At 36.3% G+C, this 72089-nt stretch overlaps 1 protein-coding gene across 3 annotated transcripts; it reads right to left on the bottom strand.

Annotated features, from left to right (window-relative positions):
• Positions 1-13638: 13638 nt before the first annotated feature.
• Positions 13639-64686, bottom strand: MDFIC (MyoD family inhibitor domain containing). Of its 3 annotated transcripts, none has more exons than XM_059847132.1 (5): positions 64386-64686; positions 63526-63681; positions 52157-52288; positions 29679-29954; positions 13639-17155 (listed from the first exon to the last, which is right to left on the bottom strand). In XM_059847132.1, the coding sequence occupies exons 1-5, from the start codon at positions 64651-64653 to the stop codon at positions 16908-16910; spliced, it is 1080 nt and encodes a 359-aa protein (XP_059703115.1). In that variant the 5' UTR covers positions 64654-64686; the 3' UTR covers positions 13639-16907. The 3 variants fall into 3 exon arrangements, with proteins under 3 accessions (XP_059703115.1, XP_059703116.1, XP_059703117.1); XM_059847133.1 differs by lacking the exon at positions 64386-64686 and adding an exon at positions 63926-64001; XM_059847134.1 differs by lacking the exon at positions 64386-64686 and adding an exon at positions 63786-63868.
• Between the last annotated feature and the right edge of the window lie 7403 nt (positions 64687-72089).

Genomic DNA, 72089 nt, shown 5'->3' with positions numbered 1-72089 from the left:
TTGACAGTCTGTGATGTATTCTTAGTTTGGCTGCCTCCTATAGTTATTCCATAACATAAATCTTTATCTTGAGGCATAACAAAACACCAGACAGCAGGATAAAAATGCTTCTTGAAGTAGAAGTCAATTTGGTCCTACCAAATTGAGACAGTGTCATATATAAACACAACACTATAGAAAAAGCAAAAAGAAGTTGCAGATTCAGATTAAAGTTCTAATAATTTCATGATAATTAAGAAACACATGCTATTAACCAGAAAGCAAAGCAAACAATTTGTGATCAAGCTTATAGGGACAGACTGCACACAGATGTAGGAGCACAAGACCTTGCTTCTGCAAGGTCTTGTGTGGCCTCAAGCACAGGATTCAAATACTTCAGGATGAGCACTGGTTATTTTTCAATATGAAATATTGTGATAACCTCTTTGAATATCTCTTTCTTTTCTAGTGCACACTGGCTCAAGCCCAAAGTAGCTACAACAAGAAATCAAAGCAACATAAAAAATAAATATTTGCAAGCTTGCATAGCAGGGAAGCTAAAATGGGAGGAAGATAAGCAGCAGTAGACTTTCTCTCACTGCCAGGTGGTAGGATGCATGCTGCTAGCCCCATGAGGAGGCAGGCTGTCTGGCCCACGGGAGCTCCAGTACCCACAACTGTGATTTCAGGCAGGGAGTAAACTCTAAAACACTTAAATCAAGAGGAAAAAATTCAACAATTCATAGTATCAATGACTGAAAAACAGATTAAAGCCCCCACAACTGGATGCTGATTCAAAAAATAAATCCTTTTTTTTTCCAGAGACAACAGCAATTTATGCCTGCTATGTATTGCTTTCTACAAAGAGTGGTGATTTGCCAGTACGTTCAAGGATGGGGAGGAAAGAAAAGGTGCTCCAGGTTTTAAAATACATGTTTATGAACAAGTATGTGGCTTTGGTTCAAGTCTTTTTGTTTACTCATTCTGACCTTACTACAGTCCTATGCAAAGTACTTTCTACAGAACTAGGAGAATCCTGCATTTAGAAGGGGTACAAGTTTTGTTGCCTTGACAGGTCAAGGTGGAGGGCTTTTTAGACACTTGGGGGACCTTCACTTTTCCTCATTTTGAGCTTAAAAGAAAGACAAATGTGAATAATTCTTCATTTCTGTTGAATCCTTAGGAACGTTTTTCTGCAGTTTACCTCCTATTGTGAATGACTCCTTTACGTAGCTCCACAAGCTACTCCCATACAAGGAACAGAAGAGCAAGTTAAGAAAATGATAAGAGAACTGCCTAGGGAAGACAGCACTGCACTGTACACTACAAGGATCAGAGGCAGCCCAGGAGCAGAATTAGGAAAAACACCTCTGCTAACAACTTTCATTACAATGCAGAAATTCTCAGAAATCTCAAATACCAGCATTGTCATTTCTGAAATCAAGAAAGCTGGAGGGAAAAAATTGCAGGAGGGACCTGATAAAAGTGCAAGTTAACGAGTCACTTTTGTGGAAGGTTTTACTGAGACATTTGACCTTAAATAACATATACAGTAGATTTTAAGTCAAGTCAAAATACTGTCCTTCCATAAATCCAAGATACTTTCATATCTGGTGAAGAAAGCTTCTAAAAATGAAAGTTTTCTTTGCTTCTTCAGTGGAAGGAATTGACTGAAACGACAAACCAAAATAAACACATTCAGCCCAAGCAAACAAACAGAAATTGTGTTAGGAAGAGTTCTGAGCAGCTTATCCTTCCTAATATGCTGATCATGACAGAGTAGTATGCAGTAGGTGAAAGAACTAAAGGATCTGTTCCAAACATAGAATGTGACAGGAAATAACCCTGAAGTTTGTACATACACAACAATTTAGTCCTATTTCATTTGCTGTCACCTCTCATTGACTGGCAACCTCAATCCGTAGAAGTAATTAGAGAGCATATTTTTGTGATATGTAAACATATCATAGCTATGTCTATGACTGTAAGAGAGAACACCAAGAATAGAAAGCAAGTGACTGGTTTCTTAGAAATAGAAACAAAATTTTAGAGATAAAGTATTAGTGCTTTAAATAGTTAACTGTAAGAAACTAAAATAGGAAATTTTTCACGGCAACAGACAGAAATTAGAAATATTCATGATCATTTAGTGGACTAAATGACTTGGAAGACCTTTCAGAAAAGATGAGACACAGAGATCCGTGCTGAACTTTATCCTACTCTACATGAATTACAGATCAATAAACTAAGATACACAGAGGCTTATTAATTCATAATATTTACTATGCTTCTCTGAGAAGCGTGCTGTGAGTTTATCATGTTCAAGATGCATCTGGATCTGGCACTGGGTGATGCTGATCACTGGTTTAGGGGTGGACAGTTAGACTGGATGATCCTAGAGGTCTCTTTCAGCCTTGTTGATTCCTATGAGTTTGAGCAAAGTTTGCTAGTCAGCATAAGAAGGAGAAAGAAGAGGCCCCAGCTAGGTCAAACATTGCTAATGAAATAAACCTTTGTGTTGATGTCTGGTATATCACTGCAATTTGCATAGTATCCTGCATTGTCTTTTTAATGTCAGCTACTGCAATAAGCAGTTCACAGAATCACAGACTTATTTTAGATTGAAAAAGACTTTGAGATCATCAGGTCCAACCTATGACTGAACACCATGTCAACTAGACGACGGCACTGAGTGCCATATCCCGTCTTTCCCTAAACACCTCTAGGGATGGTGGGCAGCCAATTCAAACACTCAATCACCATTTCTGTGAAGGATTTCTTTCTAATGTCCAACATAAACCTCCCCTGGCAGAGCTTAAGACCAAGTCCTCTTGTCTTACTGCTTGCTGTCTGGCAGAAAAGGCCAATCCCCACACGAAGACAACCTCCCTTCACATGAGAATCTTTATTTTCTTGACTTTTTCCTTAAAATTATTTTTGCTACAGCTTTTTAAGGAAGTATAAATCTCTGGATTCCAAAGATTGAAAATAGAAGCTGTGTTCTTAGGCAGCCAGCTACTTATCTGCCACCCCAAGTCTGGATAGTTGTAGATCATACAGTCACAGATCAGTGATCTCAATTGTTAAAGATATTCTAATATAGGATAGTTCATAAACCTTAATACATATGGATTTGTTTTTCTGCATAAAATAATCTAGACATAATTCTAGTGGTGATATTCTGACATTTTGTTTATATGATGAAGGAAAAATAACCCCAAATGAAACATGAATTACAGTGTGGCTAAGTTGGGAATTAGAAGTTCTACAAGAAGGATGATGTAGTCTACATCTGTATCAACTGAGAAGCACACATTAATACAAATTTTGCTCTTTCTTGGATGGCTAGACTTGCGATGCTTCTACCAACCAGAGAAGTCCAACTTGCACATGTATGCATGTGATATTCCCTTGATGCAGTCTCCACTAATCTTCTAAGTGTTGTATGTGATTCCTTCTGTGTGCAAAAGCTACAGGGCAAACAGCAATCAATGTGTAATTTGACTTGATGCCCTTTGAGTTTCCCAGTACTCTGAAACAGGCAAAATCACTTAGAGCAGATGATTCAATTTGTCAGGCAGCACTGTGGGTAATGTGCATCGGCCTTAATTCAGCTGTAGCAGAAGAGGGTGTCTTGTCAGTCCGTCAGCATATTGGGCTGGTAATTCACAGGAGCAAGGCAGAGTAGGATGTGAGCCATAAGCAATCCAAGCAAGAATATTTAGTTAGAGAGGAACTCATGAGCATGAACAAATATTAACATTTACAGTCACATAGCAATACATTTATAGACATAAATACAGTGATTGTAGCTATTGAAAGGAAAGCTCACAGACAGGTGCTTCCCCACATACCTCACCAAAGCTCGTCAAAGGAACAAAGAAATTCTCCCTTTGGCTGTTTATGAACAACTTGGCTTCATCTGTCCCAGAACTCTGAAGAACAATTCTGAGAAGGGAAAGGTAAGATAGAAATGCAGATTCCTCCATTTAATATGGGTTTCAATGGTGAAGTTTTTTCCATATGTATCAGCAAAGACAAAAGGACTCCATGCTACACTTCAGCCAGATCTTTACACACAGTGTTTGAAATCATGTGACAACAGAAAATGATAACAGAGCAAACAATGCATGTCTGTTTAGTGTGTTAATCTTGGGAAATAATAATTTACACTAATTCTATCTACATCTGAACAATCAGTTCTACTGTCTAGGGTTTAAAAGCCTACAAAGAAGACTACGTATTGATATGATACCCTTGATTCCAGGATTTACCTGAAGGTTGTGGTTATATTCACAGATGTAGGCAGACAGTAGGCCTATGCAGATGCAGATTTATAATTCCCTTCCATAAAAAATAGTTTTATAAAACATACAAATATGGCATTTCAGAATATCCCAGGATCATATCTTAGCTCTTATTTGAAATATGCTAGAATATCTTTGGCGTCTATTGAAAATACAAAAAAAGTGAGATATCCTACAATTATTTAAACTACATAAAACACTGAAGAATCTTTTATCAAAGATGCAGGGGTACTCACCTTTCCTGATAGATTACTTCTTGAAATGTCAGGATCCTAGAGAATTACCATTAAGCCTCCAGAGGGCATGTCCTTTTCCTTATTGCCTCTTCTATTGTTTATCTGAGCTCAAATTTGGCCCAAATCATTAATACACAACATTTCAATAAGCATATTAACCCAAGCAGTGCTGGATAGAGTGTTTCATACATAAGAGTATTTCATACATAATTAAAAAATCAAGCATGTGAAATGCAGTCACCACAGAGGATATCACAAACGAGTGTGGCCTTCCCATTTTAGTTTTAACAAAAAGCCTCAAAAAGCCTTTACACTTTTGTGCAAATTGCCTGCCCTTTTTACAGCAGTGTCCTCGCTGGGATGCTGATAACCTACACAGGGCACCTACAGTCAACATGACTTTGCCTTTCACTACCCTGATTAAGTAAGTAATGTTCACTTCCCAGGAATCCCCCATGGAGCAGCAGCATTCCTATGTGCCCAGCTGTAACAGCAGTAATGACTGGATTCTGAGAGAATTTGAAAACCTTTCTCAACACACTTATTTCTGTTTTTCAACCTATATTCAAAGCGATACTTTGGCATTGCTATGTAATTTTTGACAGGGTTACAGTAAATTCATCATGCTAAACTGAAATGTTTCTGGCAGATGTCTACTCTGCACCAATCAAGCTGTGTGTACAGTATGATATGACAGCCACAGAGATACTTCTAGTTGTAAAAATTACACATATAATACTTTATTAATGCTAACTTGGAGCACAATTATGTGTTATATTATTTATTGTTTTAATTAGAAATATTTATTTCAGAAACTTCCTAAACCTTGTTATATAGATAAATTTTTTTTAAATTTAGTCTTGAGTCAAAAAGTATTATTGATAAAAAAGGAAATAAGCAAATATTTTAATATCAACAGAGTTTCTTTTTCAATCCTTCATTCTTTTCTTTCTTAACTACTAGCAAATTATTTTTCGAGTCATTTCTACTTTTCTTCCTCAAGACGTCCTTGGAACAATGGATTTTGAAAACTGTTGGGTGGGGGAGGGGGAAATCTTGAATCATTAAAGGGGAATACCACAACTTTTCCAAAAGTAAGCGTTACAAAACAGGAGACAAAGAAGAGGGATTTATTTTGAAAGCAATTTCAAAACAGCAGGTTTTGCCACTACTAAATATTTTTTGGTAAGTCTCCCTTCTGTGGACTCCCTGACAGCTTACAGGAGCTGACCAAATTCTGCCAGTGTCCTCTCAGTGGGATAAGAATAAGATCAGTCTCCTTTTGACTTTCTTTGGCTTTTTTAAATTGCTCTCACTTTTCATTTCATTTAAACAAGACCATAAGGCTTAAAAGTCCTTAGTAGGGAGTAAGAAAATGGATAAGCACACATGCAAGCATATATATCACAGTGGATTATTAAACCCTTTTCTCTCTGGAAACCAGGAAAAGAAAAGGGTAAAATTCATTTGGTCATTGGAGAAATCCCCGTGTCACATAATACAGTCTTACAAACTACTAATGATTTCCATAGGGGTCAATTTTCATTTTATCATTTGATTCCCTTAAGAATAACATAGGACCAAGGAAGCCTAAGGGAAATAAATAAATAAATAAACCTAATGGTATAGTTTGTGAGCTAAATTTCTCCTGGAGTAGGGGAATGCAAAATTACAGCTGAATCAATGTAACACAGCATTTTATTAACCTCTAACTAAGGAGTAGGGAAGTGAAATATGCAGGAAAGTCTCCACACACGTCTGACCTCTCCACCTGCTCTATAATTTCCTGCATTGCAAGGTGTGAAAAGATAGTGTACAAAGAACACTAGGAAGTATCCACTTCCTTTTCTCAGCCCGAAGGAATTGGACCTTCTAGCTCTGTATTTTTGCTTTTTTAACATTTCAGAGTAGATCTGTAACTGTTATGATGGGCCTACTGGCAGCTCACAACACACAAATCCCATTGGTCCCTTGTTTAATACACTGAAATGCATTTTGTCTTGTGAATTTTCCATAAACTTCTATACCACAGGTGAACTTTCATGCTTTATTTCACTACGAGGGAACTATTTATCTTAACACTGCTGCTTATCTTCCTTTCACAGCCCATTTTATTAACATTTTTTTATATTAAGCAAATTCACTTTTTATCTATGATGTTTGTTTTACAGGCAATTCATCCAATTTAAGGTATTTTCTTAGGGACTTCAATTTCATTTTGCCCTTGAAATTAACATCTAATGTGTTTTACATTTTTGAAATAGAAATTAATCTTTATTTTAATTATTAGTCCAGAACTATAACCTACATGCACCATATTTGAATGTTGGTATGGGAATCATCTGTGACCACATATTATCCTGGATGACTACTGTGATAGAGAACATACATATTTGTGTTGTGGAGATCCTGCAGTGGCAAAAAAACTTATTTCTTTTATCTTAATGTTTGACAAAAGTAAGAATTCGACAAACCCATTAACACAGGGTAATCTCTTCCTGTCACCAGACAAATCCATGAGGTAGTACTGTGCCATCTCATCTAAGTTCTCTAAGATGAAAAGAACTAAAATTCTGTCCAGTTCAGCATCTCTTGACTACATTTTTTTCTCTGTATGTGCTAAACATATAAATATATATATATGTATTCATATACACACACAGCTTTTTAAAGGTAAGTGTAACTCTGAGAAAAGCATCAGTTGTGGACCAAGATTGCCAAGAGGTGAGTAATCAAATGCTGGGTTTGATGGTTTGTCCAACTCATTACTATCTTCAGAGGTACATTTGGGTAAGGAACTGGACATCTATTTTTGTTTGGCTTTAGAGTTTAGTTCTTTCTGCATCTCTCTGGCAGAATACAAAAAGTCTCAAAGCACTGTAATTTGTGCCTGTGAAGATACCAGTACAGTGCGATGGAGTCACAGCTCAGTCTTCTGCTGGATAAACTTGAGTAGAATAAGCTCTGAAATTTTCTCTTGCTAAAGTGATTCTATATCTCTAAGTAATTTCCAATGTTCTGTTTCGAACTTCCTATTTTTCAAAACATGAAGGCCTGAAAGCATGTTTTTCCTTAGCACACTTATCCATTGAAATACTGAAAGGTCACCATGAAAGGCTGCAGGATTTCAGCTGAAATTGTTCAGTACCTTTTTCACCATGATCCTTAAATCCTTTCAAAGTGTTTGAAATTATTCTTTTTTATATGAAGTAAATTCTGAATATTTCCTTTCCCTTTCATAGCATGGAAAAACATTTTCTGAGAAGAGATCCATCCTGCCAGGTTCAGATTGCTCTAAATAAATATATTGTAATGATATGTATTCAATTTACTGTTCCATCAACTATTGATTCATCTACAAATTCTGCTAGAAATGTTTCCAGATCATTGATTAAAATGTTGAAGAGTTGCAGTCACAGTACCAATTTCCTCAGAATCTCTCTAAAATCACCCTTTTAACATATTTTCATTTGACAACTACAGTTCTGAGACCTATCAGTTACTTGGTTTCAGTCTACATCACCTGTACATATTAAAGAATAATATTGCAAGTCAGGATGTCATATCAGTCCTAAACCAAAAGTGTTAAGAACTCAGGTATATTATGGCTGTAAAATTATTTTTATAAAACTTTTATTCTCATTACTGAATAATAATTGAGAAGTATTATAAAACTACATTGAAATACATTAGATCATCTCTGTGAATAAAATTGTTCTAATTACCATTTTTGAACATGAAGAGTAGTAAGGCAGCACTAACCTTTTGAAACAAAGCTTGTTTATGTTAAAATTCATTCTCATACATGATCTTAAAACCATATTGCAAGGCTAGTACAAGGTTACAGGTAAGTTCAATAAGAAAAATCACACTTCAGTAGCTTTTTTTTTCCTTTCATAAATATGTATTAAGCATCAAAGAAGCAATGAGACCCAACAGAACTGGACAAGAAGTTTCAGTGAGAACACAGAGGATGCTGGATTAGAAAACCAAGTGCCCAAAAGAGTGGCAAGAAGCTGAAAGCTGAGATGGAGTGAAAATAGAGAAGTAACAAATGTAGATAAGCTTTAATGATATGGTCAATTCATTTTCTCAGTTTGTTTGCTAATACAACACTTGCAGGTCTCCATCCTGGAAATTTTTAAAAGGGTTCTTCTGCAAATCCCACAAAAATCTTTCAAGGGATTATGTAGATGATCATAATGCTGATTCTTAGGACTGTTTCTTTTACAGAAGTTAAGCTGCAAATGAAATACTGTCAACTTTCATGCCACAGAAATCCATGCACATTATTGACATGAATGTATCTCTTACCTCAATACACTATCCAACATTCTTATTAGCAGAAAAAAAATTCCTTCATGGTTCCTTCCTCAGTCTTGCAGTACCTTGAAAGGAGAAGCACAGCTCATACAGTTTTATAATGCCTGAAATGAATGTTGCACTGAAAAACAACACGTTGGGACTATATTTCTTTGGATTAGGCAAGAGAAACTAGGCAGGAGTATACAAACTATATGAAAGGTTATGACAAGAGAATGGTGATTGTTCTACACATCCACTGGGAATAGAACATGGATACATCAGTTTTATTTGCAGAAATGAAAATAAGATTAAATGGGATGTAAGGAAAAAAGCTTTCTATCTGTTAAGACTTTACTACAGCACAAGTGAGAACTACCTCTAGTGTCCAAAACTCCCTTCATCAGAGGCTTCCAAGAAATGTTTTAAGACACTGTTACAGCTTAGACTGCTGAACTGGAAGTTCTCTAGAAGTTTCATTCAATCATGTAACTCTGTGTTTCTGCAAGATTTGTATGTACATTATGAGATTAATATCTTTCACTCTTAGCCTTATATATAAAAGTGATTATGCAAAGTAATATCCAGAAATTTGGAAGTTAATATGACTAAGAAACCCAATAAATTTTTCTTTTCCAAACAATGTGAAAGGTGGGAGTTCAGTATGAAATAACCTTTCTTTTCATTTACACGTACTAAAAAATACTATGGTTCTGCTTTCAGACATTATAGAAATTAATATCAGCTTTAAAAGGATGTGATACATGCAAAAATACCATTTTAACACCAAAAAAAAAGAAGAGATTTTCACCATAGATTTTGTAACAAGACTTGCATATGCAATACATGGAACAATTTAAAAATCATTTTGATGCATTATGAATTACCTGTAAAAGAATAAGTAAGCGAGGACATTCTCAATTTTGGTAAATATTTATAGAGCCAAACAATATGAAGTATATGTAACAATCAAATTTCTAGTGAAAATGTGTGCAAGAAGGTTTATTTTGAAAGGAAAATTCCTACTCCCAGTGTCATACCCAATTAAATTCTCCAGGTAATGACCCCATTTGCATAGAGAGCTGAACCCACAAGTGGGAATTTTAATGGGCACAGCACCTGAGTACATTAATTGAGAGTGACACTACTTGAACTAGTTTTGTGCTTACCCCACTGAAAATTCTACTCATATTATTTTTAATGTCAAGCTACAAGTCAAATTTCAAGATGATGGATTTGTTCTTTTTTAAGCATTGAATTTGAATAAAAGGCGGCTTTAATTCTGTTATGCATTGCATAGCTTTAACTAATATGTAGTTCTGATTCTCACCATTACTTCATTTTTTCAGTGATTGGAATTTAATTTTATTCATTAATTTGCAAATAATTAGATAGAAAATAATGCCTTCTGCAGCTAAATTGCTTCTGGATTGCTGTTTAATGTACTTTAACCAGAATATGTTTTACAGTTAAGCTGACATAATAGTTTACTAAAATGTAATTGTGTAAATACGTCTAATTACTCCTTCTGAAGAAATAAGAGTGAATATAAAATTTCAGTCATGGATAGCCTAATTTTCTTAGACTTAACCCCAAGAAAGCTTGGTAGTTACAAAGCAGATTATTGAGGCAGAGACAGCAGTTGTCAAGAGTAGTGGGATCCTTGTAACACATTTCCCTTTATCCTTCACACGCTACTTCTAATGACCTTGAAGTTATTGTGGATTCTAAACCACTGCTGTTAGTCTACATTAAATATGTAATCAAGGTGTCTCCTCCTCACATGAAGAAACAGACAAATGGAGTTGCATTTCCTAGAGAGGAAAGCAATACCACACTGTTTAATGCATTTATTCTTCCCAGCTTGTTCTTAATTAGTCCTCAGTAACTGAAGGTAGCTCAGAATCAAAAAACTAGCATATATATATATATTTATACACACACACACACACACACAGATATATATATATTGCCCCTCTCAAATGTGCTAGTTTGAAACTAACGTGCTAGTCTTATTCTTGTAAGCAGAACTATTTTGAAGACTGTCAGTTTGCAAAATTCTGCAGAATCCATCTTGATAGAATTTCTGGTGCTTTATTTGAGCAAGAAAGACATAATCAATTAATTTTCATTTTCAAATATTTCAACACTATAGAGCTTCAGTTATTTAGATGCTAAGTCCAAAGTTCCAACATCACTTTTACAAGTCTCTTTGACTAGAAGTTGCCTATAGCAGAGAACAGAGAAAAGATGAAGAAACAACTTACAATGAAACATGTATCTTGATATTGTCCCAGACTTCCACAATGAAGACCCTTTCAATTTTCTTTGAACCAAAATTTAAAAGCAAAACAAAACCAAACATACTACCTTGTAAAAAAGCTAAGGAAACAAAGATAGGCACTGTGAATCTGGTGCCTCAAAAAGTAGAATTGTAACATGAAATATATTGGAGTACAGCATATTCACAGTGTGGTCACTTTGTGCAACTTGGAGATGAGACAAATTTCTGAATCCTACATCACTGATTGAAGAGGAATTGTGTAGTGCTTGGACACCAATTACATGCCCTACTGAGATGATATAAAGAGCCCCAATTACAGTGGAGTACTTTGTCAGTTAAAATAGCATACGCATACCAGAATAAAAATCAGTAAGGCACTATTAAATGTATAAAAGGTATTATACAGTCTTTCATCTTACATTCCATTTTTATGAGTACTGAATGGTAATGTACTAACAATTGCTATAATATGCCTACATAAAATAAGAAAACAGGATTGTACACAATGTTTTATGAAGTGTGCTGAACTGATAGGAGAATTGGAATTGTTCAGCCTGGAAAAAAGAGCTTTTGGGTGGCCTAACTGCAGTCTTCCAGTTACCTGAAGGGAGCCTAAAAGGCAAATGGAGAGAGACTATTTACAAGATCACGTAGTCATAAAATGAGGGAGAATGGGCTTTAAGCTGAAAGAGGGGAGGTTTAGATTAGATATTGGGAAGCAATTCCCAATGTGAGGGTGACAAGGCATGAAAACAGGTTGTCCAGAGAAGTTGTGGATGCCCCACACCTGGAAGTGTTCAAAGCGTGGTTGGATGGGTCTCTGAGCAACCTGATCTAGCTGAAGACGTCCCTGCCCATGGCAAACAGGTTGGAATCATATGATGCTTAAGGTTCCTCCCAACTCAAGCCATTCTATGAACCTATGATTAAAAACCATAAAGACATTAAGAACTTCTAATCCAATTAAACATCTGCCTGTTTTGCAGAATGATAATTCAGAGAACGTTCTCTTTCCAACTATAGTAGAAATAGCCCATCATATTAAAGATTTCTAAAAGGTGAGAAAACCCAATCTTTTTATGACACTAGCACCAAATCACTGGTGAATAGCAAAAGCAAGTGTTTAAGAGTAGGCTAAACTTTGTACAAGCAATCAACTTCACATACAAGTGCACTGAGCACACTCAACAAGTGCATCTTGGAAGTGAGCGCAGCGTATTATTTTTACTGAACTTCTTTCATTGTTAAAATTGAGTTAAGGTCTCCCTGCTCTCTTTGGAAGTGCTAAGAGCTGGCAAAAGGTTCGGAAGGTAAGGAAAAACACAAGATTAATGTCTGTAGGATTCTAGAGCTACTACTGTTACCATCAACACACTGTGGAGTTTTCCAGTATGTGATGTATGAACTCAAAGACTAAGACAAGACACTAGGGAGATATTTCTCTAATGTTTAACTTAATTTTGGTGCCAATAGAAAGATTTCAGATACATCATTCATTCTATGATCTGTCTCCTTTTAGAAAGTTACAAGACTGGAGACAATAAAAGCTTTAACATGGAGACACATCAATACAACTGGCATTGCTCCCCAAGAATATACATCAAATACTGCAACCATTAAGATAGCATGCAAAAAGCCTAAGTGTGTGAAGAGCTCAAAAAAATTTCTTATTTAGAATATTATAAAGTCAGTGATTCATCTAAGTCAACACACAGTTCTTAACATGAGAATTATGCCTGAAATAGAGCCATTATTCAATCCAAAAGCTCCTGAATGTTCCTGATCCTTCTTCACAGGAACCATTTTTTTCTAGAAATCTTATGTATTATGGATACTGGCTAGACCAACTAAAATAGGTCTCAAATGATGCTATTTTTCTATGCATTTATCAGTTCTTTTACTAAAAGAATTATTTTGATGCACAGTCTCAATGCAAGACTTCATGATACACACTCAAATTTCTGCCAGTTTTATCATCTTTCCTCTGTAATGGCCAGAGAAGCAAGTTTTTTTGACACTCTGTGGTGGTACAGATGTAGACAAATTAGTGCAAAAGACTGTAGACATGCAGTTTCTGCAGTTTTCAAGTAGTATATAGATGTTCACACTTAGCTTAAGCCAACATGAAAAAAAATAATATGAATACTAAGAGCCGATTACACTCTTGGTTCAGGTTGTTTTCAGTAATCTGAAGACTTGCAGTGGATGTATTAAAATAACTTTTATTTTGATAAAATTTAATCATTCCTGTAATTTCACCTAATTAATCCAATTTTACCAAAGAATGCATCTTCCCTCTTAATGACAAACTTTTTTACTTCTGAAGGTTCATGCTAGCACAGCCTCTGTGTCTGAGTTGGCTCAGCTCCACCTGTAAGACAAACCTGCACACTGGTTCACCCTCTGTGCAAGTCACCCACAGGCCAACACCTCTAGGAAGGGTTAAAGTAGAAGAAAAAACACAAAAAGACATTAAATTATTCTTGAAAGGAGTAAGAAGGCAAGACTAGAAAAATGTGATATCCAAACGTTTCAAAATAAAGATCTTTATTTCAAAATAGTGTTTGCAAGTAGCACATCCAATTGATATAAAATACAAACATCATGTCTTTCAAATGGGCCAGTTTGCTGAACTATAAACTGAAACACTGTACAAGTTTATTAACACAAGAACTATTATAAAATAGACAATGAAATTCTAATGTTTTCATTTTATTTAAACTCTATTTTCACATTCGACTTCTGATTCTGCTTTTTTTATTACACAAGGTGCTTACAAGACTGATTACAGAGTGAAAATTACAAAACAGAATTTAAGGATGTAATATAGAAAGGAATTCCCTAAACTACATGCTAATATTCTCTGCTACAAAGATACATTTTTCAAAAGTGCTAATATCTCTATGACAAACAGTAGCAGATTACATTTAAATGTCAAACAAAATACACAATTTTTTATTTTTTCAATTGTCTGTAATACATTGATACTTCTAATCATTATGAGTTTAATGACACTATTTTCACTTCCTAGTATTTCACAAAAAAGTGGGAAAAGACATATCTGTGTGTGTATGTCCATGTGTGTGAGAAAAAGTATATATACATATCCATGAACAAAGTTCTCATAATTATTGCTTTTATAGTTTCAATAAATCAAAAACCCACTAAGTTCCAGTAAGTAAAAACAAGGCCTTGTGCAGGACAAACTCTGTAGATAACTTTTACACAGGAAAATAACTCCCTAGATTGTTGTTTTGGTTTTTTATTTAACCATATTAGCCTGTGGTAAAAGTAATTTTTAGTAAGCTCTAGCATTCACTAAAAGCATGTTACACAAATGTGCATTTTCCAAGCACAGAACCAGACCTGTTCCAGCAAGGCATGGATATTGGGGCAGGACAAGAGACTGGGAGTCCTTTTCCCTGTCCCAAAAGCACAATCAGACAAAAAACAGCCCTAACTCACCTCTCTGTGACCGGGACACGAGGAAAGACAGTTCATGGTGCTGTCTAGCCTCAGAGAACTTGTTCCCACAACCACGGTGTCAACCACACACCCACAATGGACAAAGTACTGTCTAGACTTTTTCCAAGGTGCATTGAGTCCCAATGCTCACTGTGATGCCCCCAATTTCCCCAGAGGCATTATGCCTTACAAAGACAAAATGCCTCCAGGCAATGCCACTCAACCAAGGCACCTCTTCCCCCTTCCCAATGTGGTTCAGCCTTTTAGGAGTCATAATTGAGCCCCATGAGCCTGATTCTGAGCACTGGGAATTTATCAATTTAACTATATTATTCCTTATTAGCCTGCCTATTACCATAATATTTTTGTGCTCTCTAACTGGAATTTAACCAATAGAAAATTCTGACATGAATGGAAATACACTTAGTTTACGGAATACAGATCAGAATCTGACCCAATATACGGAAAAGAAAAAAAAAAAACATAATAAGAATAATACTTGTAAGTAACTATCAAAAAAACAGATTAGGAAACCCTCTGAGGGTGAATCTGCATTGCATCAGAATACACCACAATATTGCCTACACTAAGGCAAAACGTAACACTTCCCAGCTCCCTAGCAGAGTTAAGGATTTGGCTTCAGTGATAACTTGCAGTAGTAGGCACTACTAGTCAGTGTTCACAAGAAGAAGCTTTGGTTAATATCAGACCATTTGTCGACTTAGCTTCACACTCCTGTGATCTTTAGCTTGTCACATTTACATAAACTGAATTCACTATAGTAGAAAGAGACATTTATGGCCAATTCACTCAACACACATACTATTGGCTGTTGATGACGCCTGTAACAAGAACTAAACTTAGGAGATCTACAAATCTAAGCTCTACAAATGGAATACCTGGAATGTAAATAGGAAAGTTTAAGTATGTGAGATCAAGATGTGTGGGTGGTTTACAAAGAACAGTTCGTGAGCTACAGACATGGAGGGTAGAAATTAGCAGATGGTAAAGAAAATGGGTAGACTGATTCCCTAAATCTGGGAATGCCACAAACCTCTTTATGTGTTCCACGATTACAATTATAAAAGAGAGATATTTCTCAGAAAATCTGAATGGTGTAATAGGGAATATACAGTTAGGTCCAACAGATCCTAACAACATTTTTCAAATATTTTAAATACCAGACCTTTGATTTTTAAAGCATATAATATATTTTTAAATGATATTTTTTACATAGTAATTTAAAAATAACATTTAAAATGTATCTGAGAATAAACATTTTTTCACTTGCTTTTTGCATTTATGAATATGAAAGAATTCCTTAATCAAGTCAATTTAAATTTGTTTATATACCCTGTTTAAATTCTACTACCCTCTGTAGATCTTTCTAACACCATAAAGAAATAAATAGTGAGTTACATGACACGGGCTCCAAAGCCACAAACACTGACCAGGCCACTTCATGCACTGGTTTAGATTCTTGAGTTAACTTTTAATAATTTTCCTGTTATAGCCAATTTTTGAAGTATCATTAGTCTATTAGTTTGTTACTCTGAGGATATATTTCATGTCTACACAGATTTCCTAAGTCTCTCTTAAAAGAAAGCATTTCAAGTAGTAATAGTACTTAACTAAAATTATAAGACATCTATTCTGTCTTGATTGATGACAAAGAAATCCTGGTACTCTTCTAGCCCAGGGCAAAACTTATATTTGACTTTAGATTGTCAGATATTCTCAGCAATAGAAAATGCCAGGAACTGCTCTCTAATCAATGATATATTCAAAACAAAAGACATATTTGCCAACATGACCACTGTAGCAAAACCAGTGGAAGATTTCTGATGCTGGCTTTTGAATTAAGTTTAAAACAATATAGCAAAGTTGCTTTCAACCCAAAGAGAGATAAATAGAGATATCTTGATTTTCACAATGGCTGTAAAGGCATGTTATGCATGGAGGCATTTGAGTGTTTAAACATTAAAGTAGGTAAAGGCAAACAAGGTTTGCCTTGCAGTCTGTTCTCTGACCAAAACCTATCACTCGATTCAAACGGGAATTTTGCCTTCATATGGCCTGCAGTATCAGGCCTATAATTCACTTTCAATAAACTCTTCCATTTGCAAAGCCAAAAGGAAGCTGGAATGTAGCTTTAGTTTCATATACAAAACTATACAATTTGTGTTAGAATAGAGATTTGAGGATTGCTTTTTAAAAAAATATTTATATAAAGGGAATTAACAGTGCAAGTGTGAAAATCTTGTTTTTCTTCAAATGTATTTAAAGAAAAGCTCTCCAGTTTTATAGAGAATAAAATAAAAAGGGATAAATATTTCACGATGGGAAGCAGATCCCACAGCATTCCATGCAGATCTCCAAGCAATCTGAAGATTCACAACAGGCGTCCATGATGCCACAGTCCATATCACATGGGCAGTTGCAGTCATCCCCCATCTCGTCCCCGCAGCAACAGCAGCAGGCTTCCGACGTGCAGATGCCACAGGACGCTTGTCCCAGAACAATGTTACAGAGGGTGAGAAATTCACAGAACAAGCAAGCCAGGATACAGTGAACACAGCAATCTTCATATGTAATAGTTCAGTAGCACGTCAGGAGAAACAAAACGAAGAAGCAAAACAATAAAAAAAAAAAGGCAAAGAAGAAAAAAGAAAATCATTAATATGTCATTCTAAATTCAGATACATCACAATGCCAAGTAAGTAGGTGAATGAAACTGGTTTAGAGTAGACAAAATCTAATACAAAAAAAATTCTTCCCATCCTCATGGTCACTTATGCAGTTCAATTCATCTCCAACTCTGTGCAAGTTTCCTGTCACCACTTCACTTCATACAAATCCCAAGTACTAAACTGCTCAGAGCTGCTTAGATCAATCTCAGTCACTTATTATGTAAAATATCCATATCTATTATCTTCAGTTATACATTCACATTCTTACACAAACTGATAAAAAATAATTTTAAAAACAACAAATGAGGGAAACTATCTAAAACCATTTCCAGCCCTTCCCAGTTCATCTCGGCCTTCTGAAACTATTTTGTTTGCTTGATACATGCGAAGAAAAATAAAAGAGTTGCCTGAACATTGTCCCTTTATTGTTTTTTGCACACGTTAAAACCAGCTTAACTGCATGTTATATGCATTTCTTGCTTTCAACAATATATAAAATATTCAGTTAAAATACAGATCTTTTCTTGCTTTAATACAGAAACCTACTAAACAATTGCCATCCTTTTAATGTACTACTTCAATCTTCAAGAGTTCTTAACTATACCTGAACATCAATATCCAGCTTTTAGAAGTACTACTAAATTACATAGATAATTAAGGTGTCCCACAAACTATCTGCAAATAATACGGCACCCAAAAAGTAAGTATATGGAATAACTTCAGACAACAATACATCCATGAGACATGACAGGAAGACAAGGATTGGAACTAAACATGTGCCAGTGAAAAGGAGAGTGCAGGATTAAAGGATATACTCTATTTACATAATGTGTATAAATTCGTATGTATAAACATATTTAATTTGTGAATAGTCATTTAGAAAGAAAACAAAAAATTAAAAATACAAGATGTGTTCAGGATGGAGAAATACATTTCTTTCCTAGCCTCAGCTTTTGTTCTTTTTACTGCCTGCAAATTTTGAACTCTTTAGCCACACACAGGTGAAGATTGGAAAAACCTTCTGGGAAAAATATCTTGCACAACCTCACCCTATCTCTTGTCCCTACAGTCGAGTCCTACAAGGCCCTAAAAATATCCTTTACAAGAGTCTGTTAGGAACAAAAGGATATTGAGCTATATGGACTGCTGGTCTGAGCACCTCCAGACGTTCTATTCTATAGAGGTTAACTTCTTACAGTTCACAGGCTGAAGACTGCTGTCATAGGGGAAAATTTGCAATTACTTGCAACAGTAATACTATTATCAGGCCTTCTAACCAAATTTATAAATGTTAAAAATTGTGCAGTAGCCATGACAAGTCTATTGATTGATTCTAAATACCTCTAACATTGGAGAAACTCTGACTGCATGATACTGCATCAATGACTTACACAAGCAAGCACGAATATACAGCAATGTAGCAACAGAGGCTCAGACCAACCAAATCTGTCCCAAGAAGCAAAGGAACTACTTGAACCCTTACCCTGCTCCTACTTACGATACTACTGAGAGGCAAACTTAGCTAGGACATTTCTGTACTGCAATGTGGCCACAGTCATAATGTACTACTGAACCCTCAAGCCCAAATGGAAAAAGATGAAAATTTCAGAAAAAGCAAGAGGAGGGAAAAAGCCCCAAAACTCTAACCTTAAAATCTCCCCACTACTGTGCAGGAAGCAAAACTGACAGGAAACCACAGGTACATTTAACGTGCTGTTAAGAAAATTGTTTCTTGTATTAAAAAGCTTCTGTTCCCAAAGACATAATGTCACTAAATAAATGACCTTCATAGAAAACACAGAAGATATGTGAAAAAAAAGCTGGAGAGTATCAGTTCACTGAAGAGGACCAAAGCCAGACTGATAGTGATTAATTAGCTGGTTGTCATGGAGATGGTGTTAAATATGCTCAGGTAAAATCTCCTTTCAGATTTTCCTTTAATATGAAAGGAAAAGATAAAGAAGCCAAGAGTTCTATCTAAGAAACCTTCATATTTGAGGAACTAAGGTTTTAGTATATCACATATTTAAAATACAGCTTGAAGGAGCTAATACAACAACAAATGTTGTTCTACAATTTTTTTTTAGTGCACCACAATGAAACTTTGTGTGTATACATATTGTAAATAGGATGTCCAAAATAATCTTGCCTGCTTCATGCAGGTAAAATTGCAGGGAGAGGAATACACATTCACAGACATTATAATACATTTCTATTAATGGGCATGGAACAGAGTTGATAGGTTATAAAAAAGAGACTGTACTCAGAAAGCATTTTCTGGACCCACAAAAGAACTTTTCCCTCCTAATCTAAAAAACCCACCAAATCAAGACTTACAAGAAGAGGCCACATTGATTTAAATGAATGTATTTCAAAGGTAAAAACTATAAAAAATGGTCCAAGACACAGTAAAAACTTTTGGTCATTAGTATTATCACAGAGACTCAGAGGGTCTTTTTTCCCATCTCTTCTTCAATGACTGAAACATTAAAAGGATTTATTTACCTACTCTTTATTTTTATTTCCTTCTCCCCAGATGGCAAACCTAATACTCGATTCTAAAAATCTTTATATAACAATTTTACTTAACCTCCACAAACAATTGAGAGAAAGTAGAGATACCCTTTAGTGCTCTCCTCATTCTTGCAATGACTCATTTGTGCAATGAACATAAACTTTGATCCACATTTCAAGGACAAACCTGAAATAATCATGCTTTTATGTTCTTCATGTTACTGACTTTTAATAGCTATCCAGGTAGCAATTATTTAACACATGACAAAGCATGCTGTTACCTAGTCCTACCTAACTTGGTGAATTCAGAATCATGACTCTAAAGAGCTGTAATACAGTTGGATAAAATGGGTGGAAGAATAATTTCTTCCATGTATGACCCCTATTTCTTGGCTTCTGATCTACAGACGCAATTATAGGAAAAAGATACAGTTACACTGTACTTTTGTAGTAATAACAAACCACCATGCCACACAAAACTCATCCTTCTCCAGTATCTACATTCCTACAGCAACCTGTCAGTTCCACAGAAAGCATTATACAGCTAAAACCGATTGCTGTTATGATCAGTGGAATACAGCCATGAAGGTGCTATACAAAGTTCACTGCAAAAGAGATGACCACAGGTTTTTCATTACCATGTTGGAGACCACTACAATATATTTCACTGCTTGCACAAGACACTCCAATAATTTTTTCCTGCTTATAAGACCAAGGAGACTATTTAAAATGATATATAATTCTTAATTTCAAAACTTATTAAGAAGTAAGAATAACATTAGATTAACATTAATTAGATGTTAAGATTAACATTAAGAATAAAGACTATACTTAACTTCCACTCTTTAACCTCACCCCATCAAAAACTGATTTTTTTTTTTTTTCAGGTGACTGAGGAGTGGATCACTTTAATCCTACTAGAACTAAACATATTTTAAGTATTTGTAAACTTGGGGATTTTAATGTCTGACAATGTGTTTTCTGGAAACTTTGAGTATATTCTAGTCTTTTTAATAAGGAAATGATACAGCAATACCAGTTATGACATTGGTGCCAGCTTAAAATTATCTATTTCTTTAAGCTCTTTTTTGTTTGTTTGAGAATTAGAGGGTCTCATTCCTCTTTTCCCATTAGAAAATATAGTATCACAATCAAGAGTTAGGGGCACATCTTTATTGTGGACAGAACTCCATGAGTCATGGCGTACATGAAGCACTACTGTTGATAGTAAGTTAACTTTGAAGTTTCTGAGGTTTAAGTTTCCATTAAACCAATTTCCCTCTCTGTGGAAGTATTTAAGTTTCATCACACCACACAGGCAAATCATTAACAAAGATAAACTTTTTCTTAGGACTTCCACACTACACCCACACCAGTCTCAAATTTCCATTGTTTTTCAATTCTTATATTGCACTTGAACTGAGAAATGCTGCACTAGAGACTATCACTACATAAAAGTGAGGATGTGGGGTGTGAACACTATCTAGAGGCATGCATTAAAAAAAAAAAAAAAAAATCCAAACCAGTATATCTACCTTAGTTCTTTTACCAAATGCTTCTGATTTCATCAAAACACTCTATCATGTCTGTTGACTAGATCCAAGCTCCCATAAGCTATGCTAAATGGCATAAATTGCAACAGTCTTGATCTGTAGGCAGTGCTAGTACATTTTATTAGACCAACTCATGTTTGGGAAAAAAAGGTGAGTTTTCAGATACTCAAGCTTATCTTCAATTATTCTTTCATTTTGTCTGGGATGAAAACTACACCTAAAGTTAAAAGGGTCATCCCATCTGACATTTTTTAAAACCAACATAAGTGAAGGTCTTCCCTTAATCCTTTGGCACATCTGCAAAAGCCACAGATTTGTTAGGGAACTTCATCAAAACTGTTAAACAATGCCAAGGCAAACCGAACCCAACCAACATGTTCAAGTTTTTGCTGCTTTATATCATACACACACACCCAATCATGTGTTGATTTAACCAAAAAGTGGATACAGTACATGTAACATCTACTTTAACTGTGTTTTAAATATTACCACAGACAAGATCCAGACAAGAAATAGGCCTAAGATCCCTTCAAACTGTTTATACACTCTTATAAAAGCCCAGAAGTCTCCATTTCTAACTTACCCCAGTTATAAGAGCTACTTTCATTTAAAGAAAAGAAACAATATCAAAATAAAACTATTTTAATGCGTGACCACGTCTTTAAACATTGGCATGTGCACACCACTTTTTACTTCTAAAACGTCTGCATACAGATATTACCATGGTATCCAATTTCTTTCAAATACTGAAATATACATTTATTTTATTTCAATTTCCCTTGTATCATCTCCTCTTTGTTTTTATGAAAAGGTGCAGCTCTACTTAAAAAACAGATTTTGAAGAGAAATATCAACCATCAAAACTGTACAGGAAATGCAGAAGATGAACAGAAAAATGCAGAGAAATGCATGTGCAAGCTGCTGCGTGCTGGTTTTGTAATGTTCGACACTAACCCGTCACAAACTCACTCAAAAAGCTTTCATACCAAGCAGGCAGGTCACATATGATAAAAGTTTTTCATGTCTACAGTGATAAATAAGCTCACTTACAGGATGGTGACCTTGGTCAGCTTCTTACTAACTACATTCACCAAGTTCAGACCACTCCAAACAAATCTCCAGGCACTCTGCTGTCTCACAGAGAGAATCAAAAAGGGCAAACCCACAATCAAAGTGACAGCTGAGGTCTTCAGCAGGGGTTTACTGCAGAGGGCCCCCGCAGAGCCCTGAACAGAAGCCCCAGCAGGTGCTACAGGCGTCCCGCAGTCCGGCAGCGCGGGCTGGCAGCGCACAGCGCGGGATGAGCGCACAGCGCCAGCGGCCGGGAGCGCGCAGCTGGAGCGGCACAGCCCCAGCCAGAAAGCGCCCGGCACGCGGCTCCTAAAGGGCTGCCGAGGCTGGGAGGGAGCAAAATGCCCGAGCAGCGGCACACGCGCTGTCCCACCTCCCCCTCTGCTCCTGCAACGGGGTTCATGGGCAGCCTCTGCGACCCACTGTCTGTCTTAGAGAAAAATCACTGCACCCAGGAAAATGTTCACAGGAAAATAAGCAAAGGCTGAAAGAACGAACTGACATGTTGTATGGAGTATGGTTACCTCTAGATGAAAGAGTGACATTTATTAAGACAGGGGAAAACATACTTAAAAAGCCTAGTATATGTGATATTTCACCATTTAAAATAAAAACCTATTATCTCTATTGGATAAGAAAATTAAAATATTGCCTGAACAGGCAAATCGCATTGAATACATGGAAACTTTCATCAAAGTTTATATTCTAAGCCCTCAATACAGATATAACCTCAGGAGTAAAATGAGCCATTTCAAACATACAGATATACTAAGAAATCTGCTAATTTCTAATACCTAACACTTCCTTAGACTATTAAGCCTTCATTGCCACTCCTCACCACTGCTTACACTGAGACAAGTTAGGTCTAGCTATGACTATGTCCTTAGGTACTAGCTAGACTAAGTCATTATAAAATAGATGCTGTTGAAAGACCCTTTTTCTGTTACAGGCCCTGTTTTCCACTCAGTCCTGTTAAAAATTACCTTAAAGGTAAATCACATTTCTGTGAAAAAAAATTATATAAGTCATACTTAAAACACATCAGTTTTCAAAATGTATTCTCAAAAAACACACATTTAACCATATGATAATGTTATTTGCCCACTGCCTGATTGACAACTGTGTTCTGATACAACCTTGCCTAACAAAAACCTGTTTAGCACTTCACGCTCAGGCACAAACCCACTTTGAACCAATTTCAAAAACATAACAAAATTTCAGCTAAAGTAGAGAGATTGCAGGATAGTAACAAGTAGCTGCCTAAATACTACTTAATGCTATGGGATGGATTTCAGAAGTGTATGTATGTTTAAAAAAAAAAGCCAGATTGAGAGATGGCCAACAGATATTTCTGCAATGTTAGGCTATTGATGCACACTTACTGAACTTCAGTAAATAATACCAATCAAATGACTGAACAGTGCATAAAAGAAAACTTAGTGCTGCTCTGGTGTCCCTCAAGAGGAAAAAACCCCAACACAAGCCTATTGCAAATCATGCACACTAAAGGAAAGCTTCCTGGAAACCATTTTTCCTATATAAAGTTATAAAAACCAAAGTAAAACACTCCTACTTCAAATAGAAGACTGCTAGCATGCTAAGACAACTACTCATTACTTTCCATGTATATGCACCTACTGGCTCTTAAGACCCTGGCTTAACACAAAGGCTATTTGTTGGATTTGCTTCATCTTCAGTTAAGCCATCAGTATCACTTGGGATATTATAAAAACTTAATGTGGTCAGCAGCATGAGTTAAATAGTGTCCACCAACCCCATGTTTTGATTCAAAATCTAGAACAGATGAAGTTGCATTATACTAAGAAGAAGGATGAAGGGGAGAGGGATGTCTCGTTCAAATGCACCCTGAAATGTTGAATTTTAAACACTAGATTTAAAAAAAAAAAACACCCACACTATCTTCCAGTGAAATAGTTCATTGCATCTCTAAGCTCAGCACCACAAGAAGCACAGTCTAGAAAGTTGAGGAAGGTTGCTTCAGGCTTTGCTTCTGGGAAAGCATGAATGGTGACTTCAATGTGGTGGCAAGTCTGCACTGCCTGTCCTTCCCCAGAGTCTCACCCCCATGCTGCAGGCTTTCCTTATCTAGCTCATTTCTTCATCTAGCCTTATTACATTTCCTAAAGACCTCTCCTGAAAGAAACCCATTGCAAAGAAGATGACTTCTGTTGCCTTTCTGATTTAGAGAGCCTGAGAAGGAAAGAACAGAGGAGATCTCACTGTCCATACAGGAAGCAGGTTCATGATCTGTTCAGCATAGTTTAACAATCTACTGTTTCCAAATGAATACAGCAATTGTGTATGCTCAAAGCCTTTTGAGTGAAGTACCACATTAAACTCAAATTATCAAGTCACGGGAGTTGTGGGAATTTCCCTGCCAAACACAGTAACTTCTGAGGTCACAACAACTTGACCAGAAGCGAGAGCTTCATGTCAAAAACAAATTAAAACCTGTATTCCCTCTCTCCATCCTTAACTTTTCATAAATGATTGCTTTGATTCAAAAAATGTATAACATCAAGCTTCATAAGGACTTGGTAGGAAAACTTGGTTTGGTTTTCAGAAAATAATAAGCACCTACCTTGGCCCCTCACTCCCTGAATTAGATTCCTCTTCCATCCTTTCCCTGCCCGACATCTTTGCTTTCCTCCTTATTTCCCTTCCACCACTCTGATACACATATGTATGTATTCAGTCACTCATCTGTCTTCATCTCCTGGCATCTAGATCTACTGTTCTGCTGCCTCATTGCTGTCTCCTTTAGACCTCCTCTCTTCTGTAAGTTTCTCTGGACAGGTACACATCTGGATCTGCATCAGGGCTCTGGATACTCTGCATCTGAACACAGCAGCTAGACTGCCTTCCTTTTTACTCATTTACAATTGCTTTTTCATGTTTCCAAGGTGTTTTTTTCCACTGCTCATAACAAACGGGTGCAAAATAGCTACAATTTTCTTCGCTAGTGGCCTACCAACCAGAATTTTGGAAGTACTGTGACACCTCTGGCATCAATAATTCAAAATATTATTAAAATTTCTTTGAGCTAAATTTTTTTTTATTCCCAATATTCACTGAAACCTATCCAGTCCCTTTGAAAAATCTTTAGAACTGAAACAGTGTTTAAAAACTGCTTTTTAGGAGTGACACTCCAACTATTTCATAATTCCTTTGGTTTTTTGTAGTGTAAGTTATGGAGCTGAGTAAGATTTCTTCAGGGACAATATGGATTAATAATAGATGTGGAGGAAAAGCAGAACTGGTGACTGCACTCACAACCTCGTAAGTCTCACTGGATGTGAAAGTGTTTCTAACCAGCATATTCTGGAATGCTGACATGGCCACATATACTACAGACTCACTTTAAAAAGTAATTTCTTAAGCTTTTACACTACTGCTACCAAAATATCTGTTACATTTTATGCATTTCCTACACCAATTCAGCTCCAAAAGCTCACAAAATATGACCGACAGCACAAGTGAAGTTTTCAGCTGGAACAATTAATAAAAGAGTTCTTAAATGTGGGGGGTGAATTTTTGAGGGGTGGCAGAGTGGGAGATTTCATAGCTTGTGTTAGGACTGCCTAGTACTTTGGAGACCATCAGGAACAGCACCAACCTTCACAGGCAGATGTGCTAGCCAGGGTAAAGTAATACTCAACTTCATTTAGCTTTCTAGTATATATACTGAAATCTGCAGTATGAAGCAGCATGCTACATTTCAAATAAGCATGAGCCCAAATATGTTCCTTATAGGATGGGGGGCAAGCCCATCATGTTTCTTGCTTCTATCCTGCTTCAAGCCCTTCCAGGCTTTCTGTTCTGTCAACAGATACAATATTCTAGAGCAAAGTACCAGATCTGGACAAACTTTGCATTACAAGCAAGTATTGTGCTCCAGAAATATTCACATCTTGTCTTTTAAGAAGAATCAAGAAGAATGCAGCTTTTGGGAAGGATAAAAATGAAAAATATTTTCTCTTTCCTATAGCTTAAACTCAGCTTGACAGACAGAATTTTCACTTCTCTTCCTTCTGAGGACATAATCTATTCCTTTTCCCTGGCCACCTTCCTTCACTTAATTACATTAGTCTCCTGACTGACAACAGATCAAAACACTCAAGGAGGAAGAAAGGCAGATGAAGTAAAAATACAGGGTGTGTATTTTCAGGTTTAAAAAACCAAACAAGGCTAGCAATTAGAGTATAAAATCCAAAGTAGTACATAAGGAGTAGCAAAATTAAAGTGAATTGAAATATCTAAAAGTGTACAAGTTTACCTTACTTCTTTCTACTAAAACTTTCTGGATGCTATAGTAAACTAAGCAGGTGAGTTAATTCAGGTGATTTATTACTCACTGTACAAAATAAATATAGTTTGTCTCTTTCTCCATAAGACCATTTTAAAAACTGCCTAGAAGTTGTATTATTACACTATACATATATGTGCCTGAATACAAATACACACCTTCAAGTAAATTCAAACCTAGCAACTCTTCAACAGTAACTAGTGCTTATGTGGTTAACATGGTACAAGCTAAAGCAAGGCCAAGTAGTTCAGCAGTGTCACAAATAATTTTCAATAGCTTTGGGTCTTTTCCATCTTCCTGGAAACTGTGTCAATAGCCTCTACAGAAATTCAGTGAATCAGAAGAAGCAACTGCTCAGAAAAATGCCCCTTTGCTCAAAAATTATACAAAGAAGCTGCAGAAGTTAGGTTCAAATTAAATTGTGTGCACAATTTTGAAAGAATGTCTATGCAATCCTCAGTCACTGAACTTAATAATATACACTTCTGGCTTAGTATAATCAGATTTATTTATCAAGCATATCCATATATACATGCATATATTCCTGATTTAAATGCAATTACAGTCCTTTAAACAAGTAACTGGGCTAATTATATCAGGTTTTTATAATGCAGTCTTCCAGAAGTAGTCATAAGGGTTTAATATGACTTGTAGTGGTAACAGAATTATTTTTAAGCTATCAATAAATCATTTTTCCTTTAAATAGTGAACTATTCTTTGTGTCAATTTAGCTATTTCAATTGACTGTTGCCAGACTTTCTGATTGCGCATCTTCTAAAAAATTGGGATGATAGAATAAATGAAGTATATATTGATACTTCCTTAGAGGCAACAGCTTGATAAGAACACTACTTACAATTTATAGTTCTGTCATGTAGCCCCATAGGGTACCTTACAGAAAAGCTGAAGAAGCTGTCAGAGAGCTTGTACATGTGTGTATGCAGATGTGTTTACACAAATATAAAACATGTCTGTCAGAGAACTGTAAAGCAAAATAAATTTCAAAACTAGAAAATCACTTTTAAAACAAATTTTCCCTTATGGGCATATTCCAATACACCAGACACACTTTAATCATTGCAAGATAAAACCTGGGCTTTGCTCAGACTGAGTAACAGAAAAGTTAGAGCTGCAGACATTTGCAGAATGGGACAAGCTACTCAGAGCATATATCCACATTCTTACATTCAAAAGGAGAACATTACAATGCCAGATGTACAGTGTTGACTTTATTTAACCTTAGCTTTTAGGTGACTTGTGAAATTGTGTGTGAGAATAAAGACTATCCTGTATTTCTGTGCTTTGAAAGAATACAAGTTATACAATGTGACAGCACTATTTAATTATCTATATTCTAATCAGATATGCCTTTAAGGATAACGAAATTTCTACTGCATATAAAAATATTGCATGATGGCAGTTTCAGGTAACTAACACAATTGTACTGGATATTAAAATCAGACATTAGAATTTAAAGCTAAACCTGAAGATATTAATAATCACTTAGTAATTTGACATAATTATATTCAGTTACTAAACAGAAAAAAAACTCCAACAACTGTTTTTATTATGGGATAATTTATACAAGAATAAAGGAAACGTTTGCCTTAATTAATTGTATAGGGGAATGAACAGGACAGGCACTGTCTCTGAAGCAACAGTTTGGTTTTTTTTTTGGAGATTGGATTTCTTAAAATTCAGAGGCCTGCACTTTGTTTCAGTCACATGAACAGATCTAGGATTCTTACGATACAGTCTTTTCAAAGTGCACTAAGGAGAACCATATAAGGATATTTCACGTAACAGAAAAGGGAACACAGGAAATATGAAGCTGTGATTTTGGAAAGAAATGTTTGAAGACTAAAAGCACAACAGAAAAGCGACAGTAGATTCTTGAAGACAGACATGAAAATAAACAATAGCTAGGGGGACCAGCCCATGGAAGGGTCTGAGTGAAGCTGTAGTTACTACGCAGATTCACTAAGTTTGACTAAAGTAGTTGAAGCCAAAAGGAGTCACTCCACTGACGTCAGCAGGCTTTGTTCAGGCCACTACATGCAGTCCTTCTGATCCCTCGTCCTTTCATCTAGGCTGAGAATCCTCCCCATTTCACTGAACACTACCATCTTCCATTTCTTTATGAATCTGTGTCTGTCCCCTCCTTCTAGAGGTGTTTTTTTTTAACCAGTCACATCTGTGCCTGCCTCAAACCAATAAAATTTCTAGTGTCTCTACACTCTTCTTGCTACGGGCAATAGCAAAGTCCATTGAGTATATTAGTGCTAATGCGAAGGCAATGGATTGAGAAGCCCAGGAACTCTGGAACCATAAGTGTAAATGCAAGCAGTGAGAGCATAGAGACACAGCTAAAACATACGAGAAATTATTTAATTTTGCTTATTTAAACTATGCAGGAGTATGAAGCTTTTTCGTGCACATTATCTACATCCCAAATATAGCATAAGGCACGCTGAACACTAAAGCACAGGTCACTGTTTTATTACCTAGTGTTTAAACCTCACAGCTAGTCAGGATATCAGCTAACAGAACATTTCAAAAGCAAAGTCTAACCTCATGGAGCCTGCCATTACTGGATTTAAATATTTACTATGCTTTGAACTAGTAGTACTTTAATAGGTTTTTTTCTGATGTATGTGTGACAATGTTGACAGGAGTTTCTATCAGTTAGGATACTAAGTACAGAGACTAAAACATTATCAGATAATGTTGACCAAACGTTTGAAAGCAAGAACTCTCCCATTCCTTCCCTTTGCTTCAAATACTTAATATTTTCCTTTAGGAAAGAAGCATGTATTTTATCTTAATAAGTTCTGTTTGCTTCTGGAGCATGAGTCACACTCTTCAATTATTTTCAGTTGATTGTATAATTTTTACTGAGGTTTGGTTGGTCTTTATTCAGTTTGGGTTTTTAGTAAGAATATCAGCTTACCTTCTGGTGAAGTACCTGGCTTTTGAGAAAACACAGAGCTTATTTTACTCTTCTTGCTGCTGTTGCTGTTGACAGACAAGGTGGACTGAATTTTTCTGTGCATTTTTTCTGAAACAGGAGACGAAAGCTTTCTGTTGTCTGCAGGCATATGCTTGACCCCATTGTGAATTCCACTTCCATTACTCAGACCCACATGGCCATTTTGGATTTTGCCACTTTCTTCCTCACTCCTTTCCAGTGCTGAAGCATTTGGCTGAGGCAAACGTTGAGGTTGTGCTAAAGTACAAGAAAGAAAGGGTTAATTTCAATTGCGAATTGAGAACTGAGCACTTTAGGCTAGACTGGGAATGCAACTTTCCTTGCTCTTATTGATCTAAAGACAGACTGACAAGTTAACATTCCCTCATCAAGACAATAAAGCAAAAAATATCTCTAGATTAAAAATAATTATTAGGTAATCAAAAAGAACGTCATGTCTGCGTGAGACCTAGATTGTCCATTTGACAATGCAGGAAGGGCTTGCAAAGCTCTATGAACTACACAGAGAGAATAATACAAGCAATTTGAAGAAAGGGAAAAAGTCAAGATTGGGAAGGAATGTAGCAAAACTAAGATAAACTTGTATTGATGTAATCAAATTAATAATGTGTGAAATACACCCAAATGAGAGAAAAAGTATAGGAGTAAACATACAGACCAAAGTAATGGACTAAGATGCAGGCTGGCCAACCTCCAGCCTTCAGAAAATAACCTGAGTGATGTGGTAGAGGTCCCCTGACACTCAGCCACCCAGTATATTATAGAAGAACAGGAATATCCAGGTAACCAACAAGTCTGAGCTAAAATCATAGAGCTCGTGGATTACTGAGAAGTACAAAACCAATCAAGATCCAGTGCTGTGGAAGAGGTAGCCAGAAGGAACATGCATTCAAACACCACAGAGCTATGACAAGCCAGAGTCCCCCCCCCGCCTCTGCATTTTTCAACTCAGAATTGCAGTTTAAGAAATGGTTGTAATGGGCCAGTTAGGGATTTAATGGAAACATTAAAATGGTCAAAGGAATAAAAAGAAAAATCTGTCAAGGCAAGAATCTGCAGTGACCTGGCTATGTCTCCAAGAGTACATGCTATAAACTCATCCTAATGAGTAAGTATGAAACTTGGTCATTTTGTGTTGAGCTAATGTATCATAAAGGAGAATTTTTGTAACAACATGGAAAAGGGATTGCCTATGTATTCTTTAGTCTGTAACTAAAGAAAATATGCATAATTTTTTAATGTAAAGCTTTGTAATAAAAAAAGGTGGTTTCAATGTAACAATTCTTATTTAGAAAAAACATATAGATTTCATGAGGGGAAAACTAATTAAACTGTAAACACAGTAACACAACAAGATTTCACAATCAAAAAGCATCAGCCCAATCATCTCTCCTAATCAAAACACTGCTGCATCATGCTTGGAAATAAAGAGGTTTCCAGACAGTCCAATCTTCACCTATTTAAAAATGTTATGTCAAAGAAGAAGTCCAGGTTCTATTAGATACCCAAGGGACAAGGAATTAGTGCCAGCAGTAAGGAAAAACAGTGCTGCATTTCATTCTCTTTTCAGACAATTCATGTCCATTTGCTGATGATTTCACAGTATCCAGGTTAAAATACATATAGATAATTAGAGGTAGTGTGTTCTAAAAGAAATTACAGCACTGATCACTTCAGGTACAAGTTAACAAATTTTCCAACAAATACTACTGGGACAAACAGACCAAGATGGTCTAACAAACACCCAATGCTTTCCTTTTATCCAGAACACTAACTCCATTCTCAGATTGCTTTCTCCACAAACTTTTCCACATTAAACCTCACACAAATCTTAAACTTTACGTTCTGGTCACGTAACAAAGGCAACAAAGGATTCTTTTTCAAACCAGTTTAAATATGAACTGGTTCATGCTTTTCTTGCCACTTGATATTTTAGTCACCGCCACTAACGTTTTCAGAAGATAGCCTTGACTGCCCACATTTATCTAGGTCAGAATAACCCTGCTTGAACCTACTTGACCAAAGTGATAATTTTCTGTTGCAAGAAAGAAAGAGAGGGCTGGGGGAAACATTCATTTTTTTAGACTCCCTTAAGATGTTCGAGGGAATACAAAGATCAAAGATCATTCCCTTCCATTACCAGTAGTAACTGCTCAGAAACCTCCAAGCCAACAAAAGAGAAGCACACTATCTGAGACCTGAAGAAGGAACTGTTACCCAAAGGCTTTTTTATTGACAACTCTGAAACTGCTTCTCCTTCAATTTTGCATTAGTGTTTGTAAAATCTATGAAGAGAAGCATAAGCAAGGAACTTTCTTCACTTCGGAATTCAATTTGTGCTATTGATGCCTTGAGAGGCTATCTAGAACAGAGGCTAAACAGTGTTAAAGGAATAAAGTAGGTGTTTATCAAAAGGCCTTGAAAGGATACTCCTTGGGCAGTACAAGAGCCTGGCCGAGGCTACACCCAAGATTGACCCTGGGTCACACCTCTTCACACTTCTATAGTTTTTTTCCATTTACATATTGGGGTTAATTGTCCTATTAGAGCTTCAGGTTATGCAGTCCCATCCTCCCAAATGGATCTCCTCAATTCCCTGTTGTTTATACTTTTTGGGCCTGAAGCTGCAACAGTGTCCTCGGTTCTCAGGCTGGAAAAGGATTGCTTTGTCTGGCTAAACTGTGAAGAGAACTTGCTAACACTTTATACCAAGTTCAGAGTTTTACACTAATGAAGTACAGAATCTGGAAAATATGAAAGCTTAAAACTTAAGGCATCACTATAAATTGGTTAACATTTCCAAACTCTCATAAAGGTCCCAAACCAAATTTTTAGGGAATTTTCTCCTATTTGAATAAATATTATTAAAAGTATACAACCAGGAACCCTTTGTGAAGATTCTCTTTCCATGCATGTGCAAAACAGTCAAAAATCTTTGCCAATATCAGAAATGAAAATTTACTCTCTAAAATTCCGTGTTTATGTCTACAGCACCCCATAGTTTTATTTTCATTATCCCACTTGAATGCCAATTTTGTAATTAAGGAACAGTGTTTTTCACATTTCATGTAATGTTTCCTCACCTTGCATTGCCTATGATTCCCTGCTGTGGAGTAGTGCAGTTGTACCAATGAACTAGAATTGCTGGGTAGCAGTTAACCTTCCTCAATAAACACAAGCAATAGACTTTTCTAAAAATTCTCTATATCTGAATGTCAGTTTATAAAACTGACATCTATGCCCTTTTTCTAAGCCAGTTAAATTGGTGGTGGCAGCTTACAAATTGTTTATATATTTTTGGGGCTTTCCTACAATACAGTAACTTGACAAAATATCCAAAATTCATTCTTTAAAATTAGGTGTGCTTCTGTCAAACTGTGGATAAATGGAAAGTCCTGGAAATCTGAACAGTTACAGGTTTTTGCTTTCATTATTGTTTTTACTAATGGTTTAGGGACTTTTCTACTTTTTTTTTTTAATTATTTTAATTTTTTATTAAGTAATCCTGTTCCCAAAGTACTCTTACTTGCATCTTTTAGCATTAACATACAACTTTTTAGCTGACTGGCTTTACAGTATTCACATGTGATACGCAGGTCAAATCAAAATGGAATAAAACCCCAAATGGATTAGTTATCTCAATTTAAATTTATTTTAACTTTATTGATAATTTTGCACTAGGGAGACTTGAATCTTATGGTTAAAACACACTTGAAACCAATTAGGAACCATATGACCGCATTCTAGCATAAAGAACAAAAGCAATTGACAGTTCAGAGATTAAACCACAACTACTCAGTTTAGAACAGAAATATTTTTATCTTATTTTTTAAAGGTTGTGTATATCTTAAAAAAAAAAAAAAAAGGTGTAATATGGAGAACGACACAATGCTTCTTAAAACACAGTGATACCCAGGGACTCTCACTCTCTCTTTAATGATCCACTGCTCTCATTCAGCTGTCTTTCTTTTTTCAAATCTTTACATATGTGACAGCTCTCAAAAGTAGACCATAGACCATCTGGCATTTTCCGAGGTGTAACTTGTGCAAATTCAGCTCTACTGGGAACACAATGCTATCTTCTGCCTCCGTTATAAAAGATACAATAGAATGTAGAACTTATGAGTTGTTTTGAATTATTCATTTTTTGCCTGTATATTCAAGAAATTTTACAAACTCTGCATTTTGTACTACATAATCACATGCGTTAAAGGTACAAAGAAACTTTTTGACACCTCTTTTCTACAGAAAGATGGCATTTTGTTTGATATGTGAACATTCAGCGCCTGTTATATCATTCTAAACAGGCCGTGTGCTGCTACAAAAGATCCCATTTTACACTCTATGTATGAGCAAAAATGTTATTCTTGATATTCACTAACTAATGTAATACACATCAAAATTTCAAATGTGTGTTGGATGAACATTCAGCATCGTCAAATCAGGATGGTATTGGTCACTTACTATATATTAAAGATTTAAGAAAAAAATCATTCCTCAGACAACATAGAAAAATTGTCATTTCAAACATCTACAATGAGTAGTTTCAAAATGTCCTAAGAAATACCAAGCTTTTCAGGTTAATATGTTTTTAATCTTTAGCAAAAGCAGTAGATTTAGGTCAATATTTTATACAGTGCTAACACTAGTGGATTTTCAATAAGAATGATAAATATTAGATTAATGATTCAATAGACTGAATCTTTTTTGATAGAAAACTAGCAGATAATATAGGTAATAATAACTGCACATGAATCTGCTGCCTTGGAAAAGCAATAAAAAGGCCATACATTGCTATAGCATACAATCTATTAGCGTGTTTCACACTTCCTTGTCATTGCTTTCCTTGCAAAGCGGGCCTTAACACAGTAACTTCTACTGTTATTTAACTGACTTTGCACAATGATTTAATTGTAAGGTTACTATCTGGTGAATTCAAGTAGTAAACATTTATTATGGTTTTTGATGGTTTTGAAGTAATTACGCACATTCTCCTTCAGACTGTAAAACCCTTAGCACACTTTAAATGAATATGCACACAGATATGCACCCTGACTGCACACTGATTTACACCTTGCAAAGTCCCAGCTGTTTTTAAAAGAAAAATTCTGACGCATGCATTTAAAAGAAAAATGTATGTCAACTGCGGGAAATTCTCAACCAAAAGAGGACCAAAAGAAGACAGTCTAAGCTATCTTTAGGGATTTTATACAAAACACAAGAACAAACATATACCGAATGCAGACTTCTCTGAGTCAAAGTGAATCAAAACAAAACATCAGGGAGGAGAAAAGAACTGAGACAGTTAATTAGTAGCCTAATCACATCAAAAGCAATTCCATGGCAGCTGATACAGACACCCCTGGAGTTTGCTAGTCTGGCCAATGAAAGTGATGCAACAGAAACTTTGCAGTTTACAGCCTGAGTTATCTGACTACACACCCAGAGAGGGAAGAACAATTTTTTTCTTTATGTATGACACAATAGTTTATGATGAGAAATCAGGCCACAATAACAGTATTTTTGCAGGTGGATGTGGGAAGAATAAAATGCACAACTGTAAAAACTGTAATGTTACTTTCAAATATTGAGAAAATACAACATATTGTTTCACTTGACAGTATTTTTAACACTTCTCTCTTTCCAAAATGGTTTCAACTACAATAAGAAGATGAGCTTTTCTGGAAATACAGAGGTCATCAGTTCCACTAACAATGAAAGTCAAGATCTACACATTAATTTGAGCTGGAGGAACTGTTTGATCTCAGTGGACACTGCTCCTACTTCCTCTGCATGGATCACATGGAACAGACCATATGTAAGGGAGGTAAGAATCAGGCCTCTGGTTTCTATCAGTGCTTCTTTGTAACACTGATTTAAGCATAAGGGGGAAAATAAAGCAGATGACTGTCAAGAATTGTGCAGTAAAACCAGGGGTTGCCTGAATTCTAGAGTAAAATTAAGGTGATTCTAAATTACTTCTGGAGAAAACATAAATTCTTTAGATATAAAAGGCAACATTTCCCACTGACTAGCAAAAAAAAATCTTAACTTGTCAAAAGTATTATATATTGCATGTTTTATAGGCTCAATAAGCATAAAATTTTACTGAAACTGGGAGAACTCAAGTGTCTCAATCCTTCTCCATCCTCACTTCTTACTAAATCCTGACTAGTCTCTAATATGATCTTCAAACTACATCAATAGTTTTCTCTGTCTAGCTACCCAGAATATTAACATTCAGATTACAAGACGTACCTCTGAGTCAACCTGTGAAGTGGCTTTTGTCAGCAATTATTTTTGAATATTTTCTGGGACATAAATAGCATATACTGCAGCTACCATATCACAGAAGGCATACATTAACTAAATAACAAGGTACCATCAAGGCACCATCTATCTTTTAAAATCATTTTTTTACACTGAATTTTTTATACCATGCTGACTTTACAAGGAAAACAAAGTATCAACTAACAGCATCAACCACCTTTTTAGAATTCCTTCTTGTAAGACGTGAGGATATCTTCAAAATGAATACAATATATTATTATGAAACAGGATGTCCTTTGTAATGAAAATACTGTAGTAAAATTGCTGGTACGAGTTTTACAGGACCCACACTGAGAACACTTTGTTAGAATACATCTGAGAGCACATCCAGGGAACACCTGGTATAACAGAAACAAGGCTGGCAGGGGACAAAGGGAAAAGACATTTTATCCTGTCTGCTTTCACTTGGTGAAGGGTGGAAAAGAATGGCAAACGTGTGCATGTGTGTCTATGGGATGAGAAGCAACACAAGTGTACAAGACAGTGCCCAAAGTACTCTTATATCTGTGCAAAGACACCTGCAGTGCCTTCCTTCGGAAGCACTGCAGGACTTTGCACACTGTTTGAAGGGTTGCAGGAATTGTATAAAGATGTCTTTGACATACCCAGAGAGATGCAGTTAGCACAGGGAAGCATGAAAAGGGCTTGTAGCCAGGGTTTACAAAGTTGATAAGCCTTCCAACTGACAACATGGGGTGACTTTCTCTATTTACAAATCCTACATCCTTTCTGATGTGAATTTGAAAAATGAACAAATATCCACTGATTTTCTTTAATGACTGCAACAGCAAATTTTAAATCTTTACTAAACTGAGTAAATGCCCTAACATTTTTAGCTACCTATCTTGTAACAATTATCTCAGAATCAAAATACCCTTTGGCTTCTAATTACCATTAGATTGTCAGTAAACTATTCTTCTTTATATAACACATCTTGCCATCATTAGCAATGTTTTTTCTGAGACTGCAAATATTGTCACTTGTGATAAACTTTGCAGATGATCTGGGAGTTTTTAGCAGATCGCAATATAATTAGAAATAAAGAGAATTCACATAATGCCCTGATTGTTAAACTACACCTACATAAAGTTGAATATAGCTCTTACTGTAGCATAGTTTGCCACTTCTTGAGAACAAACAACAGGAACTCACCACAAAATACCAAGAGCCAAACACAAACTAAGGCATTATAGGTAACAGACACCCATACACATGGGGAATAAATCCCTACATAATGTTGCATTCAAAAGTGGGAAATTTTGCCACAACATTTCTGTATCCATTTTTCTTCTCAAGCATTCTGGTAGGACTGGAAAATAATTGTACTGTATTTTCTCTTATGTTTCATATCATAACAACTATGTACTGCAGTGGTAACAGTTGCACAGATATGCAGAATAGCAGGTTTACTCCTGGTCACCATTCCAACACTCCTAGGGCATATTTATGGAGTTTAATAGATTCATTAGTTACTACTGCAGCTAGTTTGTTGTTTGGTTGTTTGTTGTTGCAGCTAGTTTGTGGGTTGGTTTTAGGGTTTTTTAATTTAAGATTTTTTTTTCTTCTTTAATGTGAGATGTTTAGTTATTTCGTCCTGTGTTTTATACAGAGGTAATTTATTAAGAGGCGTCTTCATCTACTTGGGTTTTTTTTGTTTGATTGGTTGTTGTTACATCTTCCTTTATAAAACACAGTGGCTTGCAAAACATTAGATCTCAGAAGTGAATAATCAGTGCATTAAGAATCAGAGAATTAGCTCTTTGCTAATTCTTAAAGTAATAAAATTGATCTATTTCTTCAACACAAATAATCAGCAATTTCCTAAATGTGAAGACAGGCGCTGAAACGATAAAGGGCACTAGGAGTGCAATACAATCTGTCTCACTGAGGAACAGAATGCTTTGTTTGGAGCTCCAATTTTAAAAGTAAATTTATCAACCACTACAGGTAATCCAAGCTGTTGGAGTGACATTACAGCAGTTATGCTATTTGTATCTGCTACAACATACAGTAATATCACTGCATAAAGACACACTGGTGTCCCATGCAATCTGACACATTGTCTCAAATATTTGAAATAGTTTTGATGCCCCTCACCATTGTGTTACTTGCTCCCAAATAAAGTAAAAAACATCAAAGAGAAGCTACAAACAACAGGATATCACTTGCTGGGTTTTGCCTCATAAGCGGCACAGCAGGATGCACCAGAGAGGAGAGATAACCTCAATGTCATTAACAGCTGTAACCTGAGCAAGTGCACAAACAGGTTCTCTTGCCTCCAGCACCTCCTGCTCCCTTCCTCAAAACCCCTGCAACCACTGACAAACTAGATTCTGTTTCACCACAGGAAAAAATGTCGGATGGTGAGGCAACAGCTTCTCAGCCAAGCCCATTCAGCATTCACCTCTGAGTGAGAAGATATTCTGAGGTCAGGTTTATTTTTCACTGACCATATATACCAAGTGTCCACATGTCAAGATTCCAGCAGTTCCCTAAACTCAAACCAAAAAAATGCATATAAACTGGCTGTACTTAGTTTTTAAAAGAACTCGAAAGGAAATGCCTGGAATGAGCAATTCCCTTAATGTTCACTACTCCCTTGATTCCTAGTCCTCAGCTCATGTAAGTGACAGAATTTCAGAAGAATTTAGAAAGTGTTCCACCTCAAGTGTGACCACCTGCTCTCAGTGCATCATCTTTGTAATCTCTATAATTTTAAAACCCAATGCTACAATTAACAAAACTAATTGCAGAAATAAAAAATAGGAGGGAAAACATAGTAACAGAGGATAGTAATACAGACATAGCAATAGAGAGGATTATATAAAAAGATGGCAGGAAAACATAAAACATGAGTACAAATATAGTAATATATAAATTTATAACTGAGTTTTTGATTCCATTGCTGCACTAATTTTCTCTCTCCTATTCTTTCTTGCAACTTATAGCTGATGTTAAGCTTGGCATTGGCTGATACAAAGTTCCAGAAAACCAAAGCAAGAAAGAAAGAAAGAAAGAAAAAAAGCACAGCTGCAAGAAAAATGTAATAGGGGAAACAAATGGACAATAACTCCAAATAACAGCCAAAACTTGGGATTTTACATTATTAAAACAATAGCAGAGCAGAAACATCAAAAGAAAAAAGAGCCGATAGGAACCACCCAGAAGAAGAGAACACTGGAAGGGAAGGAGACAAAGAGAAATAATACATAGTGAGCTGAGCCACTTTACTTCTGTGAGGGCAGAAAAGAGTTTGGAAGAAGAAACAAAAAAAATTCACAAGTAAAATCCTAGCAAATCTGAAGCATTTATGATAACTCATATGTTGATAAGCAGTGAAATATAACAAAGAGAAACAATTCATACTTATACAGTGATCAAGTGCTGAAGCAATAGCTCCCCTTCTGCTCGAGGTCAGAGAGGATCCTGGAGCCCAGGCCAAAAATCAGCCACACTCAGCAATAGCAGCATAAGGGAAAATGGAAATTCTGTGTCAGAAAGCAGGGTGAGGACTTGAGGTCCACAACAATAACTCTTCATGACCCAACTTTTCATAAGTGCAGACTTCATAGTTAACAGAATGATTGCCAGCAGTAGGAAAAAGACGTGGGAAAATGGTTGAGAGAGCAGCAAATGTCCATCTATTTCCTGATCCTGAAAAAGTAAAGTGTGAGGAGAAAGAGAAGCAGCATCTATCTACACAGACAACACACCACACTGAGAAGATTTAGTCTCATTTATGGATGTTCTTCAGCTGCAAGAATTCCCCTATGGCAAGCAGGGTCCAGCAGATGGATACAGGATACCCCTCACCAATCCACCAGGCTTCTAAGTCCATGGGCTGCATGAGTGGGGCTTCCCCATCCCAAAGCACTCCAGGGATCCCAGATCACCAAACGATTTTGAATCATACACCAAGTCCAGGCAGAGCTCCTGTCACCAATGATGTCTCATGGGCTGCTGTATGCCACTAATGCACCAGCTTGGCATCAGGATGACCCAGAAATGAGAGCTCTTTTTCCACCTTTGAACTAACTATTTGGTGTACCTTGAAGTGATAAGGCACCATTTAACCCAAAATATTTTTGTGAAAGCTGTACATGTAAGATTCTCGAGAATATACTTTGAAAAGTGCTCTTATCAGACTCCTTGAAAAACTTACATTCTCTTTTTTTCTTCCCTAGATTCAAATCCACAAGCATCCATGGGCTAAAAAGCTGAATCTCTGTATCAGAGCTCACTGTCTTTACCCTTCCCCACCCGACTGGCAGTTTAACTTTTACTCAAAAACAGTTGTTTCATATACTAAGGGAAAAGGCCACAGAGTCTTTCTGAACATAAACCTTTTTCAACTGAGAGCTTTGTGTGTTAAATTCAAAACTGAATACAGTCAACATGCAATCATTGTCACCAATACCAAGGAAAAAAGGCAAAATATTTTTACTTAACTGCTTATTTATCATGTTCTATTAAAATGATCTAGCAAGACCTCTTTCTGACTTGGCTGGAAAAACTCACACATCCTGGCCAAGTTTTCATAATGACCTCAATTACATGAATTCAATCTAGTAATAAAAAGAAAAACTAAATTAACTTTTGTCAGTTGCTCACAGGTCCATCCCTTAAAGCAGAGCAAAAGTCAGACTGCTGACCGTGCCTGCTGAAGACCAAACTTCCTGTAAAAACGATGCACTTGGTTTCCTGAAAGGAAACAAAGCATAAGCTGCCCAAACAATACATAAGAAAGCTCTGATATCTGAGCCACACAGTTACAAATCTGTCCTGTTAGAAAAATACAGTGCCACATCAGTGACCAACAGCAACAAGTGCAAAAATTCAGAGAAACACATGCATTAACTCAATGGGAAAGCATCAGATTAGTTGAAAAAATAGATAAATTGTTTTAATGGGATGAAATAACCTTTAAAGCATTTTTCTTTCATTCCACAACTGAGCTAAAATTCTGATTCTCCACTCTGTTCATGAAACAAGATATAATTCCCTATGAAATAGCTATGCCCAAATGATATTAACAGTAAAATACTAGTTTTTATCTCTAACATGCAGATAGGGATTATTCTCATTCCAGCATGTTTAAAAGCATTCAACATTACCTATGGAAATATTTTCCTTCTCTATTAAAAATAGTTCTCTCAACTTACAAAACTATGCAATTTGACCCACTGAAGTTTATTTGGTTCATCTTTTGGTTAAAATATTTTTAAGTAGCATTTAAATTTGAATTAGCTCCATGCCTGGAATCAGTGCTTCTTGCAACACAGTTGTTTTGTTTTGTTTTGTTTTAAAACCTTTTGGTTTTTTGTTTAGAAGACATACTTCTCTTTTTTCATAGAAAAAAAAAATCCTTCTGCACTAATCACAGTTCCTTTTTTTTAAATGGAGTGCAGATATAGCAATGAAACCTGTGCTGTGTCAGTAATAACCGCAATACTGAAAAATGTCCATTGATACGTTTTAAAAACATTTTATTATACGTTTTTACAATAAGCTGAAGGATTTCAAGAGAATAAACAGCATTTTAAGTGAAAGCATTAGAATTTAGCTACTTTTTTTTGCCCTTTCACAGTTTAAGAGCTTTAAAAAGTCTCAGCTGAGACAGCAAGCTTCTCTTACCCACAAATACCCAATGTACAGCGCAGCAACCACATCAAACACAACCCACCTTCCCTTGCTGCTTATGCAAGCCTTCAGCCACACAAAAGCATTCCCAGCATCATCAGCAACAGCAGCACCTGCCCAGGCTGATTAGAGGTGAGCTAAACTGCTCCTCCATCCCCCTGTGCTGTGCAGCCTTTCCCTACCTGGCAAACACCACAGCCTCACTTGCATTTTTTGGCCCCAAACAATAAAACTTAGCAAACCACTCAAACAATTGCTACGGGGGCAGAACTACACAGTTTCGAATACCACCATATCCACTCTTCTGGAGATCTCTGGCAATCTGCCATTTTATCTGCCATTTGGAATTAATTCCTGTGCCCTTTTCTTTCATGTTCCTTGAGTACAACTGGCTAAATTTTACTGTGCCATAACATTTTCTGAGGCTGCTAGACTAACAAATCACCATGGAATATTTCCCTACTACCTTTTATTTAATTAGCATTACGATAATTTAGCCAAAATTCCCTGTTTCTGTAAAGTGCAGTACAGAGAAGCCAACCTACTCAAAAATCACCAACATTTTATTTTTAAATACATCCTTTTTACTGGCTTCCCCAGTTTTCAGACTTTAACTTTCTGCTTTTGTCAGTAGCTACAAACTAAGACCGGGTTAATTTTTTTTATTTTATGAAAATTTAAATCTCACATAATCACATGGCTCTAGAAGCTGAGTTTCGTAGTGTGTTGTAAAATTTAACAGCTAGGGGTTTTGCCTGAATTGCACAGTATCTTTACAAAATTCACTATTAGGTCTCCAATAGTCAGATTACTCATGCTAACACAAAAAGGCTCATTGCTACTTAAAAACCAGATTAAATGTTGATGTTAACACGCAGATGCTGAAACAGGCTTGTACTGAAGCAGCTTAAAATACTTTCAGTCAACCTCTAAGCACAACCTCACTGTCGCTGCTTACAGGTTTGCTATTGTATTAGAGAAGGAAGCAGGGAAACAAAGGACTGTTCAAGCAAGCAAACAGACAAACAAACAAAAATAAGAAAAGGGGGCACTAGACAAAATTATGCAAACAAAAAAGAGAAAAATGGCTTGGCATCAGAATTATTATAGGAATGGGTCAGTCTTTTCTTTATCCTTTTACTTTAGAAAGGCAAATATGGGAAAGAGGATACAGAATAATTTATTAAAAATGGGAGCAGACCTTCAGCATTCTTTCAACTTTGATTCCACCATATCACTTATACACACCCTTTACCTTCTTCCAAAATTACCCTAAATTCTAAGGAGTTTTTTTAAAAATCAATAGTTTGAAGTGCCATTGCATTATAGCCATAGTGAAATGCACTTCTACCCATAAGTTTTGAAAGTAAAGTGTATTTTCTATCAAAACCTTCCCCGTGCTTTCAAGCAAGTCTTCTCTCCTTTTCTATAAGGACCTGCTTCAAAAAAATTCAACAAAATATAAATAATGAGAGCTGAACTTCTTGCCCTCTTCCAACTATCACAACAGAATTCCTGGATGGATGCTGATTTGATTACAAACAAAAGCTATTGCCAGGTTATTTTCTCTTGTTCAAGGTGGGAGCATAGCACAGCAATGGGATCTCACTGTTCTTCTGAAAATGCTAGAGTAGCAGATGTTCTATAATAACACAAACAGTCAAAACCAAATAGTGATTTACTTAAAATTGAGTTTGTCAACTAAACTGTAAGAAAAAGATTCCTCAGACATAACACTATGCTACAAATGAGAATCAGAAAATCAAGCAAACCAAGAAGTATATCAAGTAACAGTCAGAGGAGTGGAACAAGAAGAGGAGTGGATAAAAACCAGACACCTTTTACTAGAATTACTCCTTTAAAAAGTGTTCTGAGTTGTTTTTTTCCCTTCCATATTTCCAAAGTTAAACACTGTCTTATTTGTTGTAAATACAAAACTCACACCAGTTGCAAGTTTCCAGGATTTGATCCAGCAGAGAACAGCTTACAGAAGGGCTGTGCCAAAGACTCTCACAGAGCAGGGAGACCTTACAGCTGCTTCAGCTGCCTTAATGTACACTGTCAGTTATTTCATAGCGTGATTAGCATACAGTCCCACTGAATGATCTATCTACTGCTGGATAAAAATATTTACCACTACTGATTTTACATTATAAATATGACAGTGACTCATCACTAAAAGGTCATCACACAGTAAAAAGAATATATATATATTGGAGTAGGGAAATACTTCACAAAGTCATAGTTACAAAGTGCGAAATACTAAATGAGATGGTGTAATTTGATAAAGTCACCTATAAGAAAACTACATGTACACTATCCAAGATTATCTCTGTATCCTGCCTCACCATCCAAATATTTTTCTGTATCACCTCTGTGAAAAACTGAGGTTGATCCCTCAGACAAGTTTTTCCAGGCAGGTTAATCCCAAATCTTCTCACCAAAACTTATTTTTCTTTAATTCTGGAATTCAAGCAAAAGAGTATTGTTCACCGATCTCCCGTATTCCTGAATTGTACAGACCTAAAGGACGCTCTGTTCTGGTTTGACACTGCTCTTACAGCCAGTTCTAGTCAGCACAATAATCTCTCATTGCTTTTCTGTCAAAATGTGAATTTTATTTTAACTTGCAACTTATGGAATACAGTCAAAATATGCACCTGTCCTATTGAAGAAAGGAGACTGGGAAAGGTAGATGCCTTCTAACTGGCTAAGAGGTTTTATTTTTGAAGAAGTTCTTCCAAGTTACCCATACCTGAAAACAGGCTTGACCCTGATCTCCAAAAAATGGGCAATAGTTTATGCTGTCTCTCAGTAGCAAAAACTTGCCCTGAAGGTCAAATCTGACTCATAGGCCATTTTTTATAGGTTTGCCTAACTCTTTTCTCTACTTGACTTGTCTCAAAAGTAAACTTCTTAATATTTTATACAAACATTATACAACCTTAAGTTTGAGTTATAAATCAATAAAACTCATTTAAACATGAGGAACCTTTGCAACAGAAAATAGTCTCTCAGCTGAAATTCTGCTGTAGTTAACATCAGCATTGCTAAATTTTCTCCAAACAAGTGTCATAATATTTATAGTTCAAAGAGAAAACATGATAATTGAGAGAATAGAATAGAATAGAATAGAATAGAATAGAATAGAATAGAATAGAATAGAATAGAATAGAATTTGAAGGAAGAAAGTTTTACAAGTAAAATTTAAGCCTCTAAAAATCATGGGTCCAGACAAACTCAGAATTTGAAAACTTATTCTAGTAGGTTGTATGAGTTTGCATTTTATAATCACAAACTTCAAGAGCAGTCTCCACACAAAAATGTTTCTCACACACCAGAACACTACAGTTCACTCACAAAGAGTTAAGGCTCAGGTAGCAAACAATCAACCATTCTCTTAAATCAAACCTCAATATATGTGGAAGCCTACTTTGCTAGTAAAATTATTTTAAAAAGTTGTTATTAGAAATAGCCTGAGTGACCACAGCTGTTTGACATTTTAATGTTTTTCAAAAGGCTCCTTGGGTTTGGATTATGAAGAATTTTTTAAGGGAAAACAGAAAACCACACCAAAACAAGACACCAGTAGGTCATAGGCTCCTGTTTCTCCTGGTCTTTTATAAAAATACCTTCAAGGAAAGGTACTTGTGGGTTCTTTTGCACTATAGATATCATATTATCAGAATGCATAGGAAGTAAGCAGTATTCAGACCTCCCTTTCCTCTATGTAGCTATATAAAGAAGAAAAATGTTTAACTGCGATTACTTAGCTAAGGCTTGTCCTGTGACCACAAGTCCCTCTCCCCCCTTTAACTTTTTTATCAGTAAATAAAAAAAAAAAAAAACATTTTAAACTATTTTGACTCCTTAATTTTGAAGAACTCATTTCATTATTTTGATGTAAACACAATATACAGTACTGCCTTTGAGCTGTATAAACCTACACCATGCTTTCACACCAGTGACAGCAAATACAAAATTAAATCTAAAATGAGAAAAAAAGAACTTTTGCCATGGTTTAAGTTCATGACATTTTTGCCAGCAGACAGGTTCCTCAAAGTATGTCTTAGATAATGAGACTTTCTTACACTTTGTAATTTAGTGTTTTCTTCACTAAATATGGATAACTAAATACTGTTAGTACTGAAAGCATAAGAGTAAAACCACATTGACTCATTGGCTTGGTAGTATAATATATCACATAGAATGAAGTCAAGAGTTTTATTATTCCTCCTCTTTAAGGAACTACAAACATATTCTACTTTTTTCTCTATAAGAGGAAATAATCAGAAAAATAATACAACTATTCTTTCCCATATAGGCACAACAGCATGATTAATTCTGAGACAGTACCAATACAACACAGGAAAATATTCTGAATTTAAGATACAATTTACTTCAGGCCCAAACACAGCAAGCACAGTAATCTTCAAGTCACTTGAAGAATTTCACCTTTGTCTGGTACTGATGATTACTGCCATCCAAACTTCCTCAGCCTCAGACCATAAATTCAGATAACATTTTGAGAGTCACAAGTAAAATAAAACAGAAACTAAAAGGCTCCAAGTAATTCTGGCTATTAGTGATATGCAGAATACATACTCCTATCTCATGGCCATCTGGAACAGTTTAAACTCTGTGAAGTCTGACTACTGTTCTGTAAATGGATCAACAACAGCAAGAAGTTTATTTCTTGACATGGAGTGACAACAGAGTATACAAATTGCTCATCTACCTCAGTCCATTAGCTGCATTGCCTTACAGCATGCAATGCAGAGTTGAAGGGAAGAGGATATACAGAAAACACGTACACCTGGCAGTAGCTCGGTGTACAAGGGACTACTACAGCAACACTCAGGTCATTTCACAGTGACTTCTGTAAACACAGAAACACCAGGATCAGTTAGGTTGGAAAAGACTTCTGAGATCATTGAGTCCAACTTACGAGAGAACACCACCATGTCAACTAGAACATGGCACTAAGTGCCATGTCCAGTCTTTCCTTAAATATCTCCAGGGATGGTAACTCCACTGCCTCCCTGGGAAACATCTGATCTTCCTTTCCGTGAAGAAATTCCTCCTGATGACCAACCAGAACCTCCCCTGGTGCAGCTTGAGACCATGTTTGCTTGTCCTGGGAGAAGAGACCAACTCCCACCTGGCCACAACCTCCTTTCAGGCAGGTGTAGAGAGTGATAAGGTCTCCCCTGAGTCTCCTTTTTTCCAGGCTAACACCAAAGACCCAGTCAGATTCTGAAGACTGTAACTATAATGGTACAGCTACCGGTGAAAATCCCTCTCTACCCAGGAGAGGGTAAAGTGAAGATCAAAGGGAAAGGCTTCTATTGTGCAACTCACCAGGCCCCTCAATAGGCCTGAGAAGGTTTTCGAAGACTTTTGGAGCAGCTGTAGTAAAAGAACTGCCAGGTCTGGGGAGAAACAGAAGCAACACAGGCTAGTTCTGTGCTGGGGAGAGGATTAGAAAATCTCTGGGAGAGATGTTCTCAGGGAGGACCTCTTCACATCTACTAGCCAGATTTGTCAAAGATTAACCTTTTTTTAAAGAGGTTTCTAAATATCAAATACTGTACTGCTGTATAAATATTGAACTGATTAAGTTTTGTTCATTCATAGGTTAACAGATTTTTATACCTGGGTCTATTTGGAACACTGTACATAAATCACTTCTTTAACTAATAGAATACACCTTTCAAACCCAGTAATATATTTTGAATAATTTCCATTAATCTATTCTGCACAATTTCTGTAGTCACACACTGTTATGCTGCAAGACTGTATTTGTCATACTTTCTAACTTTGAAAAGAACCATTTAAGTTAACTCAAGCATTTTGCACTATTTTATAGACAGAATAAACAGGATCATCCAAAATCACAGTAATTGTAAGATGACTGTGCATCATAGAAAAGTCAAGAAAAGATATCTGGATTAATATCAAATGAAACAGACTTCTAACAGCAGATTAGCTACTTCTTGTTGGGAAAAAAAAAAAAAAAAAAACAAACACAAACATCATAACAAACTACAGATATCACTCACTTAGCCAGAAAAAGAAAGGAATTTCCAAACCTTAAAATTAAATAAATAATCAAGTAAAGTGAAAATGTCAACATAAAATACAGAAAACAAAAAGATAAAAATATTTAGGTTTTTACTCCAGAAGAATATAATAAATAAAATAGTGGCCACAAGACCATGTAAAATTGATCCCCACAGAGCTGAAAGAAGCATCCCTTTTTCTGAAGAACCACTCTTGTCAGGAAGGCGTTTCATGGAGGAGAAAGAGACAATTGAAGCTAGAAAATGATGGATAGCAATGACCTTTCTATCTGTAAAACATGGGCATATTTTAGGTATTTAATCTTCAGAATTGGATTATTATTAATCAATTATTCATGACAATTTGAATCTATGGTAGATGTTTTTTGTTTTCTTAAATATCACATAGCTAAGCTTCTGCTGGAGAACTGGAAAGGAGATTAAATCCTCACAAGCAAATAGTGTTCAAGACTGGCATTTTATTCCCTCCTAAACATTCCCTTCTCTGCACAGCAACACACATTGAAGATAACCTAGTGCCCTCTGCAAAAATCCTGCCTAAGTATTCTAAAATCCATCTTTATAGCCTTTTTTTCCCTAAGAGGGGAAAAAAATCCCATACCTCTTCCAGAGAACAAAGAAGAGCATTGTAGTAACACCGAACAGCAAAAACTGCCATGGCTTCATTCCTATAGCCACAGGTTACCCTGCTGCATGTTTAACTTGCACTACTCACTTGCCAACAGTGAGTGATAACAGAAGCAAAACCACTTCATTATAGGCCACCAGACCATACAATGAAAATAAGCAGAAGGTGTTTGCAGATATTTTAAATGCACTGCCAAAAAAGATAGCAGATGGAGTTATTCTAAGGCTCTTTTGAAAAGCAGAACCCCTACAGTTAGAAACAATATAAAAAATATGTATGGTCTGTGAAGAGAAGGGAACAGGTACCAACATTTTCTAGAAGAATAACTACACTGAAAAATATGTGTCTTCCCAGCTGAGGGAACCACTATGGAAAGACTCTCCTTTACTCAGGTTCTAAAATTCAAGGATATGGATAGCAGTTGCCACCTTATGATGACTAAAGCCAATTTTACACACATCAAGCCACCAAGGATTTGGCTGTTCTCAAATACTCTGTTAAAAAAGTACACATTATTCCTAGTCTAACTGAACTTCCTGACATTATATTTAGCTCTCCCTTTGTCTTGCTGTAGTTGAAGAATTGTCTTAACAAATTTCTGTTTGTTGTGGCATGCTTCTTAGGGACTAGGCAAAGCCCCTCTTTATTCCCTTTGTTAACACCAAGCAGATTGAATTCCAGGAGGTTTTCCACAACATGGCATATTTTCAACTACTCCAGTCATTCCTGAGATATTTGTGGTTCTCCCCTGACCCTCCTCCAACTGAACAGTTTTCCAGTAACAGTTATGCAACTGTATTAACAATTAATACAGAAAGTTAATACAACTGCTTCCTTCTTATGCAGCCCTTCATTGTTTATATGCCAGGATACAGTAATCTTTTGATTCTCAAACTCTCTTCAGAAATAATAAATTCTTTGGTTGAGGCTTCCCATAAGATCAACCATTTACCCAGGATATTATGAACATTTTCATTAATGGGGAGAAGGGATGCTCCAAAGGAGGTAGGGAAAAGGCTAATCTGGAGGAAATCTCTGGAGGTTAAAAGAGGGAGCTTGAAAAAAAGACCAAAAGGGCAAAGCAAGGTGAACGTAAAATATCTTACTGTGGAAAACAGGGGCAGTGTTTTAGTTTATTGATGTTGCCTGGTAAACTGAGTTCACAAGTGCAAATGAGAAATCATACATAATGAAGTCATTAGAGGGGCTCTAACACTGGACTTCGTTGTTAGTGTGCCAGTAAATCTGACTGATTAATCTAATTCCATATAACAGCAGGATAAAACAGCTGCAAACAAGGAAAACCTTGGAAATTAAATGCTGGAAACATTTATAAAGTAAAAGCTAATGCTAAGACAAATGGAGTATGTATCAAGTGTGGGGATGGAAAACAATCTGTATGGGAAAAAAAGCAACTGAATCATTAGGATTGTGTGGAACAGTTGTGAAGTATGCGCTGTCTAAAACAATTTTTAGAAAGAGTTTTAAAATATACTGTAATAATCAAAACTGTTAATTTCCAACCTCAAACATCTTTCAATGTACAACAGTCTGTGAACTTTACTTTGGTGGGGTAATAGATCTGGTTGATTCAAGATCATTTTGAGTGACAATACTTTTTTTTTTTACATGAAATACCCAAGTAGTATTTATGATAAGAAAGTTTATGTTTGCTGCCCTTGCTCTAGTTTTCCAACTTGGCTACGAGGTATATTGAGTTGTAAAACTTCTGCAAACTACAAAATGTCTAACTGGTCAAGCACTGTTCCGCAATTTTTAAAAGGAGAACATACTCATAAGCCTCGCACCCCAAAAAAAAAAAAAACCAAAAAGAAACTGCTTTGATTTCATCATTTTTGTTTCTTCCATCTAGAAAATTTTAAACTCAAGGTTATCTGAAGCAAGGAGGGGTTTGCATCACAGCATCTAATCATAATAAAGCCTCTACTACACACTTATTAAGACTGAGTGTTTTAGAAACTTACAGCTTTCAGCTAAACTTGCTTTCCACAAAGTCTGAGTGCTACTCTGACTCAAAGTCAGAGTAAAGCTACTTGTGACTCCAGGATGGGGACAGTCATGCACACTGGAACATTTTATCCTATCTTCCTCCTTTTCCTTTTTTTTTTTTTTTTAATTTTAAATTCAGCAGCAACTAACCCTTCCATCACAGAGATATAACTATGTATAATCATCAAGTCACTTTACCAGGGATTTCCACTATCTGCTACAATTCTACTATATGTTGAAAAAAAAGTATCATTTCTTCACTCTCCCCAGTGCAGCCACTGCAATATGTCTTGGAGGTGAACAGATTAGAGGATGCACAGAATCACTCTACAGTCCTCAAGGGTTTGGGAATAAGGAAATTTCTAGGAAGAGGGAATGAGAAGGAGGCTATTCCAAAAGCAGAAGATGCTATACACACCTTACAAATAAGCAAAAAGCAATTGCTTGTCCAGGGACAGTTAGGTTTAAAACAATAATCTTTTGGAATGAAGTAAATCTTCAGTAAACTCTCAAGCCGTGTAGAAAAATTCTCCCTGATTCTAGCCCTTTAAAAATTATTTTAAATGATCAGATTTAAATATAATTATTTTAAATCATCAGATTTAAATATCTGACATGGTAAATTCAAGTTTCCGGTAAAGGATCGAGATATTCAATACATTAGAGGTGTAAGTATTTGCTGGGATTAATTATTTAGGAAAAAAAAAAAAAATTAACTAAGATTTGAAAATAATTTCAAATGCTAACACAAAGTTCCAGAGAAGATAAATGTATAGATAAGACTAAAAACAACTAAGCAAAATAACAAAACAAATGAAAAAAAAACCTAAAAAGAAACAGATAACTGCAGCAAAAAATCACCAGTTTTGACAACAGCAGGTTTTAGAAATATGAATTTACCCCACTGTCAACAGTATAGTGTGCATTGTAAAGAAAGACTAAGGCTGAAATGTGTGATTAGACAAGCTCAAGAGAGCTGGAGCACCATTCTGCATTTAGTCCATTTTATTTCTGAATACACCCAATAATTAGAGAATAGTTCCTCATGCTGCCCCTCCCTTGAGCAACTAATGTTCAAGCATTCACAGAATTTTAGAGCATTACAGAGTATTACCTCTGGCAGTTGACAGAAATATTTTTGCCTTAAGAGGGTACAATGAATAGCATATGATATTCAATCCAAGACAGGAAAATAGGAATGATCTTGCATACTTTTTTTAAGTTTTAAAGCATACAGGACATACACTAGGAATGTGGACCTGTAAAAACTAATTTAAAAACTCCACGGTTCCATAGCATGGGTGTACTACTTCAGGACTCAAAACCCTTATAAAACTTACACCTGACCAGTACTCAGTGCATCTGGAAGCAACTGCTCTCAGCATAGTTTACTCTGCTGCTTATATATATGCATTACCTGGGAAATTGAGGGTGATGACACCTAGCACAGCTGCATACATGCAGTACTAACTATTGTACTATTAATGAGAAGAATGTAACACTAAGGCTTTAAAAGCTTAGATGCTACAGAGGTCTATACCATACTGCACCACTCGAATCCCACCTTTCTTTATACTTGTTGCTTATGCATGCTGACAGGAGTCAATCTGGGAAATAAATTCAGTAGATGTGCATTACAGTTGCAAGACAATTGCATTTGACACACATTTAACAGAGTCAACAGGCAGTATCCCATTACACTGTGAAAGCAAGCCTCAGTGGCAGCAATTTGTTCTGGAAATACTTACTTCTGATGAGGTCACCATCAGTGCGATTTCCCCAGATGGACTGGTCTTGTATCTCTGCTTGTATACTTTGATTACTGGAAGGCTGGTTTATGTCTTTATCTCCTGCTACAGCAGTCTCTTGGTCAGTTTTTCCTAAGTCAAAAGAAATTTCAAAATATTAATTTCTACAGTATTTTTTCTCTATGTGGGCAAAACTAATTTTGAAAATTAAAAGTAAGATGGCATAAATTATAACTTGTCTTAGCATTCCCCTTTGTTTCCTTCGAATTAACTTCCAATAAAGTTGATTTTCCATTTGTTTTCTGGCCTAGATCAATATAATTTCTCGTTAAGAAAGACTTTTAGTCATGTTGTATCCAACTGTGCAAAATAATACTCAGCAACTCATCAGCTTCTGTAACAAATTATATTTTTTTGGGGGGTAGGGTGTTTTCTTATTTAGTCACCTTCCATAACATTTCCATATAAAAATTTTAATAGCTTTGTCACACAAAAAACCATTATTTTCTACTCACATACATGTGGCTCTGGCACATACAAGCTATGGTAATTTCACAAAATTTTGTTCTCTATTTTTTATAAATAAACACATGATCAAAGACAAATACAGTTGAAACTTCAAAAGTGACTAGCACAAAAATTCAGAAAAATTATTATACCACAATTACCTATTTTTTGTTGAAAAAAAAAAAAAACTTTTAAAAAGCCACTGCTGATTAAAAGTAGCCATTTACCCAATAATGAAAAGAAAAAGTATTTCTTCTCTCCAAGTATACATAAGATGCAGGGAAAATTCCCCAGTAAGGTTATTTGAGGGATTCTTCAGCTTATTTCACAATGCAACAGATGTTGTTTCGTTGATGTTGCCAGTTATCACAAGGAGACCATAATTTCCTCAAACCAAGACAAGTGACAGTTTTCATCTTCACTGTCATTAATGTTTTAATAGTCAAATCTGCACACACAAATCTTTCTGTTCTTGATACAGATTTTTCCTACTGGCACTCAAAGAAACATCTCTAAATCTGGATTTACTTTGTTCATTATTCACAGCAACAGATAATCAGTTTATATCACTTACTCAAGGGATCTGTAAAACACTAAATGTTTTCAGTCTCATGTATTTTTTTTTAGTATATTTACAACATTTAATATTTACAGTGAACCCAGATGAGCAACTGCTGAAAAGTCTGTTAACTCTATTTATTTGTTTCAAACAAATACGTTTATAAATCCTGTATTATAGTTTCATACACTGTATCCTCTAGTAACGCAATTATTCTAGTCCTGAGACACAGAAAAATCACTTTTTGCTACTGTGACATAGTAAAGGCTAGTTTCTTATGTAACCCACAGCACTTTGATTTTAAACCCTAACTTTCTGCCTTTGTTATCCACCCTATTAAACTGAGGCACTGGACATCACTCAAAATAATACATGCCATCTTGTGTGTATAGTAGCATATGCCTTCAAGCACTGCTGCTCCCCTTCTATCAATTTCCACCCCTGAAATGTCTCACCTCCGTGGTACTTTGCTCTCAGTCCTCCCTCCCATCAACAACTTGTCAGTATTTCCTCGAGCCCATCCTGAGAGGAACTGTTTCAGTGGGATTGGTCTAGTTATTGAAATTAATGGGAAGATATTGACTTTAATGAGTTTTGCCCTTTGCCCTGATGACTTAATCTTATCTAGATACTCATCCTTTTAACATTAAAAAAAACCCCAAAAAGCCAAAACAACAACAACAAAAAAACAAGAAACCAAATTAAAAAAAAAAAACAAAACCAAAACCAACAACAACAAACCAAAATACAGAGTTTTTCAACCCCTTTGACAGACATCAGATACAAATTATTTGTGCCTGTGTCTATCAAATAAAAAGTGGCTGCATTGAAGTATGATGATTTAGCCTGTGCAGTTAAGTATTAGGTGCAAATATGTTTCAAAAGTGTTTGAAAAATGTTCTGGAATAAACTGAATAAAAATACGCAGTGTCCTGATAGAGCTAGTGTAAAAACACTCTGCTTTCCACAAACACTAAGCTTAAATGAGCTGTTTTATGAGATTTGGCTCTTTAATTACTTTCCTACAGTGACAACACCAAAATTATAATATGTACCCAGTAGTACTAGTACAGACTCAGAGAGCAGCTGTATACAATGCTCGCATATAGGATATGACTTTGCAGAACCTTATTATTTCATGTAGTAAACAATGAATGGCTATAAGGAAACAATAATGTCAATATTATGGGGCCCTTAGTGCTCTAGATTACATTTTTATCTAAGAAATCTGAAGGAGTGCAGAATACAATCAGTCATCATTATTCATATGAATTTATTTTTCATCCCTCTTCTTGTTTTCAGTCCAGTATTTTTTTCTCTTTTTTTCTTCTCATTGTCTAGGCTGTATGTGTACTTTTCATGTGCACTTTTATTATTCTAGCTGGATATAGTAAATGACCAGTCAAGACCATATAAACAATAGTAGAAGTTAACAAGAAAAAAGAAGCACCATTGAAAAGTTAAACAGAAACAATGTTGCAATTGAGCAGCAAACAATCTTGCTAGGGAGTTCAAAACAATTAACATTAATTATCTCTTTGATCTATTGAATTCACATGAAGACTTCTCTGTAAATGCACATAACAGAAACCTACACCATTAAACACATTAAGTATCCTATTTTGCACTCCAGAATTACCCACTGGAGCAGCTCATCCTGATAGATGCTGCTCTGTGGTGTGGTGAGCTCACCCTGGGCAGCAGCACCTAAGGACCACACAGCTTCTCCTCCCTTCCCCAGCCCCCAGCAGGACAAGGGGAGAGAACAGAAAGACCCAAGAGAAGAAACTTATGTGTCAAGATATAGTTTAATAAGTGAAGAAAAGAGGAAGGAAAAGTAAATCAGGAGATGCAAAGGCAACCACTCACCATCTCCCACAAGTAGACTGATGCCCAAGCTAGTCTCTAAGCAATGGCTACCTCCCCTAAAACCTGAGCATGACATTCTGTGACATGGAATAGCCCTCTTGTCAACCTGAGCCAGCTGCCTGGATCGTGTCCCCTCCCAGTCCCATGCCTACCTGCAGTCTAGTCACTGGAGAGAAAAGTGGGAAAAGAGAAAACCTTGACTGATGCTGTGCAAGTGCTGCTCAGCAATAGCTCACCCACTGGTGAGCTATCAACCTTGCTTGAGTCACTGATCCCAAACACAGCACCACAGGGGTTGCTATGAAGAAAATTACCCTCATCACACCCAGACTTAGTTCAATGGGGCTTTAGAAATAGTAGACCTTATGATCTCTTTTATATATTTGAGCATTTTTTCATAAATTGCTTCTGGTGCATCGGACTACTGAAAACAGACACACACTGGTGTCTTGATTCAGTTGCTTTTTCTTGAATATGTACCATGTCTCAGTTTTTGTACAAAGGAATTTATTAATTATTCCCATATAACAAACAGTTGATAATGGGATCATATTTTCTTTTTTTTTTTTTTGTAATATTAGAGGTGCCACTACAATATACCAATTGCAACAAATCACATATGAACATAGCCTCAAGACCATTCCTGGCTTTTGTTGATGCCATTACTTTTATGTTAGGTACCTAAGAATTTTCAGTAGTTTATGAAGAATCAACACAAAGACAGTTCTCTGACAGAAATACTAATGACTAGATCTGGTCATAGAAAAGCATGACTTTTTTCCGCTGCATCTTCAAGTAAGTTTGTAACACTTTTCTGTTTCAATCAAGCTTACCCTTAAGAATTCTTTCTGTAAGACTTCCTTAGTATTTTAGCTTCTGCTTCCTTTAGCACACCCTTCCACTCTCATGTGGCTAACCTCCAATACTGACAGTCAAGAAAAAAAGAGATGCTCTTCTTAACAGTTCAAATAATGGAAAGAAAAGACTCATTATGTTCTGAGTCTGGCAGAGCTAAAGTATAAATCCAATCTCTCTTCAAAACCACAGTAAGTTACTCTAGGTCATGTCACAAAAGCAACACAGACTTCTTACCTACCACAGTTCAGCCCCAAACCAGCAACTTGTGTGGCTCTGTACTTCCCCTAAACTAACAGCAGTGCCAGGGCTGAAAAGCTTCTAGTCAAAAGCCCCAGGGAGTGACACCCACACAGAACACCCTATGATTTATCCAGAAGGTAAGTATAGGCAGAAACTCTGCTTGTCCAGGGACTAATGCAAGTTTAAGATTTAAATAGTAAGAGATACGACATGCTCACAAAGTATAGAGTTGAGATGGCTAAAAGCCAAATCATACCTATGATACAGACAACTGGTAAGCCACTTAGTGAAAAAAATTAAAATTTTAATCACATCTCAAAGTTACTGCTTCATTAAATAAGTGAATAAACTGAATTACTGCTTTTTTCTCTATGGAATTACGAAAAACATATAAATAATTTATATATTTTACCATAATTTAGTTATATTTATTTTTAAATTGCACAGCAATACACATATTCCATAGCATAGAAATCTGCTTTCACCTTTAAGACTATTGCAATATTGATTGTTAACTTTTGTTCTAGTTTGGAGAATGCCTCTGGTTACACACACTCCTTTGCAACATGACAAATACATTCTGCAAGACTCCACCAACTGAATAATGTCAGCAGTCTGGATTAGCAACAACACTACTATTACAGCAGCCCCATCAAAAAGTAAACTTAACAAATAGTCAGACCTGTCAAGAAAGACCCATGTATATTAGGCAAAACAGGTATACAGGGCAATCTCCCTGGATTCCTTCCAATTCTGCATCCTATGGCATTGGAAAGTTGTTGGAACATATGTCAAACTAATTCCTGAAAAATTCCTAGACAAACACAGTGAATAATCTCTCTTTTCAGAGCTACATTTGTGCATCTTTCTCTGTACTGTAAAGCATATTAAGTGAAGATGAAATTTACACACAAAACTGATAGAAAAAGATAGCTAATGAATGTGTATTTGCAAGACACACCTCAAAGAGCTCAAGTCTGAAAAATAACCAACTTTTTTTCTCCAAGCATTTGTCCATTCGTACATTCACATACCAGCTGCCCCCAAGAGCCCCACCACATCTTGTTCAGAAATGGGTCTCTGTGATTTCATACATCTGCTATCATGTATCATGAAGTATGTAACATACACAAAACAAAAATGGAAACAAGTGCCCCCATTAAGTGCGTGTCCTCAGAGTTGGACTGGCAGCTGATTTCTGTTCATTAGATGACACATAACCTTATATACTGACTCAGCATCGCTTCCAAGAATGTGAATCACTACAATGCATGATTAGCAAAATGACAAACTGGACTTGAGAAACAGGTTTAGAGTTTGTCTATAAAATTTAGGAGCTTGTATATGAAATTAATTTAATGAATGCTGCTGCAACAACCAAAGCCTTTGCCGCTATGACACATTCATTTTTTGTTCACCAGCAATGTGGTGGACTGCTCCAAATAGCATGTAAAGAAAAAAAACAAACCAGCTGGTGGGAGAAGATTCTAGAAACCTGAGTGCCTCATTCTCATCAAGGAGAGAGAAATAAGCAAAATGGACTGGCACAGTGATCACTGATCTCCAAAAATGCAATCACAAACAGTCCAACAGTTTTATTACATAGGGGCAAAGGAAAGATTTGGAAGCATGGGGCAAAGTTACTTAGACAGCTAAATCTGACCTAATTCTTGGGATGAACCATCAGAAGGCTTGAGTTTTTCCTACAACAAGCAGATGCAGATTTAAAATAAATGTGCCAGGTTCAAATCATCCAAAATGAAATTTTGTCCTTCAAAGGAAAGAGCAATTACAAAAGGAAATAATTGCCACAAAACATAAACACAAACACATAAGTAGATCTATGAGGAATAAAAAAAGTCAAAGAACATTCCCAAAAGGAAATATAACAATCGGTTCTCTGTCTCAAGCCTACAATTGGGAGGGATTGAGGAGCATGTGGCAAACACTACATTTCTAACACTTCCTTTGTTCATTAATAACCTTGCTGGCAAGGAACCAGTAAGGATGCTACTTCCTGCTGAAAATTCACTGTTCACAACAATAGCACAAAGAAACCCTGATAAAACCACATTTCACAGTGTAATCATTAACAGTAATGCCTACCATCTACTTCATGAAATGCCTAAAACTTTCAGGCACCTTATAGAACAAATAAATTCAACAATTTGTGTAACAGAACGCCTACTCCAGCATTTACCTGAAACAATCTCATTTCATTAAGGACATCTAATTAATACTGGTAGTCCACAAGTTATGGAGTTAGAAGACTCCAATTAGATGTTTGATTGCTTTAAAACAAAAATAACAAAAAAACTTATTTTGCATTCATTTAGTTTCAGTGGTTTTCATTTAAGTATCTTGTGGCAACTTTCAATGGCTTCAGAAGTGCCACAGAAAAAAAAAAGTTTCTTAAAATTAGAGCAATTTAACTGAGCGATTTTTTGGAAAACTCTTACAAAGAATTTTCCAGGTGCAAGCTATGGAATAACTATGAAAGCACTAGAAGTTTGACAGTCATGAACAAATTTGAGTCACGATAAATTAAAAATGAACAGCAATGTGCAAATAGATATTCTGCATTATTTTAAGTATTAAAAAGGTCAAATACAGAAGTGAAGCCTTTTCACAAATAATCATACTAATTATACAGTCAGTTATGCATGTATGTCATTCAACCAAAGAAGTTTCACATGTATACAAAACCAGTTTCATGGAAGTGCTAAGCAATACTTGGCAGCTATGGCTGAATTAGCAATGGCTAATAAAACTGGGCCTGTACAGTGAAAGAGTTAACTTTAAGAATATTCCATGTAATACATGTTCTAAGGGCTTTCTACTTTGAACTAGTTCTCAGATATAATCTTAAAGATTCAAGGCTTACTAGTGGCTGGAGTGTATTAGGCACATTCCTGCAGCTTTCACATTATTTTGAGCAAAAGGAATCCCATCCAGGTCACTCCCTAGGATCACTTCACAATGCAAATCAAAGTAGAAGTGAACAGATTTACTTCAAAACTGCATGGCTGATCCAAATAAAAAAAGTAGGATAACACACTCATTGCTGAATGTTACTTACTAGGGAAAAAAAAAAGAAGAAAAAAAAGAAAAAAGTGTTTAAAGCAAAGAGAAATCTAACTTCTGAGAGTCCAGAGCTGAATTTAAGAAGAATTACTGTGATATAAAATAAACCTGTGATGTAAGATGGAACAAAAATATTTCAAACTTGATATAAGATCTTTACAGTCAACTCTATGAAATACAAGTCTATCACACCCATGAGGGCATGAATCACTAGACTGGAATGGTATGCACGTGAAACTGAAAGCAGACATATGCTTTCATGACAAACTAAGAGTCAGACATCTATTAACCAAAGTCTTAGATATTTTAGTCAGTAATATTAAATAAATGCCTCAGTACTGGCACACAGCAATGAAACAAATTAATACAGATTCTCTCAACTCTTGTCAGATAGCAAGAGGGAATAAAATTGTAGAGGAAATGTTTGGTAAGTTTGAGCAATCTGAGTACACTGGTTAACCGTTAAAATAAAAATATATTACTCATAACACTGAGGCATTGCTGGTAAAGTGGAATAATTGTTGTGATAGCAATCACTGTTGCCTCAAGAATGTCCAAACATTCCCTGCATTAAGTCTTTTGTCACAATCTCATCTAGCCATCAGATTCCTTTCGTGCTCCTCATCATGAAAACAGTTAAGCAACGAAAACATGAAGATTGGAATCACATTCTTGAAGAGGAGTACTTTGTACATTTTCTGAATGAAAGTATTAGCTGTTGTATATGGTTTCTTGAGATACCAAATCAGAGCTGCATCTCCATCCATCAACAGTGAGATGATTTGCACCAGAGAGAACAGTCACTTATAGAATCTGATCCTTGATATTTCTACTAGATTTCTCCATCCTCCCACCCATTAAAATAAAAAATTCTAGTGAATTTCCATCATCTAAAGATCTATTATAGTGAAATTATCAGTCTCAATTTTGTAATAAGTTGTTAATTATTATAATTACTGTTTTTATTTTCTTTCTTAATTGAGAAAGCTAAATATTATTCCTTCGTTATTTTAGGTTACAGTTAGTTACCAAAAAGCAAAGATAAAAGCATTCCAAATAATTTATAGATGAAAGTCCTGAATTTCTCTCTTGTATTCCATATATTGGAATACAATATTTGGTTTATTCAAATGCAGAGGATTTTTTTTTTAAAAAAAAAGCATACCCATAGTCCAGGCAATAATCACACCATAATTTTGAATAAATGAAACATTTTCCTTAAAGCAGAGAGTCCAATGGTCATAAATTACAACATTCCTTCCTCAGGGACATTATTTTGGTATCTATGAGTTGGGAAATACATGATCACAATCAAATGGAAGTGGTCTGAGCAGAGACATGGCACTATTCACTGAGTACATCACACAAGTAGATGTAATCATAATTTGATTCCAAGGTTCATGAGCTAAGGGAAGAAAGAAGGCATCACTAGGATCTTGAACAAGGGTGCACAAGCAGAGCTACACTTTTGGAAGGATGTGGGAGAAATTAACCTGTTTGCAGAAATTAGATTAAACCTTCTTCCTTGCAGTGTGTCTCTTAGAGCAGCAGACCACACTGACATAGATAATGATTTAAAGACTGAAGATGAATTGTGACATTACCACAGAAGAAGATGCCATGATTTCATTTGCTGTCTCTCACACCACACTGTGGATGGGTGGCATCCAGTTTCTCACTGATATTTATGCATTTATTCAAAAATGAACTAACAAGGAAGAACAGTGACAGGGGATATGTTGAGAGAGCATATTGGTTAAAATAACACAGAAAAATTATTTTAAATTGTGAAAGCCAGAGCATACCACATCTGTAGGCCAAACTTTGCCTCAGCCAAGTTTTCATCATGTCCAAAACTGATGAATATTCCTGCATACTGCCTAAGTTTTATTAAGTTTGCCTGATCTTTAATTACATTATGGGATAGCTATTTTTGAATATTCAAATTCAACTGAAGTTTCTTTTCCTTTCATGGAAAAATACAGTTAATCTTCAGCATCTGGATGTGTACGATAGCAAGCAAAAGGAACACTTTGTGTTCCTGGATTTCTTGATGATATCTCGCAGAACTACAGAAGAGGAAAAGTTTGTTCCCAGGACAAGGTATCTATATCAGTTAAACATATACAAGGCATGTTAAAATGTGCTGTTACAAATGAGAAATTCCTTCTCATTAGAAGGCACTTAGTACTTTATTATACATACAAGATAAGTAATCTTTTCCTGATTAAGGAATCTTTAATTCTAGGTCAACCCAGATTTCAGGTACCTCACTGTAAATATATGAAGTCATTATAGGTCAATAATACGAATTTCAATCAAAGCTTTTAAAATTATCACCAAATTCTTGAGAAGTCAGTGTAATTCTGGATGTTCCAGGGCAGAATAGAAGGATAGGGGCTGTTGAAAGCCCCAGACATACTATCTTAGCTTTTCAGTCCTGGAATATCTGAATTACCTTAGCCTGTAACCACACACCACAAAGCTGACAACAGAAATGCTGGAATATAGACTGGAAATGTTATGAACTCACCTTTTCCTCTTTCCACCCCCACTTCCCCAACAAACTTAGACTAGAAAAAAGCAACAAATATCCACATTAAAAATCCATATTATCCTTAAATCTAAGTTCCTTAGAATAAAAATAATGTATTTGAATGCTGAATTCTGCTTTATGTGAACTCTATATAAGCTTTAAAATTGAGCATGTGCCTTGATAGGTGTGGCCAGTGAACAAACCATAATCATAATGCTTGTTTGTACCTTACTGATCCCTCAGAAAGCTGTGAGGTTTAATGGTGTCATTTGTATTTTCTGCACATTACTTGTCAGGGACAGATCAGTATTTGTTTCCTTGCTTTTCATTAAAAAAAAAAAAGCATGATTTACAATCATACATAGGACTTTCACTTCATAGTGAACCCTCAGTCTGAAGTGGTACAGTGAGAATGAGACCACTTCCATGCTAGTTAGTTCACTGACTTACCACTTCAGTAACTTTGATGTATGGCCTACATGCAGAATTTAACCAGTGTGGCCAGTTGACCACATGACAAATAAAAACAACACGCTGAAAATAAACACATATCACAGGTACTGATGGTTCTGGCAAAAATATGATTCTAGCAGTTCAGTTCCGTATGCCTGATCTTCTGCATTTAATCTCTTTTATTATTATTTTTTACTGTTTAGAAGTTATGAGTCATACTCTAGAACAAAAAAAAAAAAAAAAAACACAAAACCCATCCAACAATAAGATAAATATAAGCCAACTTGCTATTCCCCCTTGCCAAAACATTTTTTACTTAGCTACAGATACTTTCTGGTTTCTGAAACAAGTCTTCAGCTTTGATTACACATAGCTATTGATTTTCATAGTAACAAAAACAAGACTGCGTTTTTAATTCACAGTTGCACAACTGCATTACCAGGCTCTGCTCCAGTTAACCAGTTATGAATAAAGTTACAGTTCTTGAACAAGATTATTTGTCTGTTTTTCAGAGACTTTTTAAACTCCTGTCAGAATTCTGGAAAATCGTGGCTGTAAATAAATAAACAAAGAAAAGTCTCATCTTCACAGACCAGGACTTGACAGGCAAGCATACTTCCCAATTTTGAGGATAAACTAAAATATACTTTGTCAGACTTCTCTACATGAAGGTGATCAGAGTATCAGTGTATTTTGTTCAAAAGCAAATAAGACATACCTTAAATAATTTATCTTTAAGATGAACATACTTTTAAACAACCTTTTGAACAGCTGATATGAAACAAGTTATATTCTCAGAGTGATTTTAGCTGCAGCATCACAGAGTAATCTAAGAAAAAAACAGCAAAGTGACTTCCACCCTGAACAAGGCTATCACTATTCGATCAAACTTCCATAATTTACTTCAAGACCTGGAAGGACAGCTTTACAGGAAATAATTTCTAAGCACAAACACAAAACTGAGAAAAACAAAAGCGATTTTTAAGGAGCAACATCTGCCTCTGAATGACTGCAGTTTTTCAAGTACTGAAAATCAGGGCTGAGAGCAGCACATCTTTTCCTTACTTTTTTTTTTTAAATTTTGTTAATTTTTCATGGGAATTTTGGGTTAAAACAATAAAATGGTGAAGCGAAAGTGCTACAGAGATACACTACAGAGGGGAGGGGCAAAAAAAGAGGGGTTAAAACCCACTAGTCAAATCAGTAAATGTATCCTTCAAGTATAACGCGCAACAATTACAGAGAAACTTTAAAGCAACTTACCTCGAGGGAGAGAGATCAAAGAGCTGTTTTCAGTCGGAGCTTGCTCTGGCCCTCCAGGCCCCGGAGGAAGAGGTTCTCTCACTTGGGACATCTGCCAGCTCTCTCGCCAAGTAACAGAGAGCCTGCACCCCTCTCCAACAAAACTAACACGCGACCCTGAAGGAACAAGCAAATGAAAGGACTCGTTAATGTATTTTACGCGGAAAACTCACGGCTCGGGGCGAGGGACCGAAGAGGGACAGTAGGGAAGCGGCACCAACTTTCCGGCGCGGCGGCGGCGGTCGCGCCCCCCGCCCCCTGCAGCGAGCACCCGCGGGGCCGGGGGGCGGGAGCGGCCGCGGGGGTGGCCGGGGGGGCCCGTCGGCCGCGGCGGAGCCGGCCGGCAACGCGGCGCGCCTACCTCCGCATTTCCTCCGCTCCGCCCGGCCCTGCGCCGCGCCCCGGCCGCGGAGCCTCCGCGCCGCTCTCGCCCCGCCGCCGCCCGGCCCGGCAGCCGCCTCCCCTCACGCCGCGCCGCCCGCCCCGCAGCCGCGGGCCTTCCCCCGGCCGTGGCGTGCACGGCCTGGCACTCACACCCGCTGTCCCCCCGCCGCCACAGTCACTCCTTCTCCATCATTTCCGGACAATGAAACATCCCGCTCCGGCTGGCGGCGGCTGCGGCTCGGGGCGGCGGTTGTGCAGCTCCCGTCGCCCGCCAGCCACGGGCTCGCGGGCTGGGCTGGGCTGGGCTGGGCTGCGCGGGGCCGGCCGGCCGCGGGGCGCCGCGCTGCCCCCAGCCAGGCCTCCAGCCATGGAAATTCCCCCGGGAGACCATAACCCGTCAGACAGAAGTAGGCAAGAAGGGAAAAAAAAAAAACCACCAAAACCCAGGAGAATGTGAAAGGGAGGCTTTCCAGGCCGGGCAGGGTGTGCAGCTGCGGCGCTGGCAGCGGCGCGGGGCACGCTGCGCGGCGCCGCCGCTGGCTCCCGAGCTGGCCGCCGTGTCACGGATCGCCCGCCACCGGTTGCGCCTCGGAGCGGCACGTGGGGCGCCGCAGGGCCCCGGCCTCTCGGCACCCTCCGCCGGTCCTGCTGCCCCTGCGACCTTTCTACCCCTGCCTCTGACTGGTAACACGCACGAATATCCATTGAAAGGACCTCACAGCGGGCACACAGAAATACTCAAACACGAAGAATAGAGCAAGCAGTTTTCAAAAGTAGAAACCTTAAGTGCAAACTATTTCCTCTGCTACCCTCTGCCAAGCAGTGTTACCTGGACTTTCTCCATGTAGGAAATAACACTTCTTTCTCATGGCACAGTCTGATGTGCTCATCAGTCTTATGCTCTGTTCTTGCCCACGACATAGGGTACTGCAATTATTGCTCACACATGTGCTGGTGTCCATAAACTATATGCTTTGCCTTGCTTATGGGAACACAGTATGTCACCTTTGTCAACTGAAGTGTGTCCAGGTTTAAAATGTATTTTCCTTAAAATTTACAAGCAGATTATTTTACTATGGTTTAGTAAATATGCTAGTTTTACTATTATGTCTCACGACAGTGAGATATTTAGGTTTAATTTTTGAGAAACAAAAGTAGGAATATAAAATAAACATGTTAGACTACCAGCATCCCAACATGTGAGACTGTAGCTGATAGATATTTATTTTGATCTCACACATGCTAAGCAATATGCTCCGTTTTTAAGCATTAAATTCCTAAAGTTTAGCCTTTCCCTGACATGCTTGCAAAATAACCAGGATGAAGTGTAAATACCTGACTAGGAGCCAGTTCTATGTGAACTCCACACCCTTCAGAGCTAACTCTTATTTCAGTCATCAGCAATTTTGCACCACTCTATAGCTTTATTTTTGTCATAGTTGGTGCAAAAGAGAAGCTTGGTGAAAGATGCACATGCTTTCCTCTGAAAAATACTAAAATTTTTTAGTATTTCAGTAACCTAAGGTGTTTTTTGGTGCAACATAGTCTTTCTTTAAACATTTTTATGGAAAATGGGGGGGAAAAGATGTTTTATGGAGGAAAGAAGCTGTGTGAAAAAAAAATCCATTTGGGGCCAACAAAAGCTATTATTTTACTGTGTAATAATAATATTGGCCTCTATATCTACACTTTTCATCTATGCAAACATTGCATAACTTTCCATGGTCTCCTCCTTGCTGTCCTGGGGGCAGAGTGATCAAAACATAAGGTAGAATGACTTACCTCAAACTCCCAAGTGAGTCAGTAGCAGAAGAAAGGTTATGACTCACTCTCAACCTACAAGCTTGTGTTTTTCCCTCTGAAACTGGAAACATAGAAGAGAGCTGTGGGAGGAGCAATAATTTAGGCAACCACACCCTGCTTCCAAAATATTTCATTGGATAGTAAATGCCTATGGAGAGCTGATACCACCCAGGGTTGGTATTTCAGTGGGTTTTTTTAACCTTATCTGTGAAACCCACATGGTAAACTCCCATGACGTCAGTTTATCTTCTTTAAAAAGGGGATGGGACGAGGTCACCCTGACAAGGTTCAGTTGCAGAGTTTAAAGCTCTAACTAAGTGAATTTACAGGATCTTCAGCAGACAGTACAACAGATGCAGTCAGAGGCAGTCCTAAAAAAAATCAGATTAGGAAAAGGTAAGATAATTCAATACACAAAAATCACAATTCAATGAAATTGTACATTAAAAATATTGTGCAATAGGCAACACATTGCATACCAAAGGCTGTGATTGTAAAAAGATGGGTCCAGATGTGGTTCCTGTTAGTGAGATACCACAGATAGGCCAAGCTCATTGGCATACGCACTTCCTGTACAGTGTACTTCTAACAAATACGCAGCAAATCTCAAATATTTTTTGGATTACTTTCCTGTAAAATACATATCATTCTAAAATATTATTGACAATTCTCAGGAAGTGGGCGGTTCAGATACTAACACGAGTAGACTACAAATTTGAGGTATACTGTATCTTACTATAGCAACCAAGTTACTGGCCGTTGCACATATGTATTCCGATAGTTTTCCTTTGCTAAACCATAAAATCCAGGTCTTGTAGGCAATTGATGACAAATCTTGGGATTGATGTGAAGAGAAATTCAAAAGCCTTGTAAATAGAATATAAATACAGTTTGTAGGCAAGGTAAAATTTCATAAAAGGGAAAAAAAAAACCACCAAAAACCTACCCTGACCAAAACAGACAAACAAACAAACAAAAAAACCAAAAAAAACAACCAACCAGAAAACCCAAAAACCCCCCACAAAACCACACTTGCCAAAAAAAACCCCACACACCACCATCACCATGAAAAAGCCCTCCAAGTTTCTTTCTCTATTAAAAAGATTCTCTAAAACACACTTCCATTAAAAGTGCACAAAATGTACAATATAATCCCATGTCTTCAAGACAAAATTGTTTATCACCAGTTCCTAGACTGAGATCCTACATAAGCTATACAAAAGATATTACCTGCAGTCAAAATAGACTTGTCACTGAACAGAATAAAGTGTTTCAGAAAGATGCAAGTTGTTTATTTAAAGTAAGCCCACAACGTTCCAAAATTAACAGCTGCAGAGGTTGTTTACTCACATTATTAAAAATTCAAGCTATATTTAGAGCTTGAATTTTCCAAGGCAAACTTTTAGTGTTTGTGAGGTTTTGCATTTTAAATAGTTTGTGTTGGAGTAAGTTGTGGATAGCAGAGATGCCCATCTCAGAAATGCTGAAGGAAAATTGTGTATAACTCTTCAAATAAAAAATGTGGTCAATACCTGTTACTTAGGAATCAATGGAGGTCTAGGTACTCAACTTTTCCCTCCATCCAAACACTACTCTTTCCTTCCCCAAGGCTATTCTTTAACTGATGCTGATTTCCTTCTGTCAGGAGGAACTGAAGACATTTTACTTCCCTCTTAACACCCTTAAATAGTTCTGAATAGAGGACAATAATATTATTTAATCTTTTTGTGATTGATTGCTTGTACCTCAGTACCTGTGAGTTCAAGTTATTCTTCTGCTATGCCTGAGAACATGATTTTCAACTTTGTTATATGTCATTTTAACATATGTGTATTATTCTAAACTTCACCGGTTTTTTCAGTATTAGGATCATGGCATGATCTCTGTCCTTAATATTTTATAGTGCAGCAATGCTGAAATGGAAAGACAATTATACTTAAAAGGGCTAAATAAAAAACTTAAAATTAAAACCAAATTATTTTGTAAAATAACATAATTACATGTGAAGCTTTTTAAAAATAATTTTTAAAATACAGATGAAAAGCAGAAATATGCACAATATGTGCATAAAAGGACAGTAAAAGAGAATTTGAAGATCACTATTATGCTTGGTTTGGAGTACTTTTGGTTCCTGGAGTTCACGACCTAGCTTTTGTATTACCCTTCTGCAAAGCATCCTGTAAAAAGCCATGTAAGTTGTGAGGTGCCAGGGCAAAGCTGATTGCAGCTGTGTTGTAGATGAGGATTTGTCCTTCATAAAGCATGAAGTGCTGTGGGATTGATGGTGCCTTAGACACCAGCTGGTCCTAGCAGGGCAACCACCCCCTTTTAGGCCAAGGAAATCGATCTCCAAAGAGCACTAATAGAAACAAATAAACAGTTGAATGTCTAAAATAAAGCTAGAGACGTTAGATTTAACTCCTTCTGTAACTAGAACTGAAATAAAGATATGCATTATCTTTTAGAGGAGCATCTTGTTCCAGTAATGCTGTACCTGGGAGCAAGAGGTTTTTCTACGATAAAGAATCCTTATCCAGGTTTGATGTGTTTCTGCCATGGGATGGACTCCACAATGGGGAGAAAGGGAATATGAGGCTTAATGATTTCTGCCAGCTCAAGGTATTTTTCTCCATTTTGTTTTTCTGTTTAGACTAAGAAATATAGTAGTATAAGAAATAGTTTAGTAGTAGTGTAAGAAATATTGTCTAACACAAGTGGTAAAGATTTCATTAAAATTGATAAATTACTAAGTCAAGCAAAGAAGATTCACCAAGATTAATTTTTTCTGATGTAACTCTAATGAAGTTCAAGGAGTTGCATGAAGATGAATTCAGCTCAACAAGCTTTGTCCTGCTTAGGGCAAAGCACATCACATGGCTTGGCTTACAGTAGTTTCAGCTATTCCTTAGCAAACTCAAGCAAGTAACTCACTCAAGCAATAGATCTCATGAAAAATAACAGATCATTTATTGAGGCATGGAAAATGATGTTTCATCACAACAAAATGTCAACTAGTAATTCATTACATTCCTACAAATAAGTCAAGAGGTGTTCAGTATACAATTACAGCTGTGCTGGATTGTAACAGTTAATTAATTTGCATATATTCTTTCAGTTATTCAGCTTTTCTCTTTACCGTTAATATTGCACCTTCCTTAATAAAAAAACTTATTTAGGACATCAGAAGAAATAAAATTGAACAAAAACTAATTTTTCAAACTCTGTACCGATTTTTAAGACATTGAAGATTATTTGGAACTTGTAGTGACATTAAAGATCATCTCAGCAAAGGTAAGTGATGGACAACAGGATCTTTTGAGTTAACTGGGTAGGAATTTTAAGGTAATATTGATTAAAAAGTGTAGCTAGCTTAACACAGAATATTGTAATATGAGTTATTCAGAGACTTAGTGAATTTATAATCACCTAATGAATTTGCCTGCAATATTTAGTCCTCATAATCCTAGAGGCTGTATTTATAGTGTACAACGACAAAAAAAATGAACTAAGTATTTCTGATGCTTTTCGGGTTAACGAGGCTCCTTATGCTTTAGAACCCTGAGAAGTATCTGGATCTGCCATTATTCTACATTAGTATTTCATGCACATTCCTTACAATTGTGAGTATTCATGAAATTTACATTACCTTTTCTCAGCAGTATCAAACTAATCACCAATATCAAATGATGTTTTAAAAAATTACCTTATCTAGAATTCTACAAAACCAAAAATATTTCCGTGTGGAAGGAGTATCTAATCCATCTGTTCCCAAAGATTTTAAATCTGAAAATACTAAACCAAGTATGTTTTACAAGTAGAATAAATAATGCAGTGGAACAGAAGACTATATGTTATTTTGCTGTGTGAGGTCATGGTAACACATCCTGAAATCTATAAAAATTTAGTTAATTCTGTACAACTTTAATATGAGCTGATAATACAGAGTGCCGATGCTCCCTTTGAGCTGCAAAAGACTACACTGTGAAGCAGTATTAAAAATACTGTGCATTCTATTTTATATTTTCATAATATAGCATGCCCTTATGCTCTTACTTCCATATTGTGTATTATTCCTCATACATATTCAGAGCATATATTGTAACAGTTCCTTTGGAATCACTAACATGTAAGCTGAGAATGTGTATTAACAGCCAGATGCATTTGCATATTATGAGCCCATAATACTGAATGCACAGCCAAATTGTTGATAAAAAGTCATTTCTATACATAGAAACAGAATTTGTTTTCTCATGCTTCTCACTCACAACTGTGCTATCTTGCACTTATTTCTCACCCATATATTAACAACTGAAAAAAATTTTTAAAAATGCCAGTACAACAACAATTGGGAATGGTAGTTTTCTTGAAGTAAAATATTTTGGGAGGGTTTTTGCTCTGTCTCATGATCAATATTACTTTTGATTTCCTGAATATATATGCTCCTGGTGTTTCATTTTGGTATCCATATAGATGATTGGACCAAGCACTTAGCATCAAATGCTCATTCATATTGTACATGTAAAATTCAGATCATAGGAATAAACAAATATAAATATTAACCTCAGTCAGTTCCACTAGTATTTTTAACTGTCATGATTTTGTTTATTTGTATATTTGCAGAAATTAATGGGGGTGTGGGGGGTGGGGGGGGGATGTTGCCAGCCAGGAACATGCAGTTCTCTACATTGAACAGAACAAAATTTACAGGATAATATTACACAATAACATAACTACAAAACTTCATTTGTATCAAAAAGTTATTTTCTGTCTACATTGACAGGTGACTATTCTGGCAACCCATGCAAGTAAGGATGGAAAAAGACACCATTTTACTTTTCTAAAATAGGGAATGGAAGAAAATAATCTTCTGCCTCAGTTTCTTACTTAGAAAAATGAAAATCATACAAATCTTAGGTCCAAGTCTGATCTAATTCTGTGACTGTGCTGCTAAGATGAGGATTTTCCCCAAGAAGAAAAAGAAAAGCTAAGGACCAATTACCTTTACCCAGTTCCCTTCCTCATTCTATAGAGTTACTGAAATAGCTAGAGAGACACAAGAGGAAATTGCCTACACCATTTCAAGGACTGCATAGTTGTCATACTGACCATTAGTTTTAGAATAATTTCAGATGTATTATTTTAATAAGCAATACTGAAAGCTACTTTATATTTCTGATATCACAACAGAGATACCAACTCCAAATGTATTCAGTTATACTTTCTGCCAATTAATGGCAATTCTAAACCACCTACCATGTAAGAACCAAATATTTACACAAGGTCTCATAATACCTCAGCTAAAATACTGGTAAAAATAGAAAATGCAAATGAGGTTTAAAGTGACTCCCATATAGCTGATAGTTTTGGATCCCATCTAGGAGATGCAGTCCTGCCTGGTGAATGGTGGCACAATCATACTGTTCACTAATACGTGTAATATCTGCCACATATCATTGAGAGAGAAAGAATGTATGTATGTGTGTATGTATGTTTGTGGACATAAAATCACTGGAATTTTTGTGGTTTGCCTTTAAAAGAAGTTATTACACTTTAGTTTACTGTAGGAGCCTATTACAGTGTACAATCACTTTATTGCTCTTTTGCTTCTTCTGTGGTTTGTTTAAAACCATTCAAAGTATTAATGAAGATGCTGTATAAGTCATAATGTTAGAGTGTCATTTTATTTCATAAAATGTCATTTTATATTTATAAACAGGTTCCTGTAAACTTATAAAATCAGTTATTTTGAGGTCAGAGCTGTGGGGTTTTTTTTCTTTTATTGTTGTAAATAAAGTAAGATTGTTTGTACTCAGTTGTTTTATACTTCTAACACACTAGCTGCTCTCTCAGAGAATGTTTCAAGATATAAATGCCAGCAGACTAAATTACCTTGATAACCAGTGATCAACATAAGCAACTGAAATCTTATTCTGAAGTTTTCCAAAGTGGTCTTTATATTTTCTTAATAAATTATTTACATTTTTGACTTAATACAGTTTTTTATAGTCAAAGTAAAATTCTGATAACCATGAACAACAGGCAAGGAAAATTTAAGCAATTGTGGCATGGCTGCTTTCACTTTCACATCTTTGGTGTTCCAGTCCTGGAACACTTCCCTAAATTTTTTTGCCCAATTTTGCTATGTCAGTATTCTATTTTTTGCAGCCAGATTTGATTGTGTAACAGTAGTAACCAATCCTGACTCAATCCAATCCTCTCCAGTGGCTAGTTAAACTTTCATGCACTAAAACTCTGGTCTTCAAAAAGATTTGACACCTGTTTTTTAGAATAAATTGTACATTTTTAGTCAGTTTGCACCATAAATATAATTAAGGAGT

The sequence above is a fragment of the Haemorhous mexicanus genome, chromosome 5 (assembly GCF_027477595.1).
Source record: "Haemorhous mexicanus isolate bHaeMex1 chromosome 5, bHaeMex1.pri, whole genome shotgun sequence".
Taxonomy (NCBI): Eukaryota; Metazoa; Chordata; class Aves; order Passeriformes; family Fringillidae; genus Haemorhous; species Haemorhous mexicanus.
The sequence above is the reverse complement of the archived record's forward strand: the minus strand, read 5'-3'. Positions and strand labels throughout refer to the sequence as shown.

Bases quoted from the DNA above. Each gene is read 5' to 3' on its own strand.
- MDFIC (XM_059847132.1), bottom strand. From the start codon at position 64,653: ATGGATATTCGTGCGTGTTACCAGTCAGAGGCAGGGGTAGAAAGGTCG. The intron at 63,682-64,385 runs GTGGTTTTTTTT...TTGTTCCTTCAG, and splicing joins TCACATTCTCCTGGGTTTTG to GGTCGCGTGTTAGTTTTGTT. The intron at 29,955-52,156 runs GTAAGTATTTCC...CTTGTACTTTAG, and splicing joins TGATGGTGACCTCATCAGAA to CACAACCTCAACGTTTGCCT.